General features: G+C 34.0%; 4 protein-coding genes, 1 long non-coding RNA gene and 5 other non-coding genes across 11 annotated transcripts; 7 read left to right on the forward strand and 3 right to left on the reverse strand.

Annotated features, from left to right (window-relative positions):
* The first annotated feature begins 3,063 nt into the window (after window positions 1–3,063).
* On the forward strand, window positions 3,064–4,137 carry LOC112278253 (flavonoid 3',5'-hydroxylase 1). The gene is made up of 2 exons (XM_024511465.3): window positions 3,064–3,223; window positions 3,346–4,137. The coding sequence occupies exon 2, from the start codon at window positions 3,397–3,399 to the stop codon at window positions 4,135–4,137; it is 741 nt and encodes a 246-aa protein (XP_024367233.3). The 5' UTR covers window positions 3,064–3,223; window positions 3,346–3,396.
* Window positions 4,138–5,702: 1,565 nt separating this feature from the next.
* On the forward strand, window positions 5,703–14,628 carry LOC112278325 (coiled-coil domain-containing protein 39). Of its 2 annotated transcripts, XM_024511637.3 has the most exons (18): window positions 5,711–6,238; window positions 6,554–7,663; window positions 7,920–8,246; window positions 8,535–8,702; window positions 8,882–9,007; window positions 9,219–9,439; window positions 10,017–10,203; window positions 10,488–10,567; window positions 10,723–10,825; window positions 10,953–11,187; window positions 11,368–11,633; window positions 11,893–12,024; window positions 12,204–12,297; window positions 12,443–12,615; window positions 12,738–12,884; window positions 13,052–13,246; window positions 13,409–13,596; window positions 13,781–14,628. In XM_024511637.3, the coding sequence occupies exons 2-18, from the start codon at window positions 6,668–6,670 to the stop codon at window positions 14,109–14,111; spliced, it is 3,969 nt and encodes a 1,322-aa protein (XP_024367405.1). In that variant the 5' UTR covers window positions 5,711–6,238; window positions 6,554–6,667; the 3' UTR covers window positions 14,112–14,628. The 2 variants fall into 2 exon arrangements, 1 of the variants encoding a protein (XP_024367405.1); XR_002968662.3 differs by lacking the exons at window positions 13,409–13,596; window positions 13,781–14,628 and having other exon boundaries at window positions 5,703–6,238; window positions 12,802–12,884; window positions 13,052–13,190.
* Window positions 14,629–26,908: 12,280 nt separating this feature from the next.
* Window positions 26,909–30,498, reverse strand: LOC112278528 (rhomboid-like protein 19). The gene is made up of 8 exons (XM_024512141.3): window positions 30,439–30,498; window positions 29,523–29,650; window positions 29,153–29,213; window positions 28,673–28,839; window positions 28,233–28,338; window positions 27,899–28,101; window positions 27,509–27,646; window positions 26,909–27,370 (listed from the first exon to the last, which is right to left on the reverse strand). Exons 1-8 carry the CDS (start codon window positions 30,463–30,465, stop codon window positions 27,265–27,267), a joined length of 936 nt encoding a protein of 311 aa, XP_024367909.1. The 5' UTR covers window positions 30,466–30,498; the 3' UTR covers window positions 26,909–27,264.
* Window positions 30,499–30,803: 305 nt separating this feature from the next.
* LOC112278529 (uncharacterized) lies at window positions 30,804–32,681 on the forward strand. The gene is made up of 2 exons (XR_002968718.3): window positions 30,804–31,801; window positions 32,244–32,681. It is a non-coding gene; the product is annotated as an uncharacterized LOC112278529 (long non-coding RNA).
* LOC112278548 (small nucleolar RNA snoR83) lies at window positions 32,041–32,147 on the forward strand. Its single transcript, XR_002968727.1, has one exon. It is a non-coding gene; the product is annotated as a small nucleolar RNA snoR83 (small nucleolar RNA).
* A 1,098-nt stretch (window positions 32,682–33,779) lies between the features above and the next one.
* Window positions 33,780–33,851, reverse strand: TRNAQ-CUG (transfer RNA glutamine (anticodon CUG)). Its single transcript has one exon. It is a non-coding gene; the product is annotated as a tRNA-Gln (tRNA).
* Window positions 33,852–33,860: 9 nt separating this feature from the next.
* On the reverse strand, window positions 33,861–33,933 carry TRNAR-UCU (transfer RNA arginine (anticodon UCU)). Its single transcript has one exon. It is a non-coding gene; the product is annotated as a tRNA-Arg (tRNA).
* A 3,660-nt stretch (window positions 33,934–37,593) lies between these two features.
* TRNAR-UCU (transfer RNA arginine (anticodon UCU)) lies at window positions 37,594–37,666 on the forward strand. The gene has a single exon. It is a non-coding gene; the product is annotated as a tRNA-Arg (tRNA).
* A 9-nt stretch (window positions 37,667–37,675) lies between these two features.
* TRNAQ-CUG (transfer RNA glutamine (anticodon CUG)) lies at window positions 37,676–37,747 on the forward strand. The gene has a single exon. It is a non-coding gene; the product is annotated as a tRNA-Gln (tRNA).
* A 2,997-nt stretch (window positions 37,748–40,744) lies between these two features.
* On the forward strand, window positions 40,745–44,986 carry LOC112278481 (uncharacterized). The gene is made up of 3 exons (XM_024512034.3): window positions 40,745–41,176; window positions 41,430–44,289; window positions 44,436–44,986. The coding sequence occupies exons 2-3, from the start codon at window positions 43,230–43,232 to the stop codon at window positions 44,516–44,518; spliced, it is 1,143 nt and encodes a 380-aa protein (XP_024367802.1). The 5' UTR covers window positions 40,745–41,176; window positions 41,430–43,229; the 3' UTR covers window positions 44,519–44,986.
* The last annotated feature ends 27,103 nt before the right edge of the window (window positions 44,987–72,089 follow it).

The raw sequence follows: 72,089 nt of genomic DNA on the forward strand, positions 1-72,089 counted from the left end.
AAATAATTGGGTGGTCTTCCCGCCCTGGTATGGGACACTACCAATGGTTGAGAGGCCCTATCAATCTTCTTCAAAGAGAACAAAGATCAGAGTATGTGGCGAATATAATTTGTTGCATCATAGATTTCCTCAACATATGATGACCGCTCCTCGTGGAACTCGTCCCTAGAAAGGAGGATAATGTCACGGACATATTCATATAAGCTAGTAATTACATATACAAGTAGGTAAAAGTAAGTTAATTATATAGTATTTAATATGGAAGCTTCTTAGAAGCTTTATAGATGCTGCTTTGACTTCATAGGTATCTTTAATTGACTTTTTGGATTAGAAACGTGGTCAACAAGTTGGCCATGTGCCACACATATTATTAGCTTGAAGATCAAGCTAACTATATGGCATACACGTAGATAGGCAAAAAAAAATAATAACAGAAAAAAGTTATAGTAGTACAATAAACTTAATTTGAGAATAAAATAGATTTTAAAAAATCCCAATAAAAATAAATGCATAATAAAAATAAAAATAGATGAAGAAATCGAAATATAAATTAAAATAAAATTATCTTTAAAATTAAAAGGATTGAATATTTTAAAAAGAACAAATTTTGTTGCAATCTTGCAATCAAAATTATGTGCATTAATTGCAAAGGAATTTTTTCTAAACCTACTTATTTTTGTCACTTACTTGTAAGAATAGAATTAATTTTTAATTATCGAATTTTATTAAATTAGACTAAAAACTACATCATAAGCTGTGTATGAATTAGAATTAATTTGCTAGTATATTGAATTATTAGATTATATTGTAGTTTTTTAAGTCTTGTAATATATGTTAATTATGTATTATAAATAATTATATATTTGATTAATTTATTATATTTCTTTTTAAAAAGATCTTATTGATATACTAGATATTTAAAATAATTATTTTTATTTTCATTTTTTTATAATAATATCTCATTTGGCAATTGCTATTAGATATATCAAGTATTACAAATTAGAGGATTTGATTTATAGCAATAGAATCGAGTTGGTATGTAAGAAGCAATATTAAGAAAGGAAGAATATCAAGTTAGGTGAGATTAATTTAGAAAGATAAAATTATATATATATATATATATATAGGTATATAATATTAAAAAAATCAATAATACAAAGACAAATAATTAAGAATATATATATATATATATATATTGGATTAAAAACAAGAATAGATGCTAAAATGCAAAGAAGACAATATTTAGATGGCTCATGCTACAAATACATCCTAATTTGCTATATGTACACCTATTATATATATATATATATATATATATATATCCAAGGCCTCTGATTGGCTAATCCAAATCCCTTTTTTCTTGTCCTAGCATGCATCCCGACCTCTTCCATCTCTTCTTTGTTGCTATGAGGGTCTTAATCTCGTCTTTTTTCTCTTTCTTGACCTAGCATGGGTCCTGGTCCCCTTCTCTCTTTCTTCCTTGCATTAGTGCGAGTCTTGGACCTCCTTCCCTTATTCCTTGCCTCGTCATAGATTCCAAACCTCCTTCCTCTCTTCCTTGAAGGTCTTGGTCTCTTTCTCCCCTTATTCCTTATCTCTACAGCATTACCCACAACATACTTGTATGTATAGATATAATGGGTGTTTGTTTAGACACAATAATGGATGTGCTTGTAGCTTGAGTATATTTAGATAGATCCAAAATTTGTGCTCATAGGGAGTAAGATCCATTCATTTATTTCTAAACTATGTTTTTTTATCTAGATCAAACATGGCTGTGGTTTTACCAAGATAAACATTGGAGTTCCTTCTCTATAGAAGACATTGTTGATATTTCCTGCAACTATTGAACCCTTGTACTGCACACTGCATCAACCCTTCGACCAAGTTTTCATATATTAATGGTGATTTCTCAAATCTGTGCACGCAAACAGGTTTGAAAGCGGCATCGAAGTTGGATAAGTTGGATAAGTTGGATATCTGTGCCGCCGGACGCCATCTCAACGTCACGTTGGGGCGTGGACACACGAAACTCGATCCAACTTTCAGACATAACTGCAAAAGCATAGCTTGGCAAAAACGATGACAGTATGATGCCATGGATTGGTCGATCACGTGGACCATTGTACATTTGTGTTATCTCCATCTTTGTGCTTACATGGTCTTGAGAGCATTGCAGTTTCCTTTCAGTATAGAAAGAGTTGCTGAGGGAAACCCCACTCTGGGTAGCTCGCAATGGATCTCAAGAGTTCGCAACCTTGCAGCCATTGGTTACAGCACCAAGCTGGAGGCATTCCTTCAACTTCGGCAATTCTGGTGACTGCGGTTGCAACGATTGCGGTGCTGTATGTTGCGATGGTGTATCAGAGCTGAAAGAAACTTCCTCCTGGTCCTTGGCCGTGGCCCATCGTTGGAAACTTGCCACTCTTGCTCGGGTCCCAAAAGCCCAAATCTCTGCGGAAATTGACCCTCGAGTATGGAGGCCTCATGCATTTCCAACTAGGTACGTCTGCGTTTGGTTGAGAGGGGCAAATTTTCTCACGCACTGGCTAGGAATTGCTTGCGTTTGTCATGTGCGATTGATTCATGGCGACTTCGAACAGCTGTAACACTGACGCCAAGATTGAGAGTGCAAGCAGGCCAAAAGCCATGTCTGGTAGTTTTGACAGCTTCGGTGGCCAAGGAGATTTCCGCAAGCACGATGCCACTTTCGCATCGCGACCACCGTGCCGTGTCTTCAACATTCTTTCAGAAGGTACTTACAGAAACATGGGCTACGCACCTTGTGGACCTTTCTGGCACCGTCTTAAACGAATTGTCACCACGCAGTTGTTCTCCCCAGCTGTGTATGCTTCACATGAGCCGATCAGAAGAAAGGAAATTCACTACATGTTGAAAGTTCTCGTGGAGGACTCCCACAAGGGCAAGCCCATCTATCTCAAGAGCTAGCTCATTTCAGTGACAGCCAACATTATGACCATGATGCTCTCTAACAGAAGGATCTTTGAAATAGGCGCTGACGACGACGAATAGAAGATGCAGTTAGAGGAGCTCATGTACCGCACCTTTGACTCATTCGCAAGTATAATAATCAGCGACTATGTTCCTTACTTGAGCTTCGTCACAAAGTTGCAAGGTTGGGTGTCAAGGATTCAGGAAGTCCGGAGAGTCGCTCATTGGCAACATCTTTCTAGATGACAGAGACATAGTATCCCTCGTTGTGGTGAGAACCTCTCTGTCCCACCTGATGTCAAAGATATCAATCGCGCCGCTTAAACACAAGCAAGAAGTTGGTGTGTAGGTTTTTATCAGTGGTAACAACAATGACCACTGGATATGCTTCAGGGCTTGCTGAATGCGGGAACAGATGCGAGCGCCAACACCGTAGAATGGGCGATGGCGGAGCTAATGGCGAATCCCGACATCAGGAAGAAAGCCCAAGCAGAGCTGGATGCGGTCGTGCAAGACCGCCTGGTCCAAGAATCGGACATCCCCAACCTTCCCTTTCTGCAAGCCATCGTGAAGGAGAATTACAGAATGCATCCGTCCGCGCCACTCTCTGTTCGCCATGAATCACACGAGCCGTGCGTGATCTCGGGGTGCGAGTTTCCGGCCCTCACAGAACTGATCATGAATATCTTCGCCATCCATCGCGACCCCAGCGTGTACGAGAATCCAGACAAGTTCGACCCCACCAGGTTTGTGAGGAGTCCAGAGGTGGATCCAGTGGCGGGGAACGACTTCTACCAACTGATGCGGTTCGGCGCAGGGCGACGAATGTGTCCGGGGCAACAACTGGGCAACACGATGGTGACGTCGATGTTGGCGAATCTACTGCAATGCTTCGAGTGGGAGACGGCGACGAGTGAGAGAGAGAGCGGAGGCGGAGGAGGCGACGAGGTGGGGGTGGATATAGCGAACCACTACAGCTTCATAAACTACCGCCAGAAGCCCTTGTACTTGCTCACCAAGCCCCCACGCCTTGCGTCTCTGCTCCAGCCAACGTTAGCCATAATTCTGTTTCTGTCAACACCGCAACAAATTTTATTTTCTGATGGGTTTACTTCCTCCCTTCTCTCTCTCTTTCTTTCTTATCTTGGTATCGTTGTGGTGGTGGTAACAGTGGGAAGGATATAATTAAGTATTTACAATACATGTACAATTTTCATTGTCCATGTTGGGTGTTTCTTGTATTATAAGTGGTTTCAAATATTCAATTTTTATTTTTTTTCCACTTTTTATTGAATTATTGATCAATAATAAAAAAAATCCATAAAACTAACATTATATTTAGGTGCGATTATGAGATATTTTAAACATAACTTAAGTAGTCAATTATAGCATTTAATTACAAAATTACTTTTTAAACTTAATCATTAAAGATAGATAGAAGATTTATATCTTGTTGTGATCTATAAAATAAAATTTATACTTACTTGATATTATTGATGGATAATTTAACGATATTGATTATTTCCTAATCATTAATTTAATTCATTTAATTTATTTTGTAATTTCTAACTTTTGACGTATAATATAAAATAGTTATACATCAAAATGTATTACGAATGAATTTAAGATATTTAACATTAGATTTTAATATTTTAAAATAATAAGAATAAGAAGTAATCAAGTGCTTAAACTATTATTATGATGAAGTACTTGAAACGCCTAGATCGGATAGCTCTGATATCAGAGCTTAATAATAAGTTGTACTTAGTTTACAAATCTCCAAAGTATGAATTCAACACTATCAAACTTCTTAAAGAGAGCAACTCTTGGTTCTTTAATAAGACTTGATTGTATCTCATAATGATTTGAAATAAAACTAGTCACTTGAGATAGTAATTGTTTTGTATACATTCTTACTATATATATATATATATATATGAATATATACTAATTATTTTACATAAATTTTGTTGTGGTAAAACATATAATAAATTTTTAATTTTTGAATAATAAATATGAGGAGTTATTAAGCCATACCCCCCCTTTGCCACCTCATAATTCATTCTGGACCCATTCCCTATTCTTGACTCCATTCCCAGCTTGATCTCTCCTATCTCCACGTTGTCCCAACCCCACCCCTGTCCCCACCTCACCTTGTCCCCGTCTTAAGTTTTGAGTTTTTTGAACAAATAAAATAATGAATAAATTGTGCAATATACCTAAAAGATTATTGACACACATATCCTCCTAATTAAATCACAATTTTTCTAGTTTGAATATTCAAAATTTATATATAATACTAATTCAGAAATAAATATCAATTATCTAATTTCTTTTGTTCTTTTTTTTAAATACAATTGCATGAGTTTTTTTTAGAGTTTCTTCAACAAAATTGAGAAAAGTAATAAACATAAGTTACAATAATATAGTAGTTACAAGCAACATTTCAAAATTTGATTTAGAAATTTTGTTTAAAAATATTAAAATATAGATTTTTTCTTGAAATTAAACACACTATTAATTTTATAAAGATGAAATTAATATTATTATCATTATTTCTAACTCTATTATCTTACCATTTTTTTAAAACGTCAAAACTTCTTTAATATAGCTTTAAACTTTGGTAAATAATATATATATATTAATTTTCAACTAAAGATGTAAAATATTTTGATTGGTTTTGGTGCCATATCAGATACCAAAACATTTTTAATAAACCCTAAAGTGAAGCAAACATGCCAAGCAGAAATGCTTATGTTTGCAAAGGAATGTGGTGAACTGGTGAGCTTGTTTTGCCGCGCACATTCCCACAGCAGAGCATGCGAGGACCCTGAATTCGAAACCTCAAATGCGTGCAGTTTTTGGAACCGTGCATCTGCGTCACTGTTCTGGTTTGCTCCGCAAAGTTGTAACTGCTTCCACTCTCACGACAATATTCAACCACGCTGAGTTGCAATGGGGAAACGTTACGGTACCCCGAGGAAAGAATTCGAGGTTTGTTGGAGTATTGGACATCTTGGGAAGTGGCCACTGCAGTTGCACATGGACAAAGATCGTTCGGCATTTAGGTTCGTTACGTGGAATTGCATCATGTGCATCGATCAAGGGTTGTGGCAATGCCCGAGATGAGGCAGTGCTTTGAAGCTCGTAGAGGGAGTTGCTTTCCGAGCAGCTGCCATGGTGGAAGAAGACTGCATGATTGGCGCTGATGAATAGGTGTTGATCCTGAGCAGCTTGTCTGTGATGATCATCTAATGTCTCTGATGCGATCGTTATACAGGAGAAGGTAATTTCCAGCGGTAGCCCTTTGGTAGGAGATGAGCAATTCTTCATTCATGGTTTCCAAATGTTTAGAGGCGAGCCATTGAATTTAAGTTGTAGATTCCGTCAGTATTTTTGTGCAGTTTCAGGGACGAGGTGTTAGAGTTTGCTTGGCAAAGTCAACTGCTGCAGGTTTGTTTTTGATTTCCAAACAGCAGGAGACAGTGATCCAGTGCCTGTCGCACGTCTGTGTACAAGTTTCTATTTGATTTACTCCTATCATCGTTTGCCTCTTCAGTATACATCTGTTGCCTGACTGCATTCCAATGCTCACATGCAGGCCATAGTCCTCATAATAGGTCTATATTGGTTAAAGCTTCATGAGATTACAGCGAGGTGGACGTGCGATTGCAAATGTGAAAGGGACAGAGTCGATAGGTAGAGTGAATCGAAAATGGCGCAAATCTCAGAATCCGATGAAGACTGGGACAATGTGGACGACTGGGGTGGCGACGCATCTCTCATCGAGGGAGTGGTTGCGCCTGCGCTTCGGGAAACTGCGATCTCGCCTACTACGAGCTGGGACGAAGATGATGAGCCATGGCCCCCCGTCCAATCGCGAGGCATGGGCCAGCCAAGAATTGCAGCACCTGGCGTGAGGTGGGATGAATCAGTAGCTGGTAGTGAGGATGTGCGTCCGGAAATTTCAGCTAGCCTGCCGCCTTCTCCAATGGAGGGGGTTCTATCGCCCGCCATTGCCGACCGTCAAGTAAATGAGACATTTGCATGGGCCCCGAACAATACATGGGAGCGAGGGGAAGCTCCAACGAGAGGCTTGGGTCGGCCAATGTCAGAGGTCGAGCGCCTTGAGGAGCTTCGGCGGGGTGAGCCTGATCGACATGGAGAGATAATGACGGCGACACGTCCTAGGGAAGAGTTGGCTGATGATACCCGGGGATTGCTAATTCAGGATCAAGATCATATGCGGAGAGCTTCGTCGCCACCTGTTGAAGGCGTTTTGTCCTCACGGGCTGCAGCAGAAGAAGAGATTGCGTCAACGTTCAATCTCGGAGAATATACCTTACAGGGAGGACCGGAAGGAAGCGCAGATCGAGGAATTGGCCAGCCAAGAGGAGAGCAGGAGCGGCAGGAGTTACTCAGACAGCAGGATGAAGAGCTGGATGACGGCTGGGCAAGCTCACATGGAATTGACATCGAGGAGATGCGTCGCCAGCTTCCCGATGCCGATGGCGTCATCGCAGAAGGTCCTAGAGAAGAAGATACGTTTGCTGAGAGTTTTGCATGGGGAGTAGACGGAGATGATTGGGCTCTAGAAGAGAGGACTGTTTCACCAGGACGCGGCACCGGCTACCCCATCCCGCCCCACGTTAGGCACGAATTAGGGCGCCTCCCCATGACAGCTTACGAGCTTGAGCTTCTGCAAAACCAGGTGAAGTGATCTTAATTTTAGAAAAATTTACTGGAACAACATTGCTGCAATCAAGAACTCATTGTAACTTGTTAGCTTAAGTGAACTCAATATTAGTTACTTTTCAGTATAAGATCTATTTCTGTTTAATCCTGTGTGGGTTGTGGATATGTGTACATGCTAAAAGAAATGTTGGAGATCGTACTGCAATTTTTTTCAATGCTGGAAATGGACATTAAATTGTGCATCAAATAATTGTGGTGGGGATTGTGGACAGACTGGGCGTCCTACAATAATTCCTGGTGACTGGGCCGTGAATTTGCCCAGGGGAGAAGCGGTAGTCCGAGGCGACGAAGTTGAGGCGTGGCAGAGAGTGATGGCTCCAACTGGACCTCTTCCTGCGCTGCAGTCAGGACGTGTTTTGATGCAAGACCCTGGCTTTGATAAAAACTCTGATGCTACTCCTTCCTCGTTCAACACCGACAAACAGTTCGAGCTTATGAAAGACAAAAGCATGCGGTTCTTGCCAGATTTTGCCAATGACGAGAATCGTGAGCTCAACATCATGGTGCAGGAAGCTGAGCGGCAACTGCGAGAGGTTGAAGTGAGTTATTTGGAGCCATTAGACATTTCTTTCGTCTTGCCTATGTTGTTGCTGTGGCAGTCCTATTCCTGCTTCGCCAAATATCCCTGCTTTGGATTGCAGCAACACGACTTAGAACGCACGAAACTTTAGTCCTCACACCTCCAGTTTTGTGATCCAAGCCCTACAGGAAATTATCATGTTTCTGGTTAAATGCAGTGTTAATGAAAATTGAATACAGTATTTAGAGCATTGAATGCTTAAAGATTTTCTTGTATGGTGCTGAGCATGAGGCCTGTTTGATCACAGGACGCTACACAGGAGCAAGACGATCGAACCACTGTGATGGAGGATCATATGAAACAAGTTCAAGAGGAGATCACTGCGACTCAACAAAGAGTCGAGGCCAAGCGGAAAGAAATTCAAACGGAACAACACCTAATAACAATGACGACTTTTCAGACGGCAAGACTCAAGGTAAAACGTGTGCATTTACTAATCGACATGTTACTGGATCAGGAACCGATCAAATTGGTATATTAATTATGGTCATTTTCCACGGAAGTCAAATTTTGACTCGAAGGCGAAGGGTGGCATCTTCCGACACACCGTTGCTTAGTGAATTATCGTAACCATTTTGATCTTGTGCTGTGCAGAGGGAGGTTGGGAAAATGGAGAACGAGATGCATGAGATGATGGAGCGCTTACGGAACTTTCGTGCATCTATTCTACGAGGCAACGATAAACTGGATAAAATTCGCCAAATGCAAAATTGGAGCGTGGTTTAGTGACGTTTTTTTCGTTATTTCAATTATTTGTTGCAATTCTGCTGGCGACAACTTGATGATTTGTTTTTTCCACTTCGTTTTTCTCTCTCAGTGGTCAAAGTGATTACTAGATGCGGCTGCAACTACCTTCCTGACATACATGATATTTACGGTTTCAGATCATTTACGGATTATTGAATTTTAACTTGTGATTATGGTGACGCAGCAAGAGTTGGAACAATGGAAGCAAGCTGCACTGCAAAAGTATGAGGATTTTGTTGCTCTGGAAAGTTACCAGAAATATGATGACACCCGAATTAAGGCTCTGAGGTTGGACGAGGTCAAGGCATCAGGTGATTTGACTAGGGTTCGAAAACTGCTCGAGGCCGAGATGGCGGAAACCCACAGCTATCAAGTGCAACTTCATAAAACTGCGGTTGAATTCCGGTATGAACATGACATATGCCTTGTAAGAAGCATTGAACTTTTTCTGCAATCCAATTGAGCCAGCTTTCGAAAAGTGGGTGTTAGTGGGGCGGGGGTGTGGTAGTGGAGTCATTCTCTCATTCACCGAAACTCGACCACAACTTCAGAGTCTGAAAAGACTGTGGAATCCTTAAAGACTATATACTCTAGAAGATTTCCACTAACGTTGTTTTTGTGCATGAGACTACATTCTCTGCAAGAAATATCTATGTCTGCGCTTGAGGAAATAATGCAGTAAGGTAAGGCTGGAAAGTGTCAATTGCTGGTTGAAAACTCTTTTCTGCAGTACTCTCGATAGCGAATCTCAATATCTGTAAGGTCCGCCTCAGGCTTGGACCTTCTGAACCAAACTGAAAACCGGACGTGGATTGAAATATTACATTGTAAAGTGGCGAATGTCGGCTGCCTTCCTTCGATGTGGCATATTTGAAATAGAGAAAAATGCTGAATTTTTGGAAGTACTAGTGCCTTGGACTTCGTTCTAGTTCTTAGTTTCTTTTTTGCATGTATGGTCATGACCTTGAAAGTGGCTTGATAGGCAGTTGCATACAGAGAGGCAAGAGGTCATTAGACAGTGGGAGCGTACCATCGAAATGGTTCATACACGAGATAAAGACATTCATAGAATTACAGAGGATTTCGCCGCAAATCAGCAACTGATACGGAGGGAAAAGCGTATTCTCGACAATTGCGACCTGAAGCTCTACAATGCGTCAGAAAAGCGTGTAAAGTTTTCTCACTCTATTCTTGTGCCCATCTGCTTCAATCGTGCGATTACGAATCTCTGAAGGCCCAAAGATGAATAATCTTTGTCGCGGAGTGGATATTAGAAGTAACTTCTGATCTCCTCGGTCTCGTAGTTCGTGTCTGCAATGAGTTATTGACATTCATACCGAGGAATCCGCGGTTCGGACTGGGATAGCTTCAAATACTTGCAAGTGATTTATATTTTACTGCTTTTCAAACTGGACACTAACATGCTGAGCTGTACTCATTCATGTGTTCACAGGCGGACATGGAGAAGGACATCCATTCCAAGAATTTGGATGCTCAAAAACAGAAAGAATTTTTGAAACAGGAAATGGAGAAGTAAGATGCTTGTTCCCATTTTGAATTCGCATGGTTTTCATTCTTAAGATGTTCATAAATCAACCACATCTCTACTCGGTTAGTTCACATAAGATTACCAAAAAAATATGAAAACGTCTTTAGTTTGAAACGTGAACATTTTCGCACATGAACAGATTAAAAAGAGCCCGTGAAGCACTCGTGAATATCAAATCAGACCATTTTAGAAATCAACATCAATATGCAAAAGAAGTTGCGAAGAAAGCCTTTTTTCAAGAGGTAGGCGGACATGGTCCATAAAATTCTGTGCGTCTAGACCCGTGCCAGCTTGAATAACGATTAGCCTGAATTTACCTTTTCTTACAATGATAACTGTGATGCATGCACATATTTTTTGGTAATGAAGGAAGTCAAAAGGCAAAAGAAAATGTATCAAGAGGCGAGACAGCAATTAAAAGAGCTGAGAGAAAAAGTGGAAGATGAATATAGTCATTTGGATACACTAGAAAAACGAACCCATACACTCGAGAAATTGCTGCACACAGAAGAACTCAACTACAAGCTTGCTCAGAAAGAAGTTACCGATTTGCAAGAGCGACACTATAAAAACTCTCGCAAACTATTCTCATTAAGAGCTTCTGGTGTGTGCTTTGCCCACATATTTGCTTCGCACTGTCAAATAAACATTGCTTGATCATTTTACATCCACATTATATTCTCAGTTTGGTAGTTATCCGAAAATGTGTTCTTGTTCAACGATTAAGTTTTTGAATCATATACAATTTAGAAATTAGAACGGTACGATTGTGTATTGCTAACAGAGCGAGACACCATCCATGAAATCAAGGGAGGGAAGTCAATCGCCAAGACATTGGTGAACAGAATTGCAATCCTGGAGATAGAATTGTTAAAAAAAGAAGAGAAATTGTATGCTGCCGATTTCCAGATTCAGCTATTAGAAGGTAAAGTTGGCCGAGCAAGTGGTGAACGTAGTAACGCGGAGGAAATCGAAACTACACGACAGGTTAAGGAACTTGAAGCAGAGTTAGACTTATTGAAAAAGGAAGAACAGGCAATAAATGATCAAGTACGTGTTCTTATCTTTTACACTCTTCAGACGAGCGAATAAAAAGTATTTGTGTTGTTATTAGCAGAGACAATGTGAACAATCTTTAAAGAGACCGAGCTCCTCAAAATTGAGTATTGACCTATCTTAGTTTTTCATAGTCACACGTACTGAAGAAGCAAATCTCAGGTTACATATAGCAATGATGTTGTCCACGTCTTTGCTTCTGGTGTATGCTAGATCACTCGTTTCGCTGCTGACACCTTTCTTTTTAGAGCAGATGAAGAAGTCGGTAAACGAGATGCGCAAAAGTAGCCGTAGGAAAGAGGACCTTGAAACGAGGAAAAGAAAATTGAATGAAAAGAATGCGGAACTTAGTGTGGAGTGTGACGCAGGGATGATCGGGAACAAGGTGAAATACACGGGAATGCATATCCATCGTTTCTAAATTATCGTCTATCTTCTTTGTAAGAATTTGATGATCGTAATTTGAATGATTTAAACTTCTCTTTCTTGGCTCCATTTTGTGCCTAAATTTCTGGAGGTATTTTAGAGTGCAAGTTTTGAAGTGGGTTCCGTTGTCCATAATAGGCCATGACAAAAGAAAGAGAAGAGACGGCATTAGAAGATGATCTTTTGCAAATGGAAGTCCAAAGGTTAACTGACTTGTTACATTCAAAGGCTGGTGCGTTTTCTTACTTAAAAAGTTCTTCTATGGCTTGTCATGATCTTGTGCGTGTCTTCAGAGGTGGCAGTTTTTCTAACTCCACATGTGAAAAGTTTCATAGTCTCATAACCAAAACTGGTCTATTTATTATTGTGTGTCACAGATGAGGTATTTAATCTGGATCGCCTGAAGCAGCGTTTGAATAAAAATATGGAAGATCGAAAAGCGGAAGTAGATGCTCGTCAAGAAGTTCAACGCCGGGAAATGAAGATAATTGCTGAGGAACTTCACGATCTTAAGCTCAAGCGCCAAAACCTTGTACTGAAAATAGACAAGGTCTTGATTAACCAGTTAACTTCCATGTCGTAAACATTTGAAATAATGTTACTAAAATGATGGAAGCAGAATGTCTACCTAGATCCTCCCTTTTAAGTTTTTTGTATTGGTTGGAACTTCAGCTCCAGTGTAAGTATGATTGCCTCAGAGCACGCATGAAAACTAGTGATGGGGTGGAACTCACAGCCGAATTTTACTTGGATCAAATGAAGTCACAAAGAGAAGAGATTCAAAAAAAAGGCCTGGATCTCAGTGAAAAACTTAGAAAGGTGATAACCTTCTGTTTCCTCTTCAAGTGTTCACGAATCACAATTGACCATCATGCCCCATAAAAATTTGCCTAATAGAACTTTTACGAAAGCATTGGTCAAAATATTGCATCTCATTTAAATACTTTTGAGTGTCATTCAACAGTGTGAATATCTTGCTTAAACAGGCTCGGGTAGACGTCAACTTTCTGGAAAGTGCAGCGAAGCAGATCACAGATTCCAACAACAACCTCCGAACAAGTCTTACTGAGAATGAAAAAACTATTGAACTTGAAGAGGAGTCCGAGAAATTAAAGGGAGATCTCCAGAAATCAAGAGACCGAGCTCGGTTTAAACTGAGAGAAGAAAGGTCACTGCTACGTGTAAGCTTGAAAGTTTTTGAATTAGTGCGAGTCTGTCAATATGCACTTGAGTTTGATATCGGAGTATAACCAATCTTTGGTTTTTGAGCTCAGTTTTTTTACACACTCGATGAAACGTTACAAAGCTCAACCCATACAATCACCATGCAACCAATGTCGCAGGATTTGGTGGAGGTGGAAGTCAAAGTACAAAACAGAGAGGAGGAATTGAAAACCGCAAGCAATACTAGTGAAAATCTTGAATATAGAATTGAGCATGCTCGGAAGGGGATAGAGGAGCAAACAACAAAGCGCAAGAGAGCGGCTGCTCGTCTCAACCTCTTCATGAGGGAGCTTCGAGAGAGAGCTCCGTATGTTTTACATTGTTCCAGAAAATTAGCTCGACTAAAACCCGAAACAGAGACTAGAATTAAGCTCTTTAATGTTGATTGACGCCAGATGGGTCTTCTAGCATGATGACAAGTGAGAGTGCAAATGTTGTTTGAAATAGCTGTTTGGTGACACTCACTTACAGAGATGATTGTTGTGAATCAGGCCAGAGGAGGCCAAGCGAATCTGCGGCGAGTTTGTACTGTCAGAAACAAGAGAATCAGCAAAAGACGTGCTTCACAAACTGAAGCAACTAGGCATGGAGAATCCTGACTATGCTCAGATAATAGAGACGCGGGTTAACGCTGAGGGGTTCAAGCTACCAACAGGACCCGGAAGCACGAGGTCATCAGGGTCGTCTGGAGATTCGGTAGTTAGCCTTTCTAGCCGCATAGGGAAGGGAAAGTCGAAGTCGCCATCAAGGTTTATTGGAGATGCTTCCACATCCACCGTTTTCAACATGGAGTTCAAAGGATCTGGACCAAGCCCAAGATGATGATCTGCTCCACAATGATCTGTACATTCTATAATAATGATGTACCGTAGGACCAAAAATTGCCACTTTGCTTGACCTTATACTTACTGAACTTGGTCCAGATCCACCCATTTCACCTGCCACAGTTGATTCCGTTTAAATAATGAATTCTAATCGGGGAACCCGTGACCTGGTAGAGAAGCCCATCTAGCCAAGACAGCCTTAACACCAGGAAACGATAGCAAGTATTGGAACATGATTTGTTGAATTTTTCCAGTTAAAATACCGAAGTGCGAGTCCAACTGTTTACGAAGGGTTGGAGGAAGAAAGTGCCCTTGTCTGTATCACTAGAGCTCCAACAAAAACCTCTACAGCCAATTTCTGATCGAGCTGCTGCGCAATCATTCCCTGATAGAGTATACCAGATGCATGGACCTTACGGTCTCTAGGTCACCTTCCAGTCTTTGCTATATCCAAAAGACAATTGTTTAAAAAGAAAGTTTTTTTTGCCAAATAAAAAATATCCATTTAAATTTTACCTCATTACCTATCAACATAAGCTTCTAAATAAATAAATCCCCTTAGTCATCCTAATAAATTCACTAAATTTTTGAATAGTATTATAAAGATTGTACTATAAGCTAGGACTTGTCCAACATATAATTAAAGTTTGGCAAAGTGCCATCCATCTCTCTTTTGACTTATTTGTGTTTGTAATATAAGATGAATGTTGTTTTGTAATATGGTATCAAAGTGTGGATGAACAATAGTCATAAATGAATTATAAGTATAAAGCTTTACTATTCTAGTGCTATTAGAACTTTGTTCTATTTTCAATTGTTGTTGAATATTATTGGTGTTACTAGTGCTACTATTTTTTTAAATAAGTACAAGTACAACAATAGTATTTTAGATGTAATAGTATTTGATCTTAGTTATTTTAATACAATTAGTTTGAATTGTACTATATAGTTAGTAATGTAGATTGATAAATATTCTATTTACTATAGCCTTATATTTCATTAAACTAAAAACCATTTGCATATTTTTTATAAGGTTTAGAAAGAAAATGTATAAAAGAGAACCTAAAAAAAATTGAAATTTTTTTTCATTGATAAAAGCATTGAGTTCTTGAATTATAAGCTTGGTTTATACTTTAAGGCTAAAGACATTTGGTACATGATTACTCTTGTATATACACATGAAATTGCCAACGTTATAAAATGTATGATGCAGACAATCTTTAAAGAAATACAAATACTTCTAAACAATGCCAAGTTGAATTGTTGGTATTAGACATTGATGCCAAGTTTGTAACCTAGACTTGCAATTGCCTTCTATTTAAAAAATTTGGTAGTAAGATACCACATGAAGTTTTCTATGATAAAAAACCTTCTATTAAATATGCTTGTCATTTTAGTTGTCATACTTGATATCACATATCAAATGAAAAGCATTAAAAACTTGATACAAAGACAAAAAAAAAGTATTTTTATTAGATATTTAAATGTGAAAAAAAGACAGAAGATTTTTTTACTTAAGAAAAAAAAGATGATTTGTAGCCAAGATGTGGTTTTCTTTGATGACAAGAATGAGTTGCTTGGTGAGCTATTGTCTTATCAAGAGATAAATTGAAAAAATGGAGATTATGAAAATAAGTTTGATTTGTTTGATCTTTAATATCCAAATAGGTTAGAAACATCCAAATTTCAAGCCTTGAGATTACATGTATATAATAGAAAATATAAAAAAAAAAAAATTATTGAGAGACAAGCTATATATAAATAAAAATATTGAGGCTCTATTGGCCAAAATCTCTACTATAGAGACATTGTTATGTAGGTGGAATTGACTCAATAAATATCACAAGTGATAGCAAGATGCATTATATGCCTTGTCTTTATAATAATTTTATTTGTAAAAATTATGATTTCTAAATTGAAACAATTTATGTTGTCTATGCCAATAAATAAGTAGAATTAAATATTCTTAAGCAAGCCATAACTTCACCAATTAACAAACAATAGAGTGATGCTTTGAAAGAAGAACTTAATTCCTTAAGAGATCATGGCATTTGAAAATTTTCATCAATACTAGATGGTAAGAAGGCTCTATATTTGAAATGGATTTTTTAAAAAAAAAACTTGCTAACAATGATTCTATTGAATAATTTAAAATATTCTTGATTGTAAGAAATTTTACTTAAATAAAGGATCTTGATTACTATAAGATGTTTAAATTAGCTACCTATATTGCAATAATTTTCATATTTATTGTAATTGCTATTATCTTTGATTAGAATATGTTGCAACTTAATGTTAACTCAGCTTATTTAAATGGTAAATTTAAGAAAGATGTATATAACGATTCCAAAAGATCTAAAAATTCTACTTGAATATAAAAGTAAGAACTTACAATTATTAAAAAACTTCTATGATTTAAAGTAATCCAAGTACACATAGAATGATAGTCTTAGTGCATCTTTGTTGAGTCTTGATTGAAAGTGTTTAAAGTTAGATCCTTATTTTTATACAATATATATTAAAGAATTAGTCCTTCTATTGATTATTTTTATTGATAATATATTGATTGGTGGAAAAAACTTTGAGATCCTTATGAATTATAAAGATGAATTGCAAGAATGCTACAGAATGAAAGACCTCCATAAATTCAATCATTTATTTTATATTGATTTTTTATAAGAAAAAAATAGTAATATTTTTAATTTGAACTAAATTAAATATGTTTGTGAAAAGTTGGAAGAATTTGAAATAAAAGATACAAAAGTAATTACAATACTAATGATATAAGATCATTTCATTAAGTATGAAAATGAAAAACCTTTGGATGCACAATATATAAAATTTTACTAGAAAGCTTTAGATTTGCAATTTTATCTTATAAATGGTACAAGATACAAAATTATATTTTCTTGCCAATACTTTCTTCAATACATAACACACCTATATGTTTTACAATAGCAAAGGATCAAGAAAATATTTTATTACTTGCAAAAAAAAAAAGATTTGATGTTAGAATATTGAGGCAAAAGAAATAGTTTACAACTTATAGACTATAATGATGAAAATGGAGTAAGTTGTTTAAAAAGGATTTATTTAATAAATAGTTATGCATTCATATTGGATGGCACAATTTTTCCTTGGTCAAATAAGAAATAATGATCAATTTTTTGTTTTGTCAAAAGATGAAGAGTATATACCTTTAGTTGTTGTAATAAGGAAGATTTTATAGCTTTATAAAGTAAAAAAGGATTTTTACATTTGTGAGCAATAAAAGATCTTTATTTATAAGAATAATTAAAAGAATAATGGAATTGTCAAGAATCTAGCACGCCATGATTGTACAAAGAATTAGGATACAAAACATCATTTTATTAGGCAATGTATAGAAAAAAGATAGATTAGATTGAAATATTATCTCATGAAGCAGATGGTGGCAAATACCTTCACAAGATCTCTTCTTAGGGATACATTTCTAGCTTTTAGAGATATATAAGGCCTAATTTTAATAAAGAACTAACTTCTATTTTTAAAAGAAAATTACTAAAAAGTATTATAAAGATTATATTACAAATTGTAACTTATCTAATATACAATCAAAGTTCAACAAAAAAAAATCTTCCCTTTTTGATTTATTTTTGTTTACAACATAAGATAAATGATGTTTTTTAATATAAACAAATATTTAGAAGATTCTTATTAACAATATTACCAAATTAATAATAGAATCAGGTGTGAATTATGGCATCTTCTCAGTACTATAGTGCCTCTATTTTCTAATTTTTTTGCAAAGTTTTTAGGTATTAATTCTAATTCTACAATATAGTAATTTCAATACAATCTCATATTTTTTTAATAAGAGTGGAATATTGTCATTTCGTAGTTTTAGAGTGGCATTATAAGTTTTAATATGGTGCCTTAGACAAATATTCAATTGATAGTTATATCTTTTCTTATTAGAAATCACCAATTCTTCTTCCATATTGTAGAATTATAGCAATTTTTATATGGACCATCAACAGCTATCACAAGAACTATTAGCTTATTGAGTTTTTTTTTTTTTTTTTTTTTTTTTTTTTTCTAATTTTGTTTAAAGTTGGCACTTCTTGCCTTAAGTTTTGACATTTCAAGAATTCAGATTGAAGGACTATTAAAAAATATGATGAATCAAGCAATTATATAAGTACAAATATAGAGTTTGATGATTAAATGGTAAAAAGAAAAGAAATTTTGAATTAATAATCAATCCACTAATTGAAACTTTACTTTGGCATACTTTTGTATTGTAGAAAAAGTTGGACGAAGATGTCATATGATTGTTGCATCAATAAGGTGAACACACTAAGGTCCATATTTTATCTCTTTTTGCTTGTTGATTTCTAGTTATCTTGAAATTTTTTCTTATTTTTTGATTAAAAGAAGTAACAACTTCTTCATACATTTATATCTAATAATAAAAGTTAAATTTTTATTATTTCTTAATATCTTAAATAGAGTTACTCCACTCATTAATTATGTTATCTTAATTGTATGCATCATTAAATTGAAACATGGTTATAACATTCACAAGATTTAATTAATTGTGACTTAAGAGATTAAAACCTAGAGCCCTTATAAGATAGCTTTAGCTATCACATATCTCATGTATGGTTTTTAGTGTAATTTTTTAAAATTTTATATTTACTATGATACTTCAAGAAGTGCTTTAATGTAGAGTAATTAAAGAAGATTACAAAATTATATCTAAGTTACAATAACAATAATAATATATTTTATGATGAACAATTCTATGATTTTAGAGAGCTATCTTACATATCTAGAAAAATCAATTTTGATAGCATAAATTTAAGATTTTAAAAAAGACTTGATAAAAATATAAAAAATAGATGATAAAAATGATATTGATGCAACTTTTGATTACATGGTATCAAAGACATGAATTATAAGTAACAAAAAATCAATATATTCGTATGTCATTAGAAAAGAATAGATATTTAGTCGTAAATAGAATGTATACTATAGTATTATCTATATATTTATTTAATAAGAATAATTAATATTTTTATTACTCTTGTTACAAATACTATAGTATTAATATTAGAATGGCTATTACCAAAGATGAGAAGACAAGGCGCTATTGAAATAAAACTAAGAATAAAAAAAACTTGATAAGAATAAAAAAAAACTTTGTTCTTGCTTCTATATATACTCTCTAAATAGAAGATATATGGCAGTATTTTATAAGTCCTCCAATATGTGTCCAACTTGTAGGATATGTATGTAATTTGCAAAAACAGTTTCTATATGTATACCACATAGCCAATTAATACTATAAGTCACCAACATTTTTTATACATGGCCAACTTGTTGGCTAATTTGTCAAACTATCAATTAATCATATCAATTAGATACATATAAATTCAAATCCATATCTATGAAATTTTTAAGAAGTTTTTTTATAGGATATTATCAAATTTACTTATTTCTATTTATTTCTATTTAATTCCTCTTATTGAAGTAAATATATGTATTTATAACACTATCTTCTTTATTAGAAATATGTTTCACAGGGAATAGTAATCACATGTTAAAGAATTTCAAGATGCAATAAATTATATTTGCTACATATTCTAATTTTTATTTCTTTAAAATGTAGTTAATAGGTCCTATCAGCCATTAATAGTATTTTATTCAAGGAAAAAAAGATCAATTTTTTTATTCATTATTATTGATGCTTTTATAATTTTTTTCATATAAAAAATTTAAAATACCATTACAAGTGGTTCTTACTTCCAATAATATTACCAAATATTAAGAGTCTCTTTTGAGGTTATGATATCAAACATATTATATTTTTCCATCTATTCCAAAAAAAAAAAAATATCATTTTTAATAATATTTATTTTTATTACATTATCTTGAAGTTTGTAAAAATATCAATATGTTGTCTAATAACTTTGCAAATAATAATTATTAAGTCAAATCTAATAGTTGCTGATTCTCTATTGGCTTAATACAACACATACACTAAAACCACAAACAATAATAGGAGATAAAATGCAATTTGCTCTATATTTTGTTTCTTTGATAGAAAAAAATTACTTAAGTCATTAACTTGATTTTAATAAATGTTGTTGATGAAAAATATCAACATTCTTTGCTATATTTATAAGATTCTTTATTAATTCTTATGTACATTATTGTATTATATAGTAAAAATAATATAGTAAAAAATAGAAATATATAATAAATTATTTTTTATAATTATATAGTAAAAAATAGAAATATAGATTTTATTATAAAAAAATAATTTAAAAATATAATAGAAAAATATAGATAAAAGATTAAAAGCTAATAATATGGATTTAGGATTTTATTAGGATTTTATTAGAATTTATTTAGGATTTTTTTAAAGTTTATTTAAATATATATTAAGGTTTGATTAAGATTTATTTATAATTTATTTAAGATTTAATTTTAAAAATTATTTTATAATTTCTTTAGGATTTTTTTTATTTATTTAGAATTTTTACTTTTAATAATATTTTAAGTTTTTTATTATTATTTATTTATAGTTATTTCTTATATTTCTTTAAGGTTTATTTATAGTTTTTTTATTTTTTTATAATATATTTAAGATTTCTTTTAGATTTGATTAAGTTTTTTATTAAGATTTTAAAGATTTAATTGAAATTTATTTAGTATTCCATTAGAACTTTTAAGACCTTTTTGTTGCAATTTCTAATTTACCTTCTTTTCATTGATATGAATTACAAACAATAAAAAACTCAATACATTCTTAAGTTACTCAAAAAAATAGATATTTATTCAAAAGTAATAAAGTATTAAAACTAGAATGACTATTATCAAAGATAAGACAATTAGATATTCTTGAAACAACACTGAGAACAAAAAAGATCTTGATAAGAATGATGAAGGCTTCACTCTTGTCTCTATTTATACTATCTAATTTGAAGCTATGTAGTGACATTCTATAAGATCTCTAACATGTTTCTAACTTATAAGGCAAGTTTCTTCTATGTGTGTCACATGGATAACTTATATTACAAATTACCAACATATGCAACATGTGTTCTACTTGTTGGCTAAGTTTTTAACCTATCAATTAACTACAAATATGTCTAAAGTCAAATTTTTATCTATATCTAGATATCATCAAATCTATCTTTATTTATCTTTTACTTAATATTTTTATCTAAATAATTATGTATATCTATAATATTATCTCCATGTTAAAAATGAGTTCTATAAAAAGTGGTAATAACATATTAACAAAGTCCAAGGTGCAACAAATTGTCTTTACTATATATTCTAATCTTTTTTCCCTTCAAAGGTAGTTGATAGGTTCTTTCAACCATTAATAGTATCTAACACCAAGGTGTGAAGACCACCTTGATATTTGATCATTGTTGAGATCTTTGTAACTTCTTTCAAATAAAAGATTTAAAATAATATAAAAAGTGGTTCTTATTTCTAATAATATTATCAAACAAGAAAAATATCTTCTAAAGTTGTGATATCAAACATGTTGAATTTCACCATCTATTCAAATAAGAATATATTATTCTTGAGGGTCTTTATTTCTATTATATTATCTTAAAAGTTAAGACAATCTTAATGTAATGTCTAGTACTTCAACAAACAATAGTTCCAAAGGTGAATTAGCTAATTATTGATTTTTTTATTTTTTTATCACTATAAATATACAAAAAATACAAACAAAGATTTAAGATAAAATTTAATGTCTAGTAAACTTTGTTTCTTTTATAGCAAAAATTTCTTGACTCTTCATCTTAATTTTAATAGATGTTGTCAATAAAAAGCATCAACTTTCTTTTGTGTATTTATAAAATCCTTAAATGGCTCTCACGTGCATTTATTAATATTATATCCATACTATTATATAAGATATTTCAATCTATTTTGGCACAGCCTTGAATTTAAGACTTCTTTGACCTTAAATTCTTAATTATTATCTACTTCTATAAAAGAAGTATCATTTATGTCCTTCTTGATATATCTATTATCTTATATGGCTTAAGAAGAGATATTTGGAATATAAGATGGTTCTTCATAAACTCCAATAGGTGTAATCAATAAAAAATTAAATTGAATTATTTACAAATAATATAATATCTAAGTCTATAATAATATAACTTGTCATAAAGACAATTAGTCTTGATATTACAATAAATTAATTATATTATATTGACAATGTAAAATTTAGTTGGTTTTTACAATGGATATTTCTATTGATCTTTTAATTAAGCCATTATTATTGTATATAACTCTAAAAAAAAATTCATCAAAATTCTACTACAAGGTTATTGACTTTTGAGAAGTCAAAAATATCAAATTGTAAGTAATAATCATAATTTTTATAGAAAAATATTTCATGAATAAAAAAATATATCGTATTATTATAAGTAAACTTTGCCAATGATAAAATAGTTATTCAATCATCTTAATAGTAGTTGATGGTTCCTCTCAAATGTTTTTCTAAAACTTAATTCACATGTTTTATTTATCCATCAATTTGAGGATAAAAAGCCAAAGATAATTTTTTGTCTACCTTCAAAATTTTAAAAAAAATTCTTCAAAATCTAAATACAAATTACATCCCTCTATCTAATATAATATTCCTTAATAATCTATGATAGCAATAAATATTATCAAGAAAAAATTCAATTATTTCTTCACATGTAAATATTTTCATATATGGTACAAAATGTGCCATTTTGATGAAACAATCTATTATCATGATAAAAGAATCATAAAAATTTGAGACTAGGAAATACATGATAAAATACTTAGAAATTGAAGACCATGCTTATTTTAAAATAAGTCTCAACTAAAAAATTCTATAAGGTCAATGATAGAGAATTTTTAATCTTGAATCAACATTTTATAATTTTATAAAGTTTTTAATTGCCTTCCACATTTGAAACCACCAAAAATTCCTTGATATAAGCTCTGAAGTCTTGTTTTATTCAAAATGTCTTGTAGTTAAGAAGTTATGATGAGCTTGAAAAGTATGTAATCATGTTTTATCTTCTAGCATATATAAGCATCTTTTGAAATAGAATAGATTATTCTTGAACTCAAACTTAGAAGTATCATGAAATTTAGATAAAATATTCTTAATATCATAAATAAGAGGATCCAAAAACATACTTAATTAAACTTCTTTAAAAAAAATTGAATCAATTTTCAATATTGATTTCATTGCTTGAGAATGAAAGTGCTTTGGCTTCAAAAGAGTTATTTGTTATTAATTAAAAGTTACATCTTTATCTTTTGATATAAGATATGAACATTTAGAAAGAGTGTTTTTCAAATCCTATTATTTTTTTGGTTAATAAATAATCTTGAATTTAAATCTTAACAAAGATACACTGCAACAAATTTAGCAATAATTTAATATACATGTTGGTATGAAATACTTAAATTCTTATGATCTATTTATAATATATTGTATGGTATGATTTTCTATTTAAAAATACACAAGATACCTAATTTTAGAGAATTTAGCTTTAACTTATTGGCCAAGCTCCAATAAGTGATTTATTTTTATTATAGATAAAAAAATAAAGATATAATATAAAAATAAAAAATAAAATAAAATCTACTAGTAAAAATCTTTTATATTTAATAAGATTTGTATATAAGGATTTATAGAGAATTTGAAAATTTTCTAACATCCTTTGCTATACCAAATTATAATTAATCATTTGTCAATAAGTTAGATTTCAAATAAGCTCAAAGAAAATCCATAATCTCCTTTCAAAAATTCATATTTATATCATAATTTTATTATAGCTTCATATCTCTATCTTTAACATATATATAAAGTCTTCACTTCCAAAAACTCCTTTTCTTTGCATAAAATGCCCAAATTGTAGCAAAATCCTTTCAAAACATTTTTCTCCTACACAAGATTTTTTTTCTTCACAAACTTTAGAATATCATATTTTTTGATCCAACTGTTCAATTTTTTAAAATTTTCTAGGAAATATAGCATTTATCCTTAAGATTTACCATAAAAAAATGAATTATAAATCTACTATATATTGTTTGGCATCATTGAGACCCTAGCAAGTGCTCTAAACTCCAATTACAAGCACCCAAATACTATTTTCTTCACATCTCAAAAATCCAAAATCCAAATGCTACAAAATTTTGGATGTAGCTTTACAACATAATAATATACATTTGTAAAAAAAATTAGCCAAAGATTCATCCAAATGCCTAACATATGGCTAGAATTGAATCCTTCATGAAATTAAATTATTGACAAACTTTAATTTGGAAATGCTATATTCAAGCAATCATTGCTCTTCTAAATCAACTCCAAGCCATTTTCTTTTTGTATGTAAATTATAGTCCTTTGAATCAAATTTTCAATTGTACAATCCGATCTTCAAAAGTCCTTCATACACATGTGCTATGCTCCAAAGCGTGATAGTAGATACAAAATCAACACCTTAACTTTGAGTACCTATATCTTCTTCACAAAAACTCCAAATCACACAAAATTTTCACTAAAACCATATCCAAAACCCTAATTTTGATGATCTTAACCTTTGGTGTTCAAATGGCTTCAAAAGAGTAACCCTAATCCCTAATAAGGCCTCAGGCAGCCTCCTTGAAGTCCATTGGGCATGATTTTTAGCCAATAAGAATGGAGATTTTTATCATCCATCTCCATTCATCCATATGGTTGGTTTAGATATTCCTTTTTACACAATAATCCTTCTCTAATCTTTTTTCTAATAAGCTTTATAAAATATGTGCCCTAAACACCAAATATAAGAAACAAAACAAGATTTTAAGAGTCACCAATGTCTAATAAAGGTAGATCTAAATATATAAAACCTATTATCAATATAAAATCAACCTCAATTATAGCCCTTTTAAACTAACTACTTCAAAGTAGTAATCTAATCACATTTTGTAAGCAACTAAAATCTAATAACACGGCTCTCACTATATTGTATAGTAAATTATATGTTAGATATATATTTGCATTATTTTCACATAGTAGCCAAACCACAACATGACAACGGTGACTAGACTTGAAGCAACTTCTAGATTATGTTTCCATTCTATTGTATTATACTTATTAATTTTTAAATTTATGTTTTAGGATTTTAAAATATAACTCTTTGTTTTTGATTTCTCGATTCTAACAAACTATTTAGAATATAAATATACATAATGAAACTATTATAATATTGATTTAGAAGTAAATAATGTAAAACTTTTAAAATGCTTTAGTAGTTTAAAGAAAAAAATAACAATCTCTTCAATCTTTTTAACAACTTGGTTCTAATATTTTTATAAATAATCTAATATACATATTCAATTACTAGTTTAAAATATCAAATAGGAAATATATTTTTTATACAAAACAAATAAAAAAATAGGTTCAAAGACTAATCATGTTAAAGCATAATAAGATAGACAAATTATTATCTTAATTGTCAAAACATTTGCAATTTACTTAATAAAAAAATCTTTAAAAAAGAATTGACATAGTTGAGGATATTTTTGATACACTTTTATTTACATTACTTTAAATGTAGAAGTTTTATGTTTATACTTTTCATGATTTGTTGCATTATCTATTGGACAAAGTGTTTTTAAAAAAGATTTCTATTAAAGATTTTTGTTTTGACTTTTAAATGTTTCTAAAAAGTTCTTAAAGTATTGTAGAAGATTCAAGAAATGTTTTATAAACTATTAAATACTCTAAAAGAATCTAGAAACCTATTTCATGGACATTTTTCTTCCAAGCCACCATTTTTAGTCATTTATAACTTTTTATCAGCAGCTTAAAAAAAAATGTTTTGAATTACAAATATATGTAAACAATAACTATTTTTTACTATAATTATTTACTTTTGTTAATATAATACTCTATTATATGCACCACTATTAGGTTTGATTTAGAGTATAAATGTAATGGGCACTCCTAATCAAATCAATGTGTGACAAACATTGATTTTTCCTTGAATTAGAAGTAATAAATTTTGAATAATATTAAAATTAAATTGATATAATTTTCATAGTAAAATGTGTAGTTTAAAATATACTAGTACTTCTATTTTTAAGAACAACATAAGAGCACTTCATTCAATAATCAAACAAACCAACAAAAAAACATATATATTAGTTTTACTGATTTGAGGTTTGATGACATTCTACTAAACACTCAAATCCAATGTATAACAAAGCAATTGTGTTTAATATCAAAGCTCATTACACATTACTTGATTAGCATCAAATTTCTAAATTTCAATAGAAGCATTCAACTTCAGAAATATGTACAGATTCAGTGAATCGGATTAATGACATAAAAGACACAATATTATTGATTGGGTTTTCTGAAATGGTGCATTTTAACTTTATTGCTCGGTGATTGAATCACACAACACTGGTGAATGAGATAATATCTTTAAATAAGCATTTTAGTATTTATCGATTACTAAGTTTCTTCTCACTGATTCCGTTGTGGAGACCAACATTTAATATGTAGCTCACAAGATACTCTTCCAATTAAGTTCGTTCGGTTGTGGATAAAAACAATCACTGTTGCTTGACGAGGCATAACACTGAATTCCTCATGACACAACTTCTGATATACAACCTGATTGATCACAGACCTGGAAACTGACTGCAGCCTCTACGATTGCCTTTTCCAACATAAAAGCAAATAAAATCTGTTGTGCTTGGGTCACACAGATAGGCAACATGTAGTGAGCAGAGGGAAGAAAATAAAATTAAAGAAACTTTGCATTCAAAGTACTCAAAACCAAGTGTAGGCCGTTCTATTTCACAACTCTTCAGCATAATGCATAATGCACCATGCCTTTGGACTCAACACACCTCCTTAGTCCTACAATTATCGACATTACTCACAATTGCTCCAGGTTACCTTGCATGATGCTACAACACTTCCACTCCAGGAGAGGATCTAGGCGCTCAACAAGGGAGAAGTTTCCTCCGTGGAGGGAAAGTGCGGCTAAATAGGGGAAGAGTAGTCGATCGTCGATTAAGGATTGATTATTTTGGTCATGTACAAAAAAAAACATGAAAAATGAAAAGGAAAGAAGAGAAGCGAAAGCTCTGGTTCAGACAATAGCTTGGCTCCCTTTAGATTCGAGACCCTCTGCTGGTAGGCCTTCTGCCATTGCGTTGGTACCTAATCTTTCTTCAAGTGCACGAGCACCTCGCTCCCTGGATTCAAAAAAAAACGCTCAATCCATCTCAACATTGTCTTTAGTTATAGAACCAGCACACCACTAGAACTTCAGTACACGAAGAAATCAGCTGGATTCATTTGTTGTGTAAAAAGCTAGCTAAGAGTTGATGTACCTTCGCCTGCTAGCCTCAAAAGAATCTGAACCTGGAAGAGGTTTCCCGAGTTCAACGCTTGGTCCTTCATTAGATGTTTGAATTCTCTGCCGGCAGAAAATTCTCTCGCAGATTTTTGCAATTGTATCGACGAAGGGCCTGCAATAGAATCATTAGGATATCCACTCAGTATTACAGTACTAATTACAAGACTTCGTTTACCCAAAAAATTTGCATACTAAGATTCAGTTTAAGGAGACAAGATGGTAAACAGCTACATTCATCACCCCAACTCTTTAAGGGGTAGACGTTTCTATATCACTTATCCAACCAAGAATAGCAACAAGAAGTCCTTCCAATTCATCAAGAGATAAAATTAACATCCCGAAAATTGTTGGTCAGAGGACATACTGTACGGGTGATGGGAAGAAAGTTGCGAAGGAAAATTCAGCACTCGAGTCGCCTTTGAGTCCAGCCTCAGGCTTCCTCTGGAAGTAACGAAGATATATCCAGGCTCCGTAAGTTCCAAACACAATGAAAGGTACGAATTGAATTGGCTCCGCCGAGAGAAAGCTGCTAACGATCGAAAAGATAACGAATAGAGAAGGAGACCACTGCAACCAGAAATTACACCACGGTTGTTAGGAACATCTAAGCAGAGGGTTCCACCAATCATTCCCTGTTAGGCCTCATTTGAAGAGCCGTCTGGAAGTCAAAACCAAAGCAAATTAGGAATATAGCTAACCTTTGCACGCAGTTTAAGGGCCGGTATTTCTTGTTCTGGACTGATCTGCTTCACTGCAACCAGAAACCCAGCCAACACTCCATGGAACCCTGATATTGGCGCATATCTGCAAGATGTCACCGAAGTCAGTCAAAATCATTAAACCAATTTAGGTGTTAACAAAAGTAAAGCCACACCCTAATAATTGAGGGTCCCTACCACTTCTACCAACTCGACTATGGGGATGGGACAGCTACGCAGAAACAAAGATCCACTTCGCTATTTCCTCATCTGGTACCATCATTCATCCGCTGGAGCTTCCACTTCTATCAGCTTCTCCAAGAAAAAGTGGCAATTCTACTCAGTATCAACAAGGTCACTAGTAGCTCAATGCCTGTTCTCTGGAACAAATTAGATGAACCTAGTTTTCAACAAAAACGCAGGGTGATTGCCCAACTTACAGATAATCTCCTCGTCTTGTAGTGAAATAAAGAAAAATAGCAAGGGCAAAGGTACTTGCACAAGTGAAGAGATTGACAAAGACTATGAACTTGATGAACTCCCTTGAACCCCAGAAAGGCTCCAAATGCTTTCCGGCAAGAAGCAGAGCAAGAACGCTCGCTCCCAACTGCACAGAATGAAGAAAATCTTGCGTGAGGACTGAATGAACTGAAACCAAACAAAATAAAGAGAAGCTCATAATAAGCACAGCGAGTAATGCATGTGGCCAAAATAAAGAGAAGCTCATAACATGCATTACAAAAACATCACGAATTTTCTTCTCAATTTGAAAGAGGATCGAAAATTTCTACAAAGTTGTATTTGCGCTAGAAAGTCCAACAGTAAGTCAAGGAGTTCGTAACAGCTGTAGACGATCAACATTAATCAAGAGCTCTGTCACAATCCAGAAGAAACTCATGAGATATAGTGAAGAAGCTTACACCAAAAATAGTTGTCTCAAGATAGCCTGCTGTGATAATATTCCAAACAAATGGGATAAATCTGCAGACAAAATGCGGAACAACTGAGCAATTACTCAAATCTACCTGAGACAAATAACTAAAGAAAGCATGAGTGGCCGCAGTACATATATCTAATGTTTGAATTTCAGGTCAATCTAATAGCAGATTCTTTAGAAACAAGAGCTTCTGGATTGAGATAAACTGCCACGAATCTTCCAACATACATGCACAATTCATCCGTCAATACCCAACTCGCCCTGAAATCTTAAACAAGGTCATGACCAGATAAAAGACTGGACAAACTATTGAACGTCTCAGCAGATAGCAGGCCTTCTGCAATATCACTTACTTTCCAGGTATCAAGGAGAAAGTATCTGAAATCGTATGAGGTAAGAGGACATTGGCAAGGTAGCCCGTAACAAGAACCACAGCAAGTCCTTTTGAAAGTCGGGTAAAGCCTGAGAAAAGGCCACCAGTCTGTATACAAGGGACAAACAAAATCTTGTATCAGATTTCAGTGCAATTAGTATGTGCAATTAGGCCGTAATGACATTATGACGAAAAGAAAAGAACAGAAAAGAAGAAAAGAAACAAGTAAATAAACCCTAAGCCCTGGGCAGGACGATTTCTTTCAGAAATCGTTAAGTTGTCTGGAAGCACTTAAAAACCTGATCAGCTCAGAATCAATAATAACTACTTGCATGTGAAGCCAATCTTGAGCAGCTCTTAGACCAGAACTGCAGAGCTCGAAGTATGTACCGAGTATTCCGAAAGGGTAACAGGGAGTCCTTAACCTCAACGATACAGCTGAGTAATGACGTCAAAGAATAGAACATGCCTTCAGAATATGGGCTTCTGGCTGGGGTTAACTAATTCTCCTAGAGAACACTTCGAGGCAACAATCAATGTGGACTACATCACATCTGCACAGGGCCCTTTAGACAAACCCTACCTAAATCTATTTTACTATTCTAGAATCGGCGAAAACAAGCTGGGAAAAAGCTCGGCTACCGAAAGAGTTTCAGTAGCTTAGGGTTCACCACATATTCCGAAACCAATGTCATCCCCTAGTGCGATCATCACGTAAGAGGAATAATGCAGGAGAAAAGACGCAGCGAATCTTTCACAAAAAAAGGGGGTGATGAGAAACCCTTGATAGACACAACGACGCAATCGCCATAAAGAAAGAAACCGAGTTCAACTGACAGAATCCAATCGAAACGAGGTAAGAGACTCAATTGAAACTCTGCAGAAAAATGCATTACCCCTGGGATTGCAGCAGGAGTGCTCATTGTGCCGATCCGATCCGCTGTAGGAGACTGCCAGAAGAAGAAGTTGGATTGGAAGATCTGCCGGAAGCTAAGTCAAGGACCCTTCGATTACACACTTCTCCATCCCTTGCGAAAAGAGAAAAATACTTTTCTGCAGAGATCTCTTCTTTGATATTCCACGGCTAAGATCCCATGTTTTTTTTGAACGAATGGCTACAGTTGTTTACCTCCAAGTGTAACATATATCGAATGCAAATTCTTCCATCTTTTACATTCACGTATTTCCGAAGGCGAACCCATCTTTTCCCTGTTTTCTTTTTATCTCCCACATGGCCACCGACACTAACATATGCATATCCTGATCGTGAAGTGTCGTCTCGCTTGGGTCTCTTATTCGATGTTCAGGGTTTGGAAAGTGACGTTGGTAGGGGACAAAACTAGTCTTGTTGAAAAGTAACTTTACTCCTCATGTTAGAACTGCAACAAGTTTGGCTGCCAACCACTCGTTGTGATTGAAGATCTGCTCCCCCACTTTGTTAAAGAATATTTGAAATTGCGCCTTCTTCATGTATGGTAGTGACCTTGGGTGCAGCGTTGAATAGTGAGTTGGAAGAGGAGTAAGATTTATGTGCACGATAGCGTTTTATTGTTGCAATTTTCGAGGGTATTGAGCATGGAAAGTTAGAGTATCTGGTCTGTGGAAGGATTTTGAGATGCATGCATGCACAGCCAAGGTCCGACAGGATTATACAGGATTCTCTTGCAAATTAGTTTCAAACCCTAAAGTAGAAATGTTTTTGAATGTTGTTCTGGTAGCTTCGATCTGGTGAGTTGGATTCGACCGGTGCAATCTGTATTTGCTATGCTTTCAATTGGGTCTTTGTGTCCAGATTTTACGGAATCTGGATCTAATTCCACTTGAGTCAAGAAGAGAAGACAGTAGGGGAGAGAGGTCACATGATTTTTTGGTTGGAAGTTCTGGTCACCTCAGGCTTCGCGTCTTAGAAGCTTTAGTAGCTACTGCATGTGAGTACTCACTAGTATACACTTTTAAATCTTATCATGCCCCTGTTGAGCTGGGGGGAAAGCCTCTCAACCATCTGGCCTACCATCCGGGTCTTTGCACCGGCGACAGATTGGCGGAGATATCAAAATCGTTGGACGCTGTGTGAGTTTCTCTGGAGATAATCGTCTAAGTTGCAGGGCGCCAGATTCTTGTGCAGTTCCTTCTGTTCATCGTAGATTGTGGAGCTCATAGTTAGTAGTTCAGCGAAACATTTCGCAGAGTCTGCCAGTCATTTGTCATTGCGGTGGGTGAGTCGCTTCTATTGATGCATTGCGGGCAATAATTGGGAGCGTAAGTTTCGACTTTTATTTGCTTGTTTATTCCTTTTTTTTTCTTTCGAATTTGGCTTTGAGTAGATATTTTTTGATTAGGGCTAACTGGAGTTTGTTGTTCGAGGTTGAGTATTTACAGTCAATTCAATTCATTACAGGCATCGTCACAATGTCGTTGATGATCTAATTAATTGCAGATTTATCTGAATCGTTTTGATAACTTTACACAATGAAGGCCTCTTTCACGTTCAGTCTTTATTCACATGTAACAAGCCTGATTCATGCGAGGCCGAAAGTAACATTGAAGTTGTGTTGATAACACTCTTACTACATGGGGTGATGTGTCAACAGCTTCTCAGACAGTCCTTGACCACTGCAATAGAATAGCTTTGAGAATTGTTAAGCCTAGAGCATCTAAGTTATCTCTTCCAGTTTGCTAAGCCTGGACATTGAACTTGCAGCGTGCAGACTAAACGTTTGGGTGGAGATGTGAAAGACGCAGCCAGAGGCGATGACAAACTATGCGGCTATCTTAGTTCCTCTTGCTAGTGAGCTAGAACATAAAGCAGCAATGGCCATCAATATTCCAACCTTTCTGGGTCAATAGCTCAATATCTTCAATTCATCACAACTATCGTATTCGATTCACCTCTCAGCTACCAAAGACACATATAACTCAGAAAGACATGGTTACATCACTTCATGCTTTGGAACTTCGAGTTATCAACTTCCGTCCACGAAGATTGCATCCCTAGTTGGTTCCATCAGTATACCTGTATATCACAAAAAACGAAGCCTTGTAGACTTGTGGTGGCCTGAATTTTAGTTGAGTCAAGGGAATTATATCACTTCCATTGAGAAATGACGAGACCGAGACTAAAAAACTCGTGAGTAAACAATGGTGCCCGGAGGTAGTCACATCCACCTATTGAATCCAGTGCAATTGTTTACGGATCAATCATTTCTCAACACTCGTTCGTTGCACTCAAAAAATCCGTATTTTCAAGTACCACAGCATCTGGTTCCATTTTCAAGAGGAAAGCACCTGCCATGATTATGAATATCATACAATGCAGGAAATGAATCTGCTAAAAACTGGATTTCATAAACTCATTCTTCGCATTAGCTTCTAAACCTTCCAGAACTACATCTCTCTCAATGAAAGATATACTTGCATTCCATTCAATGCCTGCCTACTACTAAATCAAACTCTGAAATCATTGGAAAATACGAAAGAAGATACGAAAAACAGGAAATCAGATCTGCACAACCATCAATTGTCAAAGACTTGCCAAAAACTACTCAAGAGATGAGGATGGGATGCAAGGGAATGCAGGCTTGATGGGGCACACATGTAGTGTTGGATATATTGGTGAGAATTCCATTCCCTGCCAAACCCCTCAGGAGAGGAGAGAAGGTGGACTGATGGGTTGAGAAAAGCGGTGATGGGCTGATGGCAAATGTTTGTTGGTTTGGGTGATTGTTTGGAGGTGTTGGTCCAGGTATGTTTGAGGGGCATTTGGGTGGACATGGGATGGCAGTGTGTAGACAGACAAGTATGAGAATTGTGGCATGTGTGATAGGTATCTTGTGGAAGTAATCTTGGATCGGGGCTATGGTGGGGAGAAAGAGGCAGCTGATATGAATGAGCTTTGCTGACAGGCGATTCCATGTCATAGGGTGAGTGCATTATGACAGGTTTGGACAGCCCAGGGACTTGTGTGTTGTGCAACTTTTGAGTTGAAATATGTTTCAGAAGTAGAGAGAGTCTTTGTCTTTGTCTTTGTCTCATAACCGATCCTACAGCAGAGTTGGATGATACTCCCTTTTGGCAGTGTGTGTTTGTTTATCCCAGCCGTGGCCAGTGAAAACAACACCTCATCTCACAACATTTGCTGCAGAATGAAGAAACTGTGTGCATTCAGGATCCATCAGCGAGGAGGGGTCTGTGCAAATGGGGGGTGGGGAAAAGTAAAGTAAAATTAACAGGTTGTGGTAGGTCCCGGCGAGATTTGAACTCGCGTTACTGGATTCAGAGTCCAATGTCCTGACCGCTAGACTACGGGACCTCGCCGCAGCACTCCCGGTGGGACTCGAACCCACAATCCCCTGATTAGAAGTCAGATGCCTTATCCATTAGGCCACGGGAGCCGCGCTCGAATTGATGTCTCTTCCCTAATCCATCGCAAAACTTAAACAATTATTCGACGCATGCGTCACCTCCACGTTTTCATTTTGAAACATTCCTCCTCTTATCAACATATTTTTTGGAAGAGTTTTTGGTTGCATATTTATAAAAAGAAAATTCAATCTAAAAAACTATCAATAATCCTATCTACATATATGTAGTTGGATCAACATTAATACCAACATTTGTAAACACTTTTTGATGATTAAATTATTTCCAATTCAACAGATTCTGATTTTTCGAATTCATTTCAGTTTTTAATTCTTTTATAGTAATCTTTTCGATTACAGACATTCATCTTTTTTTCTTTTTTTTTTCTTCTTTTGTTGAGTTCATAATAATATGGACATGCTTTCATTACATTGTTTTCAAATGCAGTCTTAAGTATTATAAAAATAAATAAAAATCTTATGTACATGTATCATTTTAAATAAAAGTCTACACAGAGAACTGAAGAAACAAACCTTTGAGGTTTAGTGACTTTCGAAGATTTAGAAGCTGTACACACAAGTTAAGCAACATGCATGCAAAGTTCAAATTTGTAATGCCATTTGTATACATATCCACTTGCACAGAAAACCTATTTTTGGCAAAAATTACGTTACAAAATTTCCTGAAATTTTACCAACAATTTTAGGATATATGATAGAGTTCATAGGATTATAATTTTAATGTCCATGTCATACAATAACAATTTTAAGGGGTGGATAACAAGATATACAGCAGTTAATTCACAATTGCATGGTGGGTTTAGAATTCATTGCATATGCGGTTTCATAATTTTAAAGTCTAGGCCACTAAGTAAAACATTTAGAGTAACATTTGTAAGATTATAAGTACAAAAGAGACAATGTAAGATATAGGGTATAGAGTTTGAAACTTAGGAGTTAGGGCATGCAATTTAAGGTTTGTATTTTAAAATTTAAGGTGTAAGACTGTATATTTCACATCTTAGGATTTATGGTTTAAAGTTTGGATTTCTAGATATAAGGTATAGAATGTATATTTTGAATTTTAAAAGACACTTACATCAAGGGTGGAAAACTTAGCATTGAAGTATGTGAAGAAATAATAAATGTTAGAATTCATTCAAAATCAATTTAAATTAAAATATGTAGAAACATAATAAAATTAAAATATGAATATAATATAATGAATATAGTCCTTATTAGGTGGTTATTTCTCTTGAAATTTAGTAATTAATAATAAAAAAATATTAATTAAGTTTCAAAATATAATAATAAAATATTACAAAAAAATAAAAATAAAATTTTATATCTTTAAAAAGAAACTAAAATAGAAATTGGATGTAAAACAACTTTGGTTGGTCAACCTCAACATAGGTTATTTATTAGCAAGAGTTGCTTTAGCATAACAAGATCAAGATTTAATTTTTTTTATCTATGCTACTAAATTCATTAACAAATAAAATATACAATCTATTGTTGTTTTAGGACTCATCTCAATAATTACTTTAAAATTTTTGATATTGAATTTTTTATCATATTTTTCTTAAATTATAATCTAAATATATATATATATATATATATATATATATATATTTATTATTATCTTATGTCAATTTATTGTGGTGGGCAATCAATGTTCGTTTTTACAAATAGCTAATGGCTTTAGTCTTCCTCCTATTCACATTGGACTTTTAATTTTCTTTTTGCATTGTTGGATTGTGTATATTCCTTGTATTCTTGGGCTTTTGCCCTCATTGATGCTCCAAAATCTACTTGCTTGTATGTATGTCATAACTTAGGTCCATCGTTACTTTACATTGCAATTAATAGAAAGAATGTGCATGCATGTTGCTAAAATATGTCGGCCTTTATTAAGTATTCTTGTGAGTCTGGCAATGAGGGCAAAAGCCCAAGAATACAAGGAATATACACAATCCAACAATGCAAAAAGAAAATTAAAAGTCCAATGTGAATAGGAGGAAGACTAAAGCCATTAGCTATTTGTAAAAACGAACATTGATTGCCCACCACAATAAATTGACATAAGATAATAATAAATATATATATATATATATATATATATATATATTTAGATTATAATTTAAGAAAAATATGATAAAAAATTCAATATCAAAAATTTTAAAGTAATTATTGAGATGAGTCCTAAAACAACAATAGATTGTATATTTTATTTGTTAATGAATTTAGTAGCATAGATAAAAAAAATTAAATCTTGATCTTGTTATGCTAAAGCAACTCTTGCTAATAAATAACCTATGTTGAGGTTGACCAACCAAAGTTGTTTTACATCCAATTTCTATTTTAGTTTCTTTTTAAAGATATAAAATTTTATTTTTATTTTTTTGTAATATTTTATTATTATATTTTGAAACTTAATTAATATTTTTTTATTATTAATTACTAAATTTCAAGAGAAATAACCACCTAATAAGGACTATATTCATTATATTATATTCATATTTTAATTTTATTATGTTTCTACATATTTTAATTTAAATTGATTTTGAATGAATTCTAACATTTATTATTTCTTCACATACTTCAATGCTAAGTTTTCCACCCTTGATGTAAGTGTCTTTTAAAATTCAAAATATACATTCTATACCTTATATCTAGAAATCCAAACTTTAAACCATAAATCCTAAGATGTGAAATATACAGTCTTACACCTTAAATTTTAAAATACAAACCTTAAATTGCATGCCCTAACTCCTAAGTTTCAAACTCTATACCCTATATCTTACATTGTCTCTTTTGTACTTATAATCTTACAAATGTTACTCTAAATGTTTTACTTAGTGGCCTAGACTTTAAAATTATGAAACCGCATATGCAATGAATTCTAAACCCACCATGCAATTGTGAATTAACTGCTGTATATCTTGTTATCCACCCCTTAAAATTGTTATTGTATGACATGGACATTAAAATTATAATCCTATGAACTCTATCATATATCCTAAAATTGTTGGTAAAATTTCAGGAAATTTTGTAACGTAATTTTTGCCAAAAATAGGTTTTCTGTGCAAGTGGATATGTATACAAATGGCATTACAAATTTGAACTTTGCATGCATGTTGCTTAACTTGTGTGTACAGCTTCTAAATCTTCGAAAGTCACTAAACCTCAAAGGTTTGTTTCTTCAGTTCTCTGTGTAGACTTTTATTTAAAATGATACATGTACATAAGATTTTTATTTATTTTTATAATACTTAAGACTGCATTTGAAAACAATGTAATGAAAGCATGTCCATATTATTATGAACTCAACAAAAGAAGAAAAAAAAAAGAAAAAAAGATGAATGTCTGTAATCGAAAAGATTACTATAAAAGAATTAAAAACTGAAATGAATTCGAAAAATCAGAATCTGTTGAATTGGAAATAATTTAATCATCAAAAAGTGTTTACAAATGTTGGTATTAATGTTGATCCAACTACATATATGTAGATAGGATTATTGATAGTTTTTTAGATTGAATTTTCTTTTTATAAATATGCAACCAAAAACTCTTCCAAAAAATATGTTGATAAGAGGAGGAATGTTTCAAAATGAAAACGTGGAGGTGACGCATGCGTCGAATAATTGTTTAAGTTTTGCGATGGATTAGGGAAGAGACATCAATTCGAGCGCGGCTCCCGTGGCCTAATGGATAAGGCATCTGACTTCTAATCAGGGGATTGTGGGTTCGAGTCCCACCGGGAGTGCTGCGGCGAGGTCCCGTAGTCTAGCGGTCAGGACATTGGACTCTGAATCCAGTAACGCGAGTTCAAATCTCGCCGGGACCTACCACAACCTGTTAATTTTACTTTACTTTTCCCCACCCCCCATTTGCACAGACCCCTCCTCGCTGATGGATCCTGAATGCACACAGTTTCTTCATTCTGCAGCAAATGTTGTGAGATGAGGTGTTGTTTTCACTGGCCACGGCTGGGATAAACAAACACACACTGCCAAAAGGGAGTATCATCCAACTCTGCTGTAGGATCGGTTATGAGACAAAGACAAAGACAAAGACTCTCTCTACTTCTGAAACATATTTCAACTCAAAAGTTGCACAACACACAAGTCCCTGGGCTGTCCAAACCTGTCATAATGCACTCACCCTATGACATGGAATCGCCTGTCAGCAAAGCTCATTCATATCAGCTGCCTCTTTCTCCCCACCATAGCCCCGATCCAAGATTACTTCCACAAGATACCTATCACACATGCCACAATTCTCATACTTGTCTGTCTACACACTGCCATCCCATGTCCACCCAAATGCCCCTCAAACATACCTGGACCAACACCTCCAAACAATCACCCAAACCAACAAACATTTGCCATCAGCCCATCACCGCTTTTCTCAACCCATCAGTCCACCTTCTCTCCTCTCCTGAGGGGTTTGGCAGGGAATGGAATTCTCACCAATATATCCAACACTACATGTGTGCCCCATCAAGCCTGCATTCCCTTGCATCCCATCCTCATCTCTTGAGTAGTTTTTGGCAAGTCTTTTCAGTTATTTATTAAATATGAACCTATTTTTTTGCACAGTTCAAGAATTTTGTCATAACTTTTGAAATACTTTTGCATTGTTATGCATGAATTATTTCTATCAGACTGTTGCTTGTTGTAAGCTCAACATATTTTGGTTATGTTTTGTTTTGTTTTGTTTTTTGTATTGCTGTTTTTTGAATAATTTTGGAATTTTTTTTTACCCTTGGGGCAGAAGAAGTATGTGCAACAACACCCATTTTAAACAATCTGTGATTGGTATGAAATTCATGATTACTGAATGCAATACCATTGAGAGTATCATGTATGTTGGATGAACATGTTTGCACTTTCTCAGGACTTTGTGTGTTTTTTACATTACAATGACTAGCAACAGGTTTGTAGACAACAGTGAGTAAACAATAGGTATTAAATCTATGTTCACCACTACTTGTATATTTTTAGTTTGCTGCAGTGTGGTTTGGATGGAACCACTTGTCACAAATCTTGGTCAACAGGTGTTTGAAAAAGTAAAACTTAGGTACTGTTCTTAGAAGGGTGAGCCTAGTGAGATGGAGGTAGGAGAAAGATCTGTGTTGTGTGGGGGAGGTGAAGTGTCTCATAATCTTCTGCAATAGAATTGGTCAAATGTTTTAGTTTATAGAAGTTTGACCAATGGGATCCTCCACATTATGTGTAGGTGACTGGTCATGTGTAGGATGTTTAAGCTTAGGTTCCATTTATTACAAGATCATTAGTTTGTGCAATATATCACCTTGCCATAAACAATTGTCCCTATAATCTCTGGATTTGGAGTTTTGTACTATGTTAACTCATGGCTTTTTAGTGCAACTCCTTCTGTTTTGACTCATGTTTTAAAGAGAAAAGAAAAAGGAAATAACTGTTTTTAATTCTATTAAATCTGTAAGATTGCAGCTCTTCTACAGCATAAGCAATTGCTAAGTTTCACTGTTCTATGACACTTGCTTGGAGTCTAATGTGGAATACTATATTGACCATGTAACAACAACCTATGTTTCACATGCTATTTCATAAATTTTTTGTATACTGAATTAGGTGATTTGTATGTGGCAAGAACCATTACCAATGATATATCTTGACAAAGGTTTGAAAACTTGCCTTGTCTTCCTTAACAAGAATTGGAACTTTTTATGTTCAGTGAAGTGATTTTGCAAAAAAAAGTATAAACAATGGATCAGATTATTTCATTTTACCTCTTTCCCATTAGTGCAGAATGACTGACCAGGAAACCCAATTCAGAATCTGATGATTCTCCAAGCGGGTTAGCAGACTTGACCAGGGTTAGCAGCCTTGGCTCTGGAAAAAGCTCATGCCTGACTCCCCATCTACAAAGCCCAAATTCAGCTCTGCATTTAATTGATTGCATACACAAAATTTAAGCCTTGCTCTCCTACATATATTGTTATCAAAATCAAGCTCAAACTTAGCAAGAGTGATAAGCAAGTGACAAGGTCAAGCAAAATGTGAAAATTCCAAAGGTTTTGAAGCATGTGCATTGGTTCAACTGGATTGAACCTCCTGATCTGGACATATTTGCGACATCCTAGAAGGAAGTGTCAGAAAGAGGGGACGTGGTTCGATCAAAGGCTCTGTGGAGCTTCCAGACAAGAAATGTATCACCAATAGTGGCCTACTGAAACCTGCAGGATTGCAGTGAAGCGTCTCTAATCCCCAACAATTCCTAACACTTTCTACGTATTTTTCAAGGCGGTCAGGAAATCATGTGGATCTCCACATGAGAGAGCCAGTAAAATCAGTAAAGTCTTTACTGCAAAGTATGCCCCCTCATTGGTGTGGATTGTATCCAAGAAATAATGAGAACTTTGTCTTGGAAGACCTCAACTACAGACTGCAACTGAACAATTCATATAAAGCTAAGCATTGGACCAGGAAGAATTCATCCTTTAAACCCTCCAAGAAAACCAACTAAAAGTGATTAAACAAGCAACTGATGGCTAGGTGGAAATAGTTGTGGTTTCACAGATAATTCATTCCACAGGTTTTTAATGATGTTGCTATGGCAAGATTGCATTATGTGACTCCATTAATATTCTTCACAAATTATGTTTCATCTTCCTCCTTCCCGAAGCAAAATTGGATCATTTGATGCGTATGTTGGCATATTATCATTGACCTCTTCATTTTTTTATATTTTAAAACATCAACACATTTTTCTCGTTTGATGACCCCAAGCTGTTCCGGAAGTCTTTGTGAACTGGTTAAGAGTGGGCCACAGGGTCCTGAAAAGCCCAATTCCTTGAAGACTTTGAAAGCTCAAGGCTGGCAGGGTTTGCCAGTTTTCAAGCTAGTGAAATGATAGATTTGATGTGATACTACTACCCCCGCTTTGTAAGCTTTAGTAACCTTAGAATAATGCACTTGCAAGCCAATAGGGACGACAAGAAACCTGAGGTTAGGTTCATTTTTCGACTTGCACTTGTGCTCAAGGCAATCCAGCTTTAGATCCTCGCAGTCCTGAGGTTGGCCCTGCAATGAACCTGACAACAGTCTCCCTGGTGTTGCTTCAGATCTGATGTACTATTGCACTTGCAGCCTGCACTCAAAGGTTGGTAACACCTATGATTTGCTTTTGAAGGGAAGCCCTAGTTCAAGCTTCGTTCTGAGAATGAATTCGCATCAAAGAAGAGAAAATCTGACTTAGAACCTACGGAGTGAAGTGCGCATGAAACAAGGTTTGAAACAAACTTTTACTACTGGTTCCGATCACATGATCAGTTCAAAGTGCTGCTTTATCTTTACTCTCGGTGCATTGCATAGTTATGTGACGTCCGGGGTCTTGGAGTGTTGCACTTGGAACTTCTTGCAAAGAATCAAATTGGGTCCTTCAGTTCTAGCCTATTCGATTCCCTGCTGGAGACAGATTGCTGAATGCCTAGATTGTTGTGCCGTGACACTGGAAAAGCTGTCCATTATAACTACTTACAGGATGCAACCAGCTCAAGGTCTCCACAACATTTCAAGTGCTCTGCGCACACGATTGCGGTGCCGAGGCGGTTGAAACCAAAAGTGAGTGCGCTGGAAAGGTTGCCGTCCCTTGGCAGAAACTGGTCACACTAGATTCTGTCCTTGTGGACAAAGTTGGAGGGAAGGTCAAAAATAGTCAGGTGAATTTTAAATATCCCCCAACAGTCGAACAAGGTTTCATCAGTCTATGGTAACTTGTCCATCCCACCTTCTTTTTCTTATTTCAGAACATGATGTAATAGGCTTATCATGAACCAATAGAGAATTTAATTTCGACATTCTACCACTACCTGCCACTTCCAGATGAAATTCAAGACAACTAGTGATCGATAGATTCTTTTTCTTTAGGGATTGCGATGTGTGGAAATTTAATTTTGTTCATGCTCATAATCACTTGATCATTCTAAAGTGCTATCTTATCCATCTTATACTTTTTAAAATTAATTAATTATTGTTGGTGTTCATTGTGAGCCGATGTGCTGGTCGCTGCTGCCTTACAAAGACTTCACATAAATGTGACCTCAGTACTGTCGGACATTACCATGCTTCAGCAACTGCAGTGCTAGTATTCGAGCAGAGACTGGGATTAATGTTGCTACTGCTGCAATCTACACGTGACATTGTGCGAAGTATCAATTGGTGCTGCATGTGAAAGGTGTATCCTACCATGCTGCTCCAAGAAGCCACAAGTTGTGAGGTCTTGGAGGCTGTATGCCTATGTTACACTCCACATGCGGTGTAAGGGGATACCAGAACATAAGGATATTTCTGGGGGTTTATGTGTCTTGTCGTTACTGCGGTTGGTCTATGTGGCTCTGCTTGTAGGAATATTGTCACGGACACTAGACTCTGAAGGGAGTTACGTGGAGTCTGGAACCCCCATGAAGTTGTTTTAAATATGAAGATATTTACTAGGGACCTGACCAGCTCCGCTGCAGGGATCTAGTGTGCCTCACGAACCCAGGCGATCGAAAACCGGTCTCTGTTGGGTTGGAGCAGGAATCCTGCAGACTGTATATGCATGGAGTACAAGTACAACTGAAGCTGGGGCAATAAGAAGCATCATGTTCCAGAGCATTAGACAATGTTTCTTCACTTGAGAGCAGTAACCCAAAGGCGGAAGATAGTATAAGTTCGCTGCGAAACTTCATGCGAGGATCAGTTGCATTTCATTATAATCTTACATTACGTGCTGTAGAGTATTAGGGGGATAGTCCAACGGCGGCCTTAGAACTTGATTTCAACACTTAGAATTAGGCTAGTACAATTTACATTCCTGAGAGTAGTTCCAGCAACGTCTGAAGAGACTGAGTAGTCGGAGACAAACGAGATTTCGAGAGCACTTAATCGAGCGTTCCGGGAATGATCCCTTTAATGAACCATCAGTGGAAATATAATCTGCGGGTAGGCCATGGACCACCATTCGGAGTACGTATTTAACGAAGTTAGAAATGATCAATTCACTAGTCTGATGGCATGAATTAAAGGACCCTATCTCTCTCGCTCTCTCTTTCTCTCTTCCTCTATCTAGCACACGATCGCACAAACATAAAAGATGTGTGCTTGTGTTTGTTAGCTTCTCCATTGAAAATTTGATAGAGGTCGAATAAGATTCACCAGGTTTACAGTGGACCTAAGCACTAAATTGTAAAAAGGACCGAAGGCATCGATCATCACACCTAAAAGTGCATTCATTGATCGAGGACTTTCAGGTCAATATATTCCTATAGTATCTATATTCGGAGATTATAACCCATCATCATGGCACTTCATGATATGCTGCTTAGCAGCCGCATACTTACGAAGCGCAAACGGAGAGACGAAACTTCTGAAGTTCCTATTAAGAATACCATCATTGGTGGATTTCGAGGCAATAGCGATCAGAATAAGGATCGAACATGGATAGCCTGCCATCAATGCTCTGGCTCTACACTCCATTCGCATAGTAATCGTTGTGTCTTGCATTGTTCTTCCCCTAAGTATATTTCTGATTTCGTAATGGAAGGTGCTGCTACTTTAGACGAGAGTAGTGTGGACAGTTACGGCAATACTCTTTCAGGTGGATCGGAGTCGTTTGGTGTTTTCCACACCAATTTCCATTGTCGTGGAGCAGATGGCAGCGATGATCAATTACTGTTGCCAATTACGTCCCCATTTACATCAATAGGCACCAGCTTGCCATCCAACTCTGACCTCGAACAGCTTGATTTAGATGGCATTGCAGCAGTTATAGGACATAACGTGCTGTTCGGTACTAATCGATACTCTGAAGGTCGTTATGCATACAGCAACACTATGACCACGATCCGATCGCAGCCCTCATCTTGGAATTCTAGAATACCATTTGAGGTTGACGACAAGATCGCACAGATGATGCCATCACTAACGGCCAACATCCCCGGTTTGAACCGAGAGTCAGGAGGAAATCAGCATGCTGATGGTTTCAACGCGGAATTACCAAAATTCTCCATGGAGAATTCAAGTATCACCTCAAGCAATTCGCTATCAAAACCAGAGATCTCCAGACTATCGTCGCAGTTGCAGGACGTCCGTGAGGCGATAGCATCAGAATTCAACCTCGATTCCTTGAAGCAAAGCTGTGGGGAAATGGTGGGTCCGCAAGTCACGAGCCGGACAGCCACCAGCGCCGATAGTGCGGCACGACGTGAAACTGCAGGAAAAATGGGGCGAGCGTTTCGAGGAGTGAGGAAGAGGCCCTGGGGTCGGTGGTCTGCTGAGATTCGTGATCGAATTGGACGGTGCCGACATTGGTTGGGCACATTCGACACAGCAGAAGATGCCGCCAGAGCTTACGACAGTGGTAAGATTCGTCATCGAGAACTCATGGAAGTCACAAATACTGTGCCGTTGCATCTGGTTTTTAAACACGGGAGTTTCACATCTTGCTTGTTTATGTTGCACAATTTTCTAACTTTGTGTGAGAACTTGCGGTGTTTGTGTCTACAGCCGCAAGGGCGCTGCGAGGGGCCAAAGCCAAGACCAACTTCGAAGTGGGTTATACATCAGAATCGATACAAACACACAACTAGGTGTCTACTTTCTTACTTTCGACGCCAGCATGCACCAGCTCCAGTTTCCACCATTGAAAGCATTAAACTGTGCAGCTCTTTTTGCCTTCACACACATACTCGGCTGACAGAGCAACAGTTCTCCACGTTGATTTTGCCACTCAGTCTCGAAGTACCTCCCAGTTTATGACTCGCCCTGCATGACAGTCAGGTCAATATTGACGTCGATTCTGGTCGCCGCTGTTAGAAATAGCGCTACAAACATAACGCCAGGGCTTGATCTGAAGCTCGGATTCAGTACACTCTTTTTCTCACTTATAATAATATTCTCAATGTTTTTGTCAGTTTCATCTCAGTTTTAGAAAAGAACATGTTCAGAGGATCCCACCACTGAGATTCTACTCTGCCATCATAATTGTGATGTGCTTTGGTTAAGTAATTGAACAAGGATCGATCAGATGCAAACTGATTAGTTTCCTTTCAAAAGTAGGACTAGTGTTAACTACAAAGGCATCTTTTAATTCTAAGTACACTGTAAATCCAGAGTTGATAGTAGGATAAATTGACATTTTATTTAGAATATTTATCTTATTAGTATGTTACTTCAAATTTATATATTAATTTTTTTGCTTTATTGGTCTTTTATACACTAGAATAGTTTATAAATCAAACAAAAAAACCTAAATAATTTTAAAGCATTATTAATTTAAAAATTAAATAATGAAATTTTATTGAAATTAATTTAAAAATTAACTAAGTATATATGAAATTTTAATTTTTTATTTATTACTCACAAAAAAATAAATTCAAAAAAATATTTTTATAGTATTAGATTAATTTACATGTTTGAGTGTGCACATATCTCTTGTATAATAAAAATAATAACATTTTTTTTACATGTGTAATTTGTATTAACAAAAAATAAGAGTTATCTCTTAATAGAAAAATTTCTTCTACATATATTTGTTAGTGTATTGACATTCTATCAATAGTCAAGGAAATAAAGATGTCATAGTATTTAGAAGTATAATAAATATTTTTAAATAGTATTTTTTCTTTTTTAAGAATTAAAATTTTAAAACTTAAAAAAACTAATTGAATAATATAATTATATTAAAAATTACAACATAAAACTGGTTTAGAAAAAAATATAGTATATGAAGAGCATGGATAATTTGGTATCTCCTAAAGCTCTTCTCAACCAAGAATATAGAGGTTTTCTAGAAACTTAGAAATTTAGGAATAAGTTTCTAGTGATATTCCTAAGAGTAGTAGTCTAAGGAATTTAGAAAGTAGTGCCAAAGTATCAAAGGGAGAAACCAACTATAATAACAAAGAATTAAAATAAAAAACCAAAAACAAAAATATATATACAATTTCTATAAACCTAAGTAAAATAAATAAATTTTTACTTGTTTGCAACACAAAGAAGCACAATGGTTTATTAAAAATACACAAGTTTTCTTTAAGTTATTAATAAATTACATTTTTAAACCCTACAAAATATTCCTAAATAAATTTTATTTATGTATTTAAAATTAAAATTAAATAATATATATATATATATATATTTAAAAAATTACATGAAATAAATTATTTATATTCTAGAAAGTTTTAATATTAGTCCCAACCTACTTTCAATCTATTTTTTTTTAATACTCAACTTTTTACTGAATTCTTTAGTTCTTTTTATACAAAAGGGGGTAAATCAATGCTTTAGATCAATTTTTGATATTTTTCACTTTAGTAATGTGTGTAACAATATTTATTATGTCAAAATTTTATAAAGGAGTAAAAATTTTATCAAGATAATAATAATTATTTTAATATTGTAATATTATAATATTCTATTATTTTATCTTTTTAATATTAAAGTAATATTTTAATAATTTAAAAACATGTACTATCATAAATATTTAAACTCATAATTTTTATATCAAATTGGTGAACTGTAATGCTATTTTAGAAAAATAAAAAATAAAAAATACAATGGTATGTTAATAATAAATCTTAATTAAATATAATTTATTTTATTAAAAATATTGTATAGGTTCATTTATTAATATTATACATTTAAAATAAAATAATTTAATAATTCTTCTTTTATAAAGATGAAGTTAAAAATACTATATAAAATATCATCTTCAACTTTTGAAAAAGTTTTGTGTATATTAATTCTTCATTTGATTTTGATATTAATTGTCAATTAAATAAAACTATCTTTGATTTTCTATCATTTTTATTTTTAGATAATATATATTTAGTTTAAAACTATTGTATATATATATATATATATATATGATTTTTTTAAAAATTACCCTTCCATTTATTAAATCGATCCACCTTATTGTAACTATCATTAGAAAAATGGACCGTCTCTAAAAACAATCATTACAATCATGGCCCTCATCTCCACTCCCTTGTTTCCAAACCCGAGTCCATTTGTTCACATCCTTCTTCATCTCAAACCCCCCCCCCCCTCCCTCCATATTCTCCTTTCTCCATTCTGAGCTCTCATTCCAATTTTTCTTGTTCCCCCTTATTTTCTACAATAGGATGGATTGATTTAGTAAATAGATGGATCATTTTATTATTTCTCTTGTATATTACATATGGTTTTATTTATTATTATTTTATTAGTTACATATTATAAAATAAAATAAAATAAAAAAATAAAAATTGTGGAGTACAAACTTTAATTGTTTAGTTTATTATTTAATATCATGTATTTTTTATAAAAAAAAAAAAAATGAAATAAAGAATAAAAATATGTTACTAGAGGATAGCACGTTCATTGATATAACTACAATAAAAATAAAAAATAAAAAAATAATTGATGTTGAAGATTATCTATAGAATTTTACATTAGCAAATAAGAAATTACAATTGATTTTGTTTTATTGTGTGTGATAATTTTTTATCTATTGTAACAAATTTTAGATTATAGATTCTTTTAAAATGTATATATTTATGTACTTTTTATTTTTTCTAATTGGTCAAAAATTTCTTATTAATGATAATTCATGATAATTTGTTAAAAAAGATTCACCTCAAAATCACACTAATTTTTGGTCCTCAACAATCTTTAATTATCAAAAAATAGCAAGTTAATACCATGAGTATAGTGATTCAAATTCCACCTTTAAAATTCTTGCCCTTCCTTCATGGATGCTAATACAAAATTTATGAATCTAACTTTTCAAAATAACAAATAAATAAACATACTAGTTTCTAATTTCATCTGAACGCCAAAGTTACAAACTCAACCTTCATCAATCCTTCCTTGCAATGTAGTCCTCTGTTCTCCACCCTCCAGACACATCAATCACCCAACCAATACTTGTTTCCTTTATTTTATTTGAGTTGAAATTCAAATAAGTGGCCAATGCCACACAAGAATGTAGCAGATTAAACTGCATTCTCCACACAAATATATATAGATATATATATATATATATATATATCTATATAAAGGAAAGGGAAATTTGTTTTTTTAAAAGTAAGTGAAGTTATGAAACGGACGAGACACAGTCATCGATCAATCTGGATTGCCTGGAGCCACGACGCCGAGTCAGTTAAGCAAAGACCTGGTGGATTCATACAAGAATTGTAAGGTGATTTGTGGCAGTTTCAGCTGCATGGATGCAACTACACATAATAATAATAATAACAATAATAATCTCACTGCTGGAATGTTAACCTGATTGATAAATCCGACTCACAATTGCAATTGCAGTGGAAGCATTGGCCTCTGCACTGTTGCTAACCTCACGACGATCTGCTGCTCCAGTGTTCGGTGAAGAAGGTGGGTGCCAGTTTCAAGAGGTGGGTTCGAAGCTCTTGCGGTGGGAATGGTTGAATGGAGAGCAAAGTTTCGGACTTGTGAAAGTTGGTGGAGCCTGTGGCCTCTTATGGCAATAAAAGCAGCGGTTGCGGTTCCAGGGAGATGGCGGCCGTGGTGGACCTACGCAAGCTGCGGGAAGAGATCGCCAGTGTGGGTGCAGGCATGAGCTACATCGACCTGCAGGTCGAGCACGTCCATGCAGCGTTTCCCGTTTTGGACATAAAGATTCAGTATGCTCGACTGAGGATGACGATGTCGACCTTGCCGCTGAATGAGTTGCACAACCTCAAGCTCATCCACGTCAAGTTGATGCAGTTCTGGGAGAGCTTGAGTCGGAAGCAATTGAAGAAGCTTGCACACCTCTCTGACTGTATGACGATGCTCCTTCGCCCCCCCGCCCCGCTGATCACATGGCTTGGTTTCTCTGCATTACGGTTTTCTTAATATGTTTGAGCAAGGAGAAGAGCCCCGATTGAGGTTATCTGGGGAGTGGGTGAAACAGGTTTGCAAACTCTGGAGGAACAGAATGTTGGACAGACGCCCCCTCGATCAAACCTCGATCAAACCTCAATAGCACCCAGACATCAACTGTAACTGTCGGGACATATCCTTAAGCTAGATATCTATTATTAAAGACTGGGGTAATCGTCCTGTATAAGATCAGTTCATTCGGTACACCTGTAGTGGTGTCCCTTTCTCTTGAGGTTAACAGTCCGTGTGTGATTCGGTGTGGTTACTTTCTGTCGTTGCGTTACTTCACAGCTACAGTGTGTCATGTTATCCTCTGTGACTCTTTCTAGAGAATAACCTTGTTGGAGTGTACCAATAAATGTGTTAGTGTTTTGATCGTGAAGTCGCAATATGGTATCAGAGCGAATGATTTTAAAGAGAAAGAAGTCACTAGATCAACGAGAGGAAGAGATGGAATCAATGGATGTTGTGATTGCACAGTCGAAAATGCTTCCAGGACTCGATAACTACAAAATGTGGTAGAGTACGATGCAGAGTGTATTATAGCGTGAAGAACAGATTTGAGAACAGGGCAGAATGAGGAAGCTTTTATTTTCAGAACAAGAAATAGTCCAAGAGAGAGACAGAAATCAGCTTGAGGTTACCGAAATTTGAATAATACAAACAACAATTTTCGAAGGTCATCCACACAGCCAAGATCTTTTACTGGGGAATGAAGAAAATACACAACCACAGCAGTGTGTCACCAGTGTGGCAAACCGGGCCACATCGCTAGACACTACCGAGTGTCAGAGCCAATGGTTGCGAACTGTTATCAACATAAAACGAATCTAGTATCAGCAGAAAGGTTTCCCACCCAAAGTGAGATTCAGAATGCATTGCATGTTTTATTAGTGGCTTCAAAAGAAAAGGAGTGGATAATCAATAGTGGGGCCTCAAAACACTTCTCGGGTGATCATGAAATATTTACTAGTTTGGAAAGATCACCTGAGCAGCAGTCAGTAGCCAAGGCGGATGGTAGAACTTACTCAGTAAAAGGCAAAGGGGATGTTCATTACTTGGATTCTAACGATGAAATAAAACTCAGAAATGTGCTTTATGATCCTGGCTTGACACAGAATCTGCTATTGGTTGGTTATTGTGTGCGCAACAATAATCAGATCTTAATTTTGGGAAGGATCACTGTGTGGCTATCACAGATTTACATCCAAGAAAAATGTTGATATTGGGGCACTGGGATGCAAAGTACTGATTGTATAAGTTGAATGTTGACAACAAAGCTTTCATACCATTATTCAGCAATGAAGCACAGATGCTACTAGCAGTGGATCCACTTAGGAACTATTATTGCACATAGCCTAGAATCAGAGGCGAATTGCTCCATTACCAAAAAACTAGGACTACCTACAGTAAATGTTATATATGGGAATTCAAAAATTCAAATTAAGAAATCAACAGCCAAATCGGTTCCTCCTTTATTTTAGCTGTCAAAGAATCTAACAAACCATGACCAATCAATACAAAACATAATGACTTTTGAATATGAACAAAAAATAGTAATAGAATTATTAAAAAAAAAAAAAAAAAAAAAAAAAAAAAAACTTTGAAGTCACAATGCATAGCATCAATAAAGTTGCACACACAAAGAATATGGGGGAAGATATTTCTCACTTCCAACACTCATTATTCATAGGTATCAAGGATATAAATCTCAAAAAAAAAAAAAAAAAAAAAAAAAAAAAACTCAATACATACTTGTGTTACTTGAAAAGACTAAGAAATCATTCAAAGATGATAATGTATTGAATTAAAATGGCTATTGCCAAAAACAAGAAGTTTTGAAAGACTTGAAAGAAGACTAAGGACTAAAAAGGCATTAATAAAAGTAAAAAAGGCTTCATTCTTACTTCCATATATACCATCTAACTACAAGCTATGTGGTGATGTTTTATAGGACCTCCAACATGTGTTGATTTTGCAAGACACATATCTTAACTTGTAAGGCAAGTTTTCTATATGTCCACCACATAGACAGTTTGTTCTATAAGCTGCCAACATGTATAACATGTTGTTAACATGTTGATCAAGTTTCTAATCTATAAATCAAGTACAAACACGTGTAAAGTCAAAATCCCATCTATGAAGTTTTTAAGAAGTTTTTTTAGAAGATATTATAAAAAATATTTATTTTTACTTACTTCTATCTAATCATATACATAATTATTCAAATAAATATGTATATTTGTGACATTACTCACTTCTCTTTTTTAAAAACAAATTCCATGAGCAATGATCATTATCTTTTATGGATCTTACTATTCTTTATCTTGATTTTGATGGATGTTGTTGATGAAAAGTCTCAAACCTTTTTGATGCATTTATGAGATTTTTGCTAGCTGCCATGTATATCCACTAATATTATATCCATGCCAATAAACAAGATATTCCAATCTATTTTATCATTATCTTGAATCTAAGACTTCTTCTATTTCAAACTCTTTATTATTATCTATAAAAGGCAATGATATTTATCTTATTTCTAAGATATTCACTATCTTATATGGCTTAATAAGATACATGTGGAATATATGATGGATTTTCATAAATTCTGGTACATGTAATTAATAAACAATTGAATTGACTTATTTATAAATAGAAAATGGTCTCAACTTCCAATAATTCAACTTGTCACAAGGGTGGCTAGTCTTGATATTATAATGAAATAACCATACTTTATTGCCAACATAGAATTGAGGTTGCTCTTTACAATAACCATCTGTGTTGGTCATTTGTCATTTTGAGTTTTTTTAATTGTATCTTTATTGTTATATATAACTTCAATAATTGATTTCTTAATTCTTTTGCTACATGATTATTAACTTTTGAAAAGTCAAAAGCATCAAATCAAGAATAATAATCATAATTAGTAAAAAAAAAAAAATGTATAAAAAAATATATAAAAGAATATATCATATTATTATAAGCAAAATTTTGCCAATGGCAAAAAAATTGTCTAATCATTTTCTTGGTAGTTAATGATATATCTTAAATCTTGTTTTCTTATTTAATTTATATATTTTGGTTGTCTATCTGTTTGCAAATATAAAGCCAAAAAAAGCTTTATATCCATCTTTAGAATCTTAAAAAAGAATTTCTAAAATCTTGATATAAATTGAGTCTCTTTATCTGATATAATATCTTTGAGCAATCCATGATAGTAATAGATGTTGTCAAGAAAAAACTTAGTGGTTTCTTTATTTGTGATAGATTTTGTATATGGTACAAAATGTGCCATTTTAGTAAAACAATCTACTATCATGAATATAAAATCATGTCATTTAAAGGCTAAAAGATATGTGATAAAATCCATAGAAACAAAAGACTATAATTATTCTAGAATATGTAATGGCTGAAGAAGTCTATAAGGTTGATAACAAGGAATTTTGGATCTTGAAAAAATATCACATAATTGTACAAAGTCTTTTACATCCTTCTACATATGTGGCCATCAAAAATTTCTAAATATTAGCTCTAAAGTCTTATATCCAAAATATTTGGTTTCTAAAAAGCCATGATGAACTTAAAAAATATGTAATTGTACTTTATTTCTTAGAATGTATAATTATTTCTTGAAATAAATTAGATTTTTCTTGAATTTGAACTTAAAAGTATCATGAAAATTACAAGAATTTTTCTTTATATCATAAACAAGAGGATCAAAGAATATATTTGATTGAACTTAAAAAAAGTTGAGTCAATAGTTAATATTGATTTCATTGCTTAAAGATAAGAATGTTCAATATGTGATTAACATTGATTATTTTTATCTACAAGTAATGAAGTACTCAAAGTTTTTGTGATCTATATGTTCAATGGTTAGATTAGAAGCAACTTCTTGATAATGACGCTATTCTTGAAATAAATAGATAATTACAAGAAGTTCTTTATTGTGGATCTTATAATTAAACTTGACTGTTAAAATTTTTTTGGAATAAAAAGCTACTAGGTAGAGCTTGTCATATGCTCCCATTTGTGACAAAACAACACCCATAGAAAAGTCCGATGTATCTATTTCTATGAAGAATGCCTAAAAAAAGTTAATATAATACAAGATTGGTGTGGAAATAAATAATGTCTTCAAGGCTTTAAAAGATACTTCAACTTCTTTGTTCTACTCTAATTTGTCTTTATATGTCATAAATGTAAAAAGAGCCATAACTTGAGAAAAGTTCTTGATAAAGATTTAGTAATAATTCACAATTCTCAAAAAATATTGAATATCTCTAACTATTTTTGAGATATTTTAATCTATAATAGTCTAGACCTTCTTAAGATCCATCATAAGACCATCATTTGAGATGATGTATCATAGGAAGTTAACTTGAATAGTCTGAAATATACAATTTTTCATCTTTGCATATAATCTTACATCTTTTAGATTTTATAACACATAACGAATATGAAGTTCATGTTCTTTTGTGTTCTAAGAGTAGATTAAAATTTTGTCTAAATAACAAATGATAAAATTATCAAAAAATTCATAAATGACATCATTTATTAGATATTGAAAAGCAGTTGATACATTCGTGAATCCAAAAGGCATGACATTATAGTTGAAATGTCCATACCTAATTCAAAAATCAGTCCTCCATTCATTTCTTTTTTTAATATGGACTAGGTTTTATGTTCTTTGTAGATCTAGTTTTATATAGATCTTTTCTTGATTGAATTAGTCAAGAAGTCCTAAAATCAAAAGTAGAAGATACCTATTTTTAATGATAATCTTATTAAGTCCTTAATAGTCTATATACATCTATAGAGATCCATCTTTTTTCTTCACAAATAAAATAAGAGCTTTTTCTTGAGATTTTGAATAGTATATGAAGTTTTTAGGTAAGTTTTTATTAATATATACTTTGAATATAGTTAATTTATTTTGCAATAAGTTGTAGATTGGTTCAAATGGTGATTGAGCTCTTTCTTATAAATCAATTAAATAATCATATAATCAAGGCACTAAAAGAATATCTATATTTTTTTATTCAAAAAAGTCCTAGAAATCTTGATATTAGCTAAAAATGATACTTGATGTCTTTTCACCATCAAAAATAAGTGTGATGTATTTATATCAAAATATGACCCTTCTTTTGCTACATGCATGAAAGTTCTTACATATATAAGTAAGAATTTAGATGTATTAGACTTATTTATTTCTAATTTATTATGAGATTTTTAATTAAATTATAAGAAAATTTAAGATTAAAAAAAATTCAATCTATGTGAGAATTATATTTTTTTAACCATGATAATCCTAAAATAACTAAGTTAAAAGAAGATCTTATTATATTAAATACTAATATGCTATTATGATTTTTAATTTCTATATCTAAAAAAAAATATTATAAATAACATTTCCAAAAGAAAACAAACAACCATCTATGATTTCTACATGCACAGATTTAATTTTCTTGACTAATAGTATTTCTTATTTTTTGACGAAGCCTTTGTCTATAAAACAAGCTGACACTTTTAAAACTAATAAGGCTAAGACTTTGTGATTTTTTGGTCCTAAAAAAATTTCTATTGTAAAAGAAGGTGAAAAATTTGAAGAGCAAATAGGATCTTTACTAGATATTATACAAGATTCCAAGTGCACAATCTCTATTATAATTGGAAAAGCTTGTTTTTTGATACAATGTCTTCTTTAGCAACTATGCTTTTCATTTTATAATTGCATTGCTTTTTTGAACAATATTAAGCAATGTACTTAGATTTTCCATAACATAGGTATAAACCTTTTTAATGTTAATAAATCTTTTTTTGCTCAATAAGAGGTTTAAAATATATTGTGTTAATTTGCATAGGCTTTGACTTAAACCAATAAGCTTTTAAAAACTTAAAAGGTATTGCTATGGCTTGACTTATACCTCTTCAATCAAATCTTTGTTCTTGGCATCTTTCAAAGAGCCAATTTTCACATGCAATGGCTTAAGCAATAAATTACTTCAATGAATTTGTTCTTGGTATTATCAACAATAAGTCTTTGACTTTATCTTTCAATCCATATTAAAGTTGATTGATAAGGATTTTATCATTCCAATCTACTTTACAAGAAAGGTTTTGGAATTTATCAGCATATATGGTGGCTAAACATGATCTTTATCATAGAAATATGAACTTAATCTCTGCTATCTTTTTTTGATTATTTTTTCCAAATGTAGCCATAAACACTTCTAAGAATGAATTCAAATCATAGAGTAGTTATAAATTTTTTTTATTAAAGGTATAAATCTAAAAAAAAATACTCCAAGAGAGAAGTGTTCTATGAATCCAATTTGAATAAATCCATTAAAATATTGAGAAGAATGTAATCTTAGATAGAACTTTATTTGTTCTAAAAACCCTCAAAACTTTGAACTTGCTCCATCAAACTTCTTTGACATATTTATTCTTGTATCCTTTATACTTGTAGTACCAAGACTCCTTAAATTTAGTTATGAACTTGATCTATTTGCTTCTTTTAATTGCACAACTTTCTGGCACAGACTTTGAACTTCATTATTGATTTTTTTTATGGACATAGGAATAGTACTTCTTTGATTTATATTGGAAATATGTCAGATTTCTATCCTAAAAGTATTAATAATATTGTGAACATCTGTAATAGTTGTAAATCTATTTTCACTTCTACCAAAAGTAACATCCATAATTTTTTCTTCTATAGATAATTCAAAAAAATTCAAAAAGTTAAATTAGATGAAGGTAATTTACAACCTCTAATATCAAATAAAAATTTCTATAAAGAACTTTAATTTACTCTCTTTAAAATTAAAAAAAAATAAAATAAATAAATGTTAGAAAATTAAACTATTTATATAAATATGACTAGTTGACAACCTTCAAAATAAAATAATAAAAGTAGAGTAATCTACTCATTTCTAAAATAATACAAGAACAATAAGTTAAGACTCTTGTCAAATTATCAAGAATATGAATTTCAAAGCAAAAGAATCTCAATACACTCTTGTATCATTTAAAAAAATTAATAAATTATTCAAAGGTAATAATATATTGAATTAGAATGACTATTGCTAAATATAAGATGACTAGAAAGTCTTGAAACAAGTCTAAAGACCAAAAAGATATTGACAAGAGTAAAAAAAGGCTTTATTTTTACCTCCATATATACTATCTAATTAGAAACTATATAATGATGTTTTATAGGACCTCCAACATGTGTTGATTTTATAAAATACATATCTTAACTTCCAACGCAAGTTTTTTATATGTGTATTACAGAATTAGCTTTTTTTTACTAGCTATTGACACATATAATATGTAGTTAGCTCATTGATCAAGTTTCTAATCTATAAATCAACTATAAACATATATAAAATCAAAACCACATCAATCAAGCTTCTAGAAAGCTTCTCTAGAAGATATTATAAAATTAATCTAATTTAATCTATTTCTACCTAATCATATAAGTAATTATTGGAGTAAATATGTATGTTTGTGATAATAGATGGTGGTTATTATCTTAAAAGATAAAAAAAAATTTGACTTTTATACACATGGTCCTAAGATTCTTTGGCATTTAACTTACTACAAAGATATCATATGCTAAAAAATAATTACTATTACCTAATCTTTGAATACTTTCTAATTAATACTTTATTTTTTTGAATCTTAGTCCTTGATCTTGTCTTATATCCATAGAATGTTCTTTTTATATATCAAGAATCAATATTTTGACTATTAGCAACTTATTTAAGATAATATCTTATATAAGATGATTTATTTTACTTTAATTTTTACTTATTTATTTTAATACTTCTACTTTGCTATTAGTCAAAGTCTTTCAAACCTAATGCCTTTGTCAACATCTGATGTTTATCATTTATTACTACCTTTGTTAACAAATGAGTAAGCATATCTTTTATTGTACAATATTTCATATCAATCATTGACATTTCAATCTTCTTTTTTATGAAGTGATGTTAAATGTCAATGTATTTGCTCCGTAAATGATGTTTTGAATTCTTTGTAAAAGGAAGACATTCTTGATAGTTACATTTTATTGGAGATGCTTTTATTTTTATTATTTCAATGTCCTCAAAAAAAAAATTTAGCCATATTATTTCCATTGCACCATCGCTTATTACGATATACTTTGCTTCTATTATTGATCTTGTAATTGTTGGTTGTCTCTTACAATTCCATGAAATAGCTCCCACTACAACGAAGAATACATATTCCATTGTTGATCTTTTATAATTTGTATGTCCAACCTAATCCACAACACAATAACCATGTAAAGTAATATTAAAGTAAAAAGTACCTTTTAAGTACCTCATGGTTTTTTTATGGTTTTTCAATGAATTGATCCAACCTTTGATACATATTGACTTACAAAACTTATTAAATATGCAAGATCCATCCTTGTGCCAATCATTGTATACATAAGTGAGTCTGTTATTACCTTATATGAAACATCTTATATTTCATCTTCAACTTCATCAAATTCCTTATTTGTAAACTTCACAACTTCAAATTAGTCTCCAAAAGTATTTGAATAGGCTTACAGTATTCTATATTGAATTGTTTCAATACTTCTCTAAAATATTTTCTTTAGCTCATTATAATAATCTTCTTAGTACAATCTCTCACAAATTTCAATTCTAAACAATAATAAAGCTCTTTCAAATCACTCATCTCATATTCATTTTTTAATTTTGCCTTCAATCAATCCATCATCTCTAAGGTATTGGTTAAGATAATCAAATCATCAACATAGAGGATGACAATCAATAAGAATTCATTTGATTACATCACATATATGTAATAATCAGCCTAAATTTTTATAAATCCTTCATTTACAAAGGATGTGTTAATATTTTGATATAATATCTTTGGAAATTATTTAAGCTTATACAAGTATTTCTTTAATTTAAAAATAAGATGTTATTAATCTTCTTCAACAAATCCTTCATGCTAATCTATATAGATATATTTTTTTAAGTTTTTATTTAAGACAATCGTCTTTACATCTATTTGATGCATCTCTAAGTCTAACATTTCCTCAATTGCCACAATGGTTCTAATGGTGGTAAATTTGGCCACAAGAATAAATTTCTCATTGAAATCAACAATATTCCAAAAATCCAATGAAGTCAACAAAAGTCTTATTTTCTTCTTCTAATACTAGAAATTGTCACTTCTAAACTTCTCAATCACTCTCAAGTCCTTACCTCGACTTAAAGCCATATCTAAAAAAAGAAGTGTATTAAAAAAATCATAAAAAAATATAAAACTCTCAAAATCAATAAAAAGATGTTATTGCTTTAAAAATCCAAAATACTTTTTTTATGAATAAATTAGTGATTTTATTCTTTAATCACTTTCAACTTCACTTATAAGACTTTTCATAAGTCTTATATTATATCTAAACCTCTTGTATAAGCTTTTTCACTCTTTAATCACCTCTAATGTCATAAAATATCTCTTATGACTATAAAAGGATCTTTTAAAAACTTAAATACATAAAAGCACAATCTTAGTGCATCAATGATGTAACTTAGCAAAGAAACACAATACTAGTATTTTAAAACATCAATCTAAGGTATCTAACAACCTCCAAAATCATGAATGTTGTTTATAACAAATAAGAGTAAAACTACATTAATAAGTAGATATAAATGTGAGATTAGAAGTTACTAAATTTTAATATTAGTAATAATCATAAGATCTATTCTTCACAACAAAAGACTTCAAAGAAATTCAAAACTTATAATTAAAGGTAAGTGGGCTCATAACCTATTGAAAAAAAAATAACTTTGAAGGCACAACACATAGTATTAGTAAGATTGCAGATAAAGAGAGTATGGAATAAGATGTCTCTTACTTTCAATATCCATTACTTATAGATAGTGGTTTTTATCCTAAAAGACAAATTCTACTCTTTGATTTTTATATACATGGTCTTAAGATCCTTTGGCATCTAATTTACCACAAAGATATCATATAGTCTTAGGATCCTTTGGCATATCACTAACCAAAAAGACATCTTATGCCAAACACTAATTATTCTTATCTAATCTTCAAATATTTTATAATTGATACTTTATCCTCTTGACTTTGATTCTTGGCCTTTGACATTGTTCTATATCCATAAGATGTCCTTTTTTATATTAAGAGTCAATCTTTTGACCATTAAAAACTTACTTAAGATAATATCTTCTATAAGATAACTTATTTTATTTATATTTTTATTTATTTATTTTAATAAGAATGTGAATTATACTTGAATGAAATATTGACAACATATATTATATTATATCAATGTCATAATGTAATTGACTAATAGGTGAAAGAATAAAAAAATATCATATTATAAAATATCTTTTTACAAAATATTATAGCAAATTATCTTAGAATTATAGATAAAAATCAAAAGATAATAAAATTAAACCATAAAATGAGGTTTTGAAGGTCATTGAAGATTTCTAAGATCTCTAGTAATTTGCTAGTTGGATTGAGGTGAAATTTATGTATATAGTTAGTAGACTTGATTTCTAACATATATGTGAATTTTTAAAGATATTTAAATGTGGAATAAAGAGACTTTGGCTTAGAAAGATCAGCATTTAGATAGAAAAAGGACGCAAACTAGCATCCAAACAAATTTTAGGTTTTATCTTCTATTTGGTAAATTTGATCTTTTTAAAAATATTTATAGTTGTTTTGAGCTTAGTTGTTGAAAAGTGTGCAAAATTTAAATTGAAATCAATAATTTGATTGTTAGTTATAAAATTTTCAATCTACCATATAATTTATTAAGAATTTGCTCAAGATTTAGGATTGATTTAGGATTTAAGATTTTATTAGAATTTTATTAGAATTTTTTTAAGATTGATTAGAATTAATTTAAGATTTATCAAATATTTTATTAAAATTTGTTTAATATTTGATTAGGATTTGTCTAGGATTTGTTTAGGATTTGATTTGGATTTGTCTAAGATTTGTCTAGGATTTGTCTATAATTTGATTAGGATTCAATTAATACATACTGATTTATATGGTCCTCTATCTATCAAATCATTATTAGGTATAAAATACTTCCTCCTCTACTCTAAGAAAATATGGATTTATTTCCTAAAAAAAAATGACAAATATTTGACAAGTTAATAGAATTCAAGTCAATGTCAAAGACAAGAACAAATAAACAAGTGAGACTTCTCTCAAAGAAAGATGAAAAAATTGAAATAACTTGATATATATATTAAGAAAGAAACTGGAATGGCTATTGCCAAAAGTCAAGAAAACTAGAGACCCTTGAAACTAGACTAGAAGCAAAAAAGGAGTTGACAAGAGTGCAGAAGGCTTCACTCTTGTCTCTATATATACTATCTAACTAAAAGCTACGTGGCGATGTTCTATAGGACCTCCAATATGTGTTGACTTTGTAGGACACATGCCTTAACTTACAAGGCAAGTTTTTCTACGTGCGGGCCACATAGTTAGCTTGGTCTTCAAGCTAACAACATGTGTGACACATGGCCAACTTCTTGACAATGTTTCTAGTCCAAAAAGTCAATTAAAGACAATTATAAAGTCAAAGCAGTATCTATAAAGCTTCTAGGAAGCTTCCATAGCAAATATTATAGAATTAACTTATTTTTACCTACTTTTACTTACTTCTACCTATTTATATATGTAATTACTAGCTTACATGCATATGTCCATGACATTACCCTCCTTTCTAGGGAAGAGTTCCACGAGGAGTGGTCATCAAATAAAACTTCCTTCAAATAAAATATTTGGAATATCATGAGGAATTGTTCCTACCTCTAGTAAAATCACCAAACATCAGGAATCCCTTCCAAGGTCATGATACTAAACGCATTGTATCTTGCCATCTATTAGAGAAAGAACATGTTGTTCTTGAAGATCTTCATCTCAATTGCATCATCTAAAAGGTTGTGACAATTGTAATGTCTCGTCCGGTGTCGTGTTGTAACACGAGTATACCGTGAAAATATAAAGAAAGGAGACTTTTATTAATGTTCAGTTACCTCGAATATTGAGAGCAACGACCAATTCCAGTGCAAATATTGAGTGGCCAAGATCAGTCACCCCGTTACAGTCAGCCGGGGCATACTGAAATACTCCATTCGATTCCAATAACGGGAGTCAGCAGGAAGGGAAAGGACCAATTCACGCGACGGGTGAGCCTGGTTCGAAGAGCCAATTGAATCCAATTTCGAGAATCCAATCCGGGTCCTCTTACCCAATATGAGACCTGAATTGGTCGGGCAACCCAATGCAGTCTAATTACGGGGAAATCCGGGTCTTACTACTGGACTCTTATCCAATATGAGATCTGAATTAGTCGGGCAACCCAATGCAATCTAATTACGGGGAAATCCGGGTCTTACTACTGGACTCTTATCCAATATGAGACCTAAATTGGTCAGGCAATCCAATGCAGTCTAATTACGGGAAAATCCAAGTTACTACGGGCATCTTATCCAATATGAGACCTGAATTGGTCGGGCGACTCAATGTGGACCCGAGTACGGGGTTTTGATTCTGTTTCAGGCTGTCTTATTCTCTGTGCCGTTTCAGGGAATGTTGTTTTCGGTAAATGGATCTCTTAAAGGTAAAAACGGAGGAAAAAAGCTCTGACGGCGGGAGCCAATTTCGGATCTAAGCTCTGACGATGGGAGCCAATTCCGGATCCAAGACGGAAGATTGAAGAAATTCAGAGGATAAGGTTAGGGTGTCACGGACATACATATAATTACCTATATGAATAGATAAAAGTATGTAAAAGTAGGTTAATTGTGTAATATCTTCTAGAGAAGCTTCTTAGAAGCTTCATAGACGCTGCTTTGACTTTATAGGAGTCTATAGTTGACTTTTAGGTTAGAAACTTGGTCAACAAGTTAGCCATGTGCCACGCATGTTGGAAGCTTAAAGAACAAGCTAACTACGTGGTCCATCCATAGAAAACTTGCCTTGCAAGCAAAGGCATGTGGCCTAGAAAGTCAACATATATTGGAGGTCTTATAGAACATCGCCACGTGGCTTCTAGTTAGATAGTATATATAGAGGCAAGAGTGAAGCCCTCTTCACTCTTGTCAACTCCTTTCTTGCTTCTAGTCTAGTTTCAAGGGTCTCTAGTTTTCTTGTATTTTGGCAATAGCCATTCCAGTTTCTTTCTTAATATACATATTTCTATTTTGTCCTATTTCTTTTTGAGAAAAGTCTCACTTACTCTTTAGCTTTCATCGAGTTCTTGTCCTTGACAGATTGACAAGAGTACACTTACAATATCAGAGCTTTGTCTTTTCTTGATTAAGAGTGGATTACCCCTTTTTCTTGATAAGACATAAGCGCATTAGAAGTTGCGGATTACCCTCTTTTAAACTGATATTGTTCTTAGTATTTTCTTTGTTATCAATTCCTCTCTTCTATTTGTTTTGAGCGTTATTAGGCATCTTCTCTTTTCTAAGTGCTACTATGGCAGAGCTTGTTGAAATGAAGAGTGCAATGGCACAGATGCAAGAACAATTGAGGGAGTTAATGCTTGCGATGCATCAACTCAATTTACCACCACAAGGAGCAACAAGAATGGTAGGAAGTGAAGATATAGAGATGATTGGGGCTGCTTCAACATCTGCACCAAACCATGTCCCTTCTCTCAGAATGGAACACCCTTCGAGTGTTAGAGAACCGAGAGTTGTCTTGCCCGAGAAGTTTGATGGTACCAGATCCAAGTTTCGAGGATTCATCAATCAGGTCCAACTAGTGATTGAACTTCAACCCCAGAGCTATCCAACTCCAGGGTCACAAGTAAGATTCATTGGTACACTTCTTTCAGGTTCAGCATTGTCATGGTTTTCATCTTTTCTTGAACGACGAGATCCAATATTGGATAATCTGGAGGCTTTTTTGGCGGAGTTTCGATCCATGTTTGGAGAACATGATGCAATTCGTGTTGCAACCAACAAGATCCATATTTTGCGACAAGGCAATCGATCAGTAACATTATATGCTTCGCAATTTCGACAACTTGCAACTGATATCAAGTGAGATGATGCCGCACTTGTGAGTCAATTTCTCTACGGATTACAATATGAGGTAAAGAAATTGATGCTTAATTTATCTGATCCTCAAACATTGAGTCAAGCAATTGACTTTGCTGTGAAGTGCGACAATCGACTTTTTGAATTTCGATCCGAGAGTCACACAAGTGGGCCTCAACGTTACTACAATTCAATGGCAACACCGACGTCTCCTCAACACATACCTTCAGAAGTAGAGGATATGCAAATTGATGCGGTACGTTTCAAACCTCTTACTGAGCAAGAAAAGTCTCGTCGTCGACAAGAAGGATTGTGCTTATATTGTGGAGAACCTAAGCACACTGCTCAACATTGTCCAAAGAAGCGACGTAACTACAAAATGAGGAGTACGGCTGTCAAAGAAGACAGTATGTCGGAAAACGAGTACGTCCAGCTACAATAGGGACCGTGCGGCTGGAATCTTGTACAACTTCTAATAAAGGTCCTATCCTCTCCTCAGAACCATCTCCTTGTTTTATAATAGATGTGCGTTTAGGACCTAATAATTACAAAGCCTCTGCCTTGGTAGATTCAGGAGCCTCATCTTGTTTTTTAGATGAAGAATTTGCTAGATGTCATAGAATATCATTAATACAAAAAACTAAACCTGTACACGTAGAAGTCATAGATGGTCGTCCATTGTCTTCTGGAGATGCAACTCACGAAACACTTCCTGTAGATGTAGTAATAAATGGTCATAGTAGTTGCGTAATTTTTAATATAATTAGATCTCCCTCTAATCCAGTAATTTTAGGCTTATCATGGTTAGAAAAGTATAATCCTCGAATAGATTAGATTTCTCGTAAACTTGATTTTCCTCAGAGCATTAGTAACAGTTCTATTAACCAAGTAAAAACCCATGAGTCTAGTATAGTAAAACTCGCACCTATAGGTGCAAAAGCATTTATACACGCAGCAAAAGAAGGATCAACTTTTGCTATTTATGCTGCACCTATTTCTGAAAGCGTAAAGACTTCAAGTGGCATTCCAAGTCAATATCAGGATTATCAAGACGTTTTTGAGAAAAAGAATGCAGATATTCTTCTTGAGCATCGCCCATACGATTGTTCAATCGATCTCAAGGAAGGAACTCAGCCACCATTTGGACCAATTTACAGTTTATCGCAAGATGAGTTGGCTGAACTCAAGACATATATTGACGAAAATTTAGCGAAGAATTTCATACGCCATTCAAAATCTCCAGCAGGAGCTCCAATTCTATTCGTAAAGAAAAAAGATGGATCTTTACGAATGTGTGTTGACTATCGAGGACTCAACAAGATCACAATCAAGAACAGGTATCCATTACCTTTGATATCAGGACTCCTTGACCAGTTAAATCAAGCTAAGATCTATACAAAAATAGATCTAAGAGGAGCATATAATCTAGTACGGATCAAAGAAGGAGATGAATGGAAGACTGCGTTTCGAACCAGGTACGGGCATTTTGAATATAATGTCATGCCTTTTGGACTCATGAATGCACCAGCTGCTTTTCAACATCTCATGAATGATGTATTTCGTGAATTCTTAGACAATTTTGTCGTCTGCTACCTAGACGATATCCTGATTTATTCTAAGAATGTTGAAGAACATGAAATACATGTTCGTCAAGTATTACAAAAACTCAGAGATGCAGGATTGTACGCCAAGATGGAAAAGTGTGTATTTCACACTACTCAAGTTGACTTTTTAGGATACATCATTTCAAATGATGGTCTCATGATGGATTCTAAGAAAGTCCAAACAATCATGGATTGAAAGATTCCAAAGACTGTAAGAGATGTCCAATGTTTCTTGGGATTTGCCAATTACTATCGGATCTTCATCAAAGACTTCTCACGAGTTGCAGCTCCACTTACACGCTTGACTAGTAAAGATAAATTCCAATGGAATCAAGAAGCGGAAGCAGCATTTGAAGCCTTGAAGACATCGTTTGTCTCTGCACCAGTCTTATATCGTGTTGACTTTTCCAAGGCATTTTTTATGGAAACAGACGCATCGGATTTTGCCTTGGGTGCAGTTTTATCACAAATGGGAACAGATGACAAACTTCATCCGATAGCTTTTCATTCAAGAAAATTCTCAGCAGCCGAGATCAATTATGAGATCCACGATAAAGAACTTCTTGCAATCGTGGATTCTTTTTAAGAATGGCATCATTATCTAGAAGGTGCTTCTAGTCCAGTCATTGTGTATACAGATCACAAGAACCTCGAGTATTTCATGTCAGCACGCGTGTTGAATCGTCGTCAAGCTCGTTGGAGTATGTCTTTGTCAAGATTCGACTTCATTATCACTTATCGGCCAGGAAAACAACAAGGTTTGTCCGATGCCCTGTCTAGACGTTCTTATTTTGCACCAAAAGAAGGAGATGCAGCTTTTGAGCAACAAAGAACGGTCCTCTTGAAACCGGAGCAATTTCATCTCCGAGCAGTGAAATCAACATTGACTGTTGATTCAACTTTTCTCAAGCAAATCCAGTCCAGTATGTCCTCAGACCCTCTTGTTCATGATATCGAGAATAATTCTTCCAAGTCTCATGATTCTTCTAAGTTCGAGTTCAAGAATAATCTATTATATTTTGAAGGACGCCTATATGTTCCAGAAGGAAAAGCACGTTTGCGTGTTCTTCAAGCACGTCATGACTTTCCAGCAGCAGGACACTTTGGATATAATAAGACTTTGGAACTCATATCAAGAGATTTTTGGTGGCCACAAATGTGGAAGTCAGTCAAAGACTTTGTACAATCATGTGATATTTGTTCAAGATCAAAAATTCCTCGACATCGACCTTACGGACTTCTTCAGCCATTACCTATACCAGAACAACCATGGTCTTCTGTTTCTATGGATTTCATCACAGATCTTCCAAGCTCAAGATCTTATGATTCTATATTTGTGATAGTAGATCGTTTCACCAAGATGGCACATTTTGTGCCATGTACAAAATCTATCACAGGTGAAGAAACAGCTAAGCTTTTCATTGATAATATCTATCGCTATCATGGATTGCCTAAAGATATCATATCGGATAGGGGAACTCAATTTGTGTCGAGATTTTAGAGGACTCTTTTCAAGATTTTAAAAGTGGACATAAAGCTATCTTCAGCTTTCCATCCTCAAACTGATGGACAAACAGAGCGCGTAAACCAAGTCTTGGAACAGTATTTAAGGTGTACCATCAACTACCAACAAGATGATTGGACAACCCTTCTGCCATTGGCAGAGTTTGCTTATAATAATACGGTACATTCTTCCATGCAACAAACACCTTTCTTTGCCAATTATGGCTATCATCCACGACTTGATACTTTTGATTTTTCAAAAGTTGATAATCCTGCAGCAGAAGATATGGCAAATCGGTTGTCAGAGTTACATGCAATAATGAAGGCGCAGTTGAAGAAAGCTCAAGAACGACAAAAGATAAATGCAGATGTATATCATAAAGAGCAACCACAACTCAACGTGATGGCTACTTCGTCGCAATATCAAGACCACTCGACCTTGTGACAAATTGGACTATCGTAGGCTTGGCCCCTTTTCTGTTTCTGAACAGATCAACCCAGTTGCATATCGGTTACATCTACCGGAGTCAATGAAGATCCATCCTGTATTCCACGTGTCTCTTCTTGAACCATATAAGACAGTGGATACACAAGGAAGAAGACAAATGCCACCGCCTCCTATAGAAGTAGATAATAATGAAGAATTTGAGGTGGAAGAGATATTAGACTCAAGGCGGCGCCGAAATAAGCTGGAATATCTTGTTCATTGGTGCGGATATGATATTAGTGAGCGCACATGGGAGCCATCCAGGAATCTAGCAAATGCATCAGCTAAAGTCAAAGTTTTTCATCAACGACATCCATCAAAACCAAGATGAAAACCTCTCTTATAAAAGAGACAAGATTGAGGAAGTTATGAAGGCCTCAACAGTGATCAAATAACAGGGTGGTCTTCTCGCCCTGGAATGGGACACTATCGATGGCTAAGAGGACCCATCAACTATCTTCGAAGAGAACAAAGATCAGAGTATGTAGCAAATACAATTCGCCGCATATTAGATTTTCTCAATATATAATCACCGCTCCTCGTGGAACTCGTCCCTAGAAGGGGGGGTAATGTCACGGACATACATATAATTACCTATATGAATAGATAAAAGTATGTAAAAGTAGGTTAATTATGTAATATCTTCTAGAGAAGCTTCTTAGAAGCTTCATAGACGCTGCTTTGACTTTATAGGAGTCTATAGTTGACTTTTAGGTTAAAAACTTGGTCAACAAATTAGCCATGTACCACGCATGTTGGAAGTTTAAAGAACAAGCTAACTACGTGGTCCATCCATAGAAAACTTGCCTTGCAAGCAAAGGCATGTGGCCTAGAAAGTCAACATATATTGGAGGTCTTATAGAACATCGCCACGTGGCTTCTAGTTAGATAGTATATATAGAGGCAAGAGTGAAGCCCTCTTCACTCTTGTCAACTCCTTTCTTGCTTCTAGTCTAGTTTCAAGGGTCTCTAGTTTTCTTGTATTTTGGCAATAGCCATTCCAGTTTCTTTCTTAATATACATATTTCTATTTTGTCCTATTTCTTTTTGAGAAAAGTCTCACTTACTCTTTAGCTTTCATCGAGTTCTTGTCCTTCACATAGGGGGAGAATAAGTTTTGGGGGGGTTTTTTTTGGATGGTGGAGCTAGCATCAAGTTTTTTTTTCAAGGTTACTAGTTCGGTTTTTCATTGGAGGTTGGAAGATCAGGGATTGTAGAGGAGCTTCATGCTTTGGGTCGGGGAAGAAAAGACAAAGAATTGGATTTTTCTTCTTCATAGAGTTTTGGGAAGACTGAGGCAATCGTTGCTGAAGTCAGTGTTGTAATGGTGAATCGGGATTTTTTAATGAAGTAGGTTTGATTACTCTTGACTGTTTTATGAAATCGAGTTACGTCTGTGATTGAAGGATTAAAAGGGTGTCTATAGGATTGAGTATGCGGAGTGAATGAAATTTATTGGGTTAATCTAACAAGACAGTCGGTGGATACAAAATCGTAAGTACAAAGCGGTATCGGAGATTAGCAGATTGGGTTGTTCAAGGTTCTTTGTAGCGTCTAGAGATCTACCAGTTGGGACAAAAAGGACTTCGACAAGCAGTCGAAGTGCATCCGTATAGATTTACGGTGTATTCTTGTAGTCGTTTATATTCCTGCAGTCAAAAACTGATAGACTGCTTGAGTATTGGAGAATCTCCATACTACCTTCTACAACCAGACGTCCGGCGCGTTCTCGAGCAGGAAAGCATGTAATACAACAAAAGTGGTGAACCCAATGTGAAAGCTTGAGGTAGAAGGTATTAGATTTCGGTTGATTTTATCTTTATTTTATGGGAAAACGAAAATAAAAAATTTGAAGGATTTTTGGGAGGAGTTTCTGGTAGAGATTCTTCTAAAGGACAAGGTATGCACATGGATCCGTCTATTGCTAGTATGTTTCAAGCCTTCTCATTATCAATGCAGCAACAACAAAGCAATGATCGAAAGGAAGCTTTGGCAACTAAAGCATTGCAAGCAGTGGTCAATAAAATTGATCAATTTGATGGGAGGAATATTTCAAGGTATTTAAGATGTTATGTTCATGAAATAGAATTAAATCGGATTTCTGAGAAGAAAATGGTTGCACTATTTGGACTTGCCACGATACCGGAGATAAGAGACCACATTACATGGATTACGGATCGTTATGGGAATTCATGGGAGATTTTTTCACATGCATTGAAAGACGAATATTTCTTGGAAGATACTGATCGCGTTACTAAGAAGCTGTTTCTGGAATGGATTGAACGGCCCAATAAGAATTTGCAAGCAACAGAGCTACTAAGGGAATTTGAGAGGCAGTACTCTCAATTGTCGAAGGTAGAAAAATTGACATTGGAGCCGAACAAAGTTGATCTATTTCTTCAAGCTGCTCATGGAGAATTGCAAGAGAAATTAGAACCCCTTCTTGAAGACAAAGAAGAAGATGAAGGATTGACGACGAAGTCGAAGAACGTTGAAGATGCGGTGGGATTGCTTACAAAAAAAGAAAGGAGGAAGGATAGGAGCAATATTCCGAAAACAGTACAAGCATCCAAAGCTCCAGTACGTACAACACCACCGACAATGCCTACAGTTCAACCTTCGACATCCTTGTCAAAGAAAGCAGATATGGATATGGAAGAAATTTTACGAGGAATGCGAGATCTTCAAATCAAATTGGCAAGACTTGAAGAGAATACTTCTATAAACAATTCGAAGAATGTTTCAAAACAAGGATATGTACAAAGATGCATTTGGTGTGATGATGCTTCACACACTAGAAAAGATTGCAATGAATTTAATAATATGATACGGCACGGAATTATTTGCTAGAAAGATGGGAAGATAGCATTGAAAGATAGGGAGGATCTTCTTCAAACCAATTTTGGCAAGGGAGGAATGAGAGCATTGGTTCAAGATTACCTAAAAGAGTATGAAACAGCAGCACAAGAAAGTACAAGTTATGGTGCTAGAGTAGATGATGAAATTGGTGGAAGTACGGAAACTAGTGAGTTTTGGGCTTCTGCCATTTCTACAATGCAATAAGGGAAATTACCTCGAGAAGCGTTATTGAGAACTGTAGCTACAATACGAGGTAGAACAGGTTGGGAGGATCCTGTTGAGTCTCTTTCAGTTCATGCATATATTGCTAAGAGCCAACATGAAGCTTTGATGGAAGAAAAGAGACGAGGAAAATTTGATGATACTAGAGAAGGAAATTCTTCTAAGAGGCAAACTCGAGGAGACAAGGCTTGGGAGGCAGCTTCACAAGAATTACTTGTAAGGGATACCTCAGCATCATTGGGAGAAAAAACAAAGGAGACAAAAGATAAGGGCAAATCAATTGCTTATAAGCTACTTTCTGACATTGAAGTGCAACAAATTTGAAAGGGGTGTTGAAAGAACGTATATTAAACACTAAGGTGGAATTCACATTGAAAGAAGTCTTGGGAATTGCAAAGAAGGAGTTTCATGATGTTATCATTGACAGCATTAAGCAAAAGAGGCAATTAATGGGCGAAACTGGAATGAGTCATGCTATTGATGCAAGAATATGTAGAGATGAAGAAGAGGTTGATATTGGTTACAAGCAACCAATAAATGAAAAGAATGGGTATAATCAACGAGTACGTTTCGAAGATTGTAGTGACAAGGAAATGGAAACTTTGAGCCATTATACTCGGAAACATTGGGCAAGGATAACTACTGAGGTATTGGTGAAAGTAGGAGATATAGAAGAACCAATAGTTGCTTTCGTCGACCATGGTTCTGAAATAAATCTTATGTCTAAAGATCTTTATAAGAAGCAAAAATGGCCAATTGATATGAAACATGGATGGGCAATTCGAGCGGCTAATAACACATGGGGCGAATTATATGGAGCTTGTCCAGATGTCAAAATTCGGATTGGGGATGTTGCGACGGAGCAACATTTCTTCGTTCAAGATACAACGTCTTATCCGTTGATTTTAGGACAACCTTATATCACGGCAACACGGATGGAAACAAAGGTACTTGACGATGGTTCTGCTTATGCAAGGATACGGAGCGAAGATGGGAGGAAAGCTGTGCAATTTCTAACAGTACCTCCTAACCATGAACGGAATCGAGATAGGTTGAGGGAGAAACCATTGCCAAAGATTGTTGAAGGATTTAAGGATTTTGGGGAGGTACCACTGTAAAGCGAGATTATGGAGGTACAAAAGAGGAGGTACTCTCACGAGATGAAGGTGCCTTTGATGCGAGTTTTATTGGTATATTGGAGAATGGAAATATTATGTATAAGAAAGTTGATGATTTTAAAAGAAAAGAAAAAAAAAGATTATATGATATTGAAGGACAATTACGCAAGTTAGGTACATTGCAAGATGATGAGAGGATTTTAGGTGTTTATGAAGAAAATGGACTGGAAGATTCATTGGAATTGATTACATCTATTGGGTTAGGGGATAATGATAAGATTGTTGAGATTCATTCAAGAGAGATTTATACCATACTTGAATCTTTTCAAGCACCAGAAGTCACTATAGAGACGAGATATAAAACGGCAGATAAGAAGGTAAAGCCTGTTGCCGGACCATTACCAGAAGATTCTAAAGAACAAATGGAAGAAGCATCAAAAGAAGCAAGTTTAAGAGATCCAATGAGTATTGGACATCAGTTTACTAAAGAGACTTTTGAAGAATTGAAGATTGGTTCTGATGGTTCTTTATTGCCGGAGGAAATTACTTCCTTCAAAAAGATGTTGGCTAAACAAGGTAGATCGTTTGCTTTCGAATCTCATGAAATTGGGTGTGTGGATCCAAATATTGTAACACCTATGGTTATCTTCACTGTACCGCATGTACCTTGGAATCTAAGACCGATTCCAGTACCGAGGGCACATTTACCTAAATTGGTTGAACTATTAAAAAAAAAAATAAAGATGAAAATATTGGAACCTTCATTTGCGCCGTATTCTAGTCGATGGTTTACGGTACCTAAGAAGAATGGGTCACTACGGTTTATTCAAGATATGCAACCGATGAATGCAGTAACTGTCAGGAATGCAGGAATTGGGCCTATTGTGGATGAATTTGCTGAGGCATTTGTTGGAAGGGCGATCTATTCAATGGGTGACTTGTATTTAGGTTATGATCAATTTCAACTTGCCGAAGGAAGTAGAGATATGACAACAATGAGGACACCACTTGGATTGGTTAGAATGTGTACTCTTCCTCAAGGCGCGACCAACTCGGTTGCGCATAAGATGAATGGAATGAATAAGGTATTGAGAGATTTTATTCCGGAAAAGACTATGCCTTTTCTGGATGATGTTCCTATAAAAAGGTGCAGAGAAGGAGATAAGGATGAAACTTTAGATACGAGGGGGTGTCGCAAATATGTTGTTGATCATATACAAGATTGTGAAAAGATTTTAACTCGGCTTGGAGAAGTTCATCTTACATTATCGGGTATGAAGTCCGTATTTGGAGTACGAGAGGTTGTGATTGTTGGACATTTATGTGGATCTTATGGAAGAAAACCAGATCCGACTAAAGTTGATGCAATTGGAAGGATGAAAGAGGATTGTGAT

This window comes from Physcomitrium patens, chromosome 25 (assembly GCF_059467195.1).
Source record: "Physcomitrium patens ecotype Gransden chromosome 25, ASM5946719v1, whole genome shotgun sequence".
In the NCBI taxonomy this organism is placed as follows: domain Eukaryota; kingdom Viridiplantae; phylum Streptophyta; class Bryopsida; order Funariales; family Funariaceae; genus Physcomitrium; species Physcomitrium patens.

Excerpts from the sequence above, each read along its gene's own strand:
- LOC112278528 (XM_024512141.3), bottom strand. The coding sequence starts at position 30,465 with ATGAGCACTCCTGCTGCAATCCCAGGG. Across the intron at positions 28,840-29,152 it reads TTGAGACAACTATTTTTGGT|TTGGGAGCGAGCGTTCTTGC; the intron begins GTAAGCTTCTTC and ends CATTCTGTGCAG. Across the intron at positions 28,102-28,232 it reads CCCTTAAACTGCGTGCAAAG|TGGTCTCCTTCTCTATTCGT; the intron begins GTTAGCTATATT and ends TTCTGGTTGCAG.
- LOC112278253 (XM_024511465.3), top strand. The coding sequence starts at position 3,397 with ATGGCGGAGCTAATGGCGAATCCCGACATCAGGAAGAAAGCCCAAGCA.
- LOC112278325 (XM_024511637.3), top strand. The coding sequence starts at position 6,668 with ATGGCGCAAATCTCAGAATCCGATGAAGACTGGGACAATGTGGACGAC. Across the intron at positions 7,664-7,919 it reads TTGAGCTTCTGCAAAACCAG|ACTGGGCGTCCTACAATAAT; the intron begins GTGAAGTGATCT and ends GATTGTGGACAG. Across the intron at positions 8,703-8,881 it reads TTCAGACGGCAAGACTCAAG|AGGGAGGTTGGGAAAATGGA; the intron begins GTAAAACGTGTG and ends TGTGCTGTGCAG.
- LOC112278481 (XM_024512034.3), top strand. The coding sequence starts at position 43,230 with ATGGCACTTCATGATATGCTGCTTAGCAGCCGCATACTTACGAAGCGC. Across the intron at positions 44,290-44,435 it reads CGCCAGAGCTTACGACAGTG|CCGCAAGGGCGCTGCGAGGG; the intron begins GTAAGATTCGTC and ends TTGTGTCTACAG.